We start from the raw sequence: 68,360 nt of genomic DNA on the forward strand, positions 1-68,360 counted from the left end.
TGAAAAAGTTTCCCCATGCAGAATAATGAAAAGGGGGATTTAGTGGGTAACGTTAAACAAAAACGATTTTCAGAAACAACTGCAACTTTCAGCTGCATTCACAGATGTACAAAGTCCACAGGAAGAGAGGTAACAGTGCTTGCTAGACTGCTGTTCTCTTGAACTGCATATTGACACACTTGGAGGCTCCAGAGAAGACCAAGGTGACCAACAGGACTGGAAATAATATCTCATAGCTAACACTTGAAAGATGTGTAATCTAGAAAAGAGAAGACTTTCAATTGACCTAATAGGGGTCAGGATATTTAAAGGGCTTCCATAAAAAGAATTTAAATTCACTTAGTTCCTAAAGATGGAGACAGAGTACCCATGGGAATAAGTGACAGAGAGACACACAATTTAACTCAATATAAGATTCTCTGTAAATGAAGGAAAAGCCTGTTCTTGGAGTGGTTCAAAAGGCTCTCCATCAGAGACCCTCCAAATAGGAACTGGGTGTGGAGGGTGGAGTGGAGAGTACAGGGTGGAGTGGAGAGTACAGAATGGACACTTTCCTGCTCTGCTCACCCAGCAGAAGTGTTATTTATTTACATAGCTAGCACTGCCCTCCTAAAGTTCTCTGCTTCTGAATGGGGGAAGAACTGGCTTTTATAATGGTTTCCTCCCTCCCTCCCTCCCTCCTTCCTTCCTTCCTTCCCTCCTTCCTTCCTTCCTTCCTCCCTTCCTTCCTTCCTTCCTTCTCTCTTATTACTGTTAACTGGTCATTGTTCTATATGGACAGTTGCAGACTTCAGAAACCATTCCGAATGATTTAAAAAAAAATTTTTTTTGAATGTGAAGTCTTTTTTTTAATTCATTTATTTATAGGTGGTGCTGAGGATTGAACCCAGTGCCTCACACGTATGAGGCAAGTGCTCTACCACTGAGCCACAACCCCAACCCCATTCCAGATGATTTTTAAAACATAGATGTATTACGAAGTATTCAGTAGATTACTAATGATGAAAAAGACTCAAGGATTAGGTTCCTGGTTGAGTTTCTAGAAACAATCCCCAATCCCTAAGATCACGCTGCTTCTGTCATGATCACCGAAACCAAATCAGGAAGCTGTTGAGCAGATAACTGCATCATTGCAATGACTTCTTTAGAGAAGACTTTGGGTAGGAGATGGGCTTAGTTAGATCCTAATGAACTGGCAAGATTTGTGTGATGTAAGGTCAACAGTCAAAATAACTGAACCTTATTTTTCTTATCTCTCCTATAGAATAATCATACCTCTCATGTCTACTTTATGACGTTTTTGTTTTTAAAAAATTTTTTTTTAAAGTTGTGGGTTGTTTTTATTTATTTTTTAAAATTTATTTATTAATTTTCAAAATTATTTTTTGATTCATGGTACACAAATGGGGTACAACTTTCATTTCTCTGGTTGTACACGAAGTAGAGTCACACCATTTGTGTAATCGTTCATGTACGTAGGGTAATGACATTCGTCTCATTCTATTATCTTTCTTTTCCCCCGCCTCCTCCCCACTCCATATTTTTGGGTTGTAGGTGGACACAATACCTTTATTTTATTTTTATGTGGTGCTGAGGATCAAACTCAGGGCCTCACGTGTGCTAGGTGAGCACACTACCACTGAGCCACTGCCCCAGACCATGAGGCTTCTTTTCTCATAGAATGAAATCGAATACAAGAGTGCTTTGAAATAAGTTCATCTCTACACATTTTTTTCTATTACTCAGTGCCTGATAGTGCTGTCACGTGATAAATGATTATTGAACTTAACTGAATAAAATAGAATTTTCAAACTGTAATATGGAGATGAAAATACCCAATAATGCTGTTGCACTAAAGCCTTCCTAACTGATTTCCTATTGGTAGGTGTCCTTTTTTTTTGTACCGGGGATCGAACTCAGAGGCACTCAACCACTAAGCCCCAGCTCTATTTTGTATTTTAATTAGAGATAGAGTTTAACTGAGTTGAAACCTTGCTTTTGCTGAGGTTGACTTTGAACTAGCAATCTCTGATCCTCCTGCCTCAGCCTCCTGAGCTGCTTGGATTATAGGCATGCACCACCATGCTGGCTGGCTGGTGTCTTTTGACAAGAAATGGGAAATGGGGTTGGATTGCTAGAGTGAGCTCATATATGGATGGTTTGGAAAAATAGGCAAAGAGACTTAGAAGCTTAGAATCCAGAAAATACCAAGTATAGGAGCTTTGGAGTCAGAAAGATGTGAGTTGCATCCTGGCCCTGCCACTTCCTAACTAGCTATTTGATCTTAGGCAAAGAGTGTGTGTGTGTGTGTGTGTGTGTGTGTGTGTGTGTGTGTGTCTGTGTGTGTCTGTCTGTCTCTCTGTCTTAGCAATGTGCCTGGCACTTAATACATATTAGCTTATCATTAACCTTCTCCCTTTTATTCCTCCCTTTATTAGTTCTGGTTCCATATACAATCAGTTGCTAGATGCTTTCATTCCCGTCCCCCCTCATTTTCACAGGAACTAGAAAACCCTTCAAAAGCAGTGACCTCCTAGGACTATGCTAGGGCTTCCTGCTAAAGGGTTGTGTTGTTTCTAGGAAATGAAAGGCAATGCGAATCGCAACCAAGAAGCAAGACTAATGCCAAAGATTAGGCTCAAACCGTGAGCCGATGCTGGTGTGAGGCATTGGACAGAAGGTGAAGGAGGCCAGGAGGAAGCAGTGCAAGAGGGACGGACTCAGGTGTGTGGCATGCAGCTGTGACGGGGCCAGGCTGCTGGGGCAGCTGGTGCAGAGCACTGGGCCACCCTGCTGCTCCATGGCCATCCTTCATCCTGGTCTTCACATGAGTTCACTTGACTGTGAACCATGGCAATGATTCTGAAATTAGGTTGTACAGAGAGAGGTGCACCCAAGATTTTTCCAATGTTTGATTCCATTTTTTCTAAAACCGTGACTTTTTAAAAAAATATATTCTAAGGGCGAAAAGTAGGCCTAGTCAGTGAAGACTCAGGGTTCCTACTCCTGTTTTGTCCAGAATAAAAGCTTCATTTTGTTTCTCTTAACTATTATGGTTTCTTTAAAATTCAATTTTATTATGAGTTTAGAAAATTCAATTTTATTATGAGTTTAGGAAAATTCAATTTTGAGTTTCTGCCTTAGCAACATTTGACTTTGCACTAGTCTATTCCAATATTGCCAGGAACATCCTTGACTTTTGCCACTCACCTTTCCTGCATTCCATTCCAAGTAAATCATGCAAATGCCTTCATCATTAAGTTACTCCTCCCTTATCCAGAATATTTGTTGACTTAATCATTTTCAGGACATAGGACAAATCCTCAGCCTGGCCTCTGGGGCGCCCTTCAATCAGAAAGGAAGAAATAAGATGATGCCTTGTGCTGTTAGGAATCCTCAGTGCATGGCTGGCCGTCAGTAAGCAAATGCCCACTTGCTCTATTTGATTGTCCCTTCCAGGAACTTGTGCATTCCCCCAACTCCTTGAAAAGTACCTTGCACATGATAAGAGTACCTTGCAAATTGAATGAGACATTCCCCTTCATAGCATACTTCCTTGTGCTAAGTTTCCAATTTGGGGAAATGGCCCAATGGTATAGAGGAAGGGTGCTGAATTTCTATTTTCTTTAAAAATAATAAAATAAAAAATGGTATTGTTAACTGGGCACAGTGATGCACACCTCTAATCCCAGTGGCTCAGGAGGCTGAGGCAGGAAGATCACTAGTTCAAGGTTAGCCTCAGCAGCTTAGCAAGGCCCTAAGCAATTCAGTGAGACCCTGTCTCTAAATTTAAAAGGGGGGGGTGGGGTGGAGCTGGGGATGTGGCTCCATAGTTAAGTGCCCCTGAGTTCAATCCCTGGTACCAAAAAAAAAAAAAAAAAAAGTATGTATGGTGATGTTTAGGAAGTGATTCAACTTCCAACTTCTGTTGTCTGGAAATATACCTACCCCTGGTTAGCCTACTAATACAACTATTAGCCTACAAACATAGCTGGTTGAGATGACACCTGGTTTTGAATGCCCCCTTGTGGCAATCTGTCATCCTGCAGAAATTACCCAGATGAACATGATAGCCAGCTATCATTTAATGGGTGCCTAACTTTGAACCGGATACCATGCCAGGCATTTTCCATGGATTAATTCATTTAACCTCACCGCAATCTCACAGTAGTTGAGGCAGCTACTGTTAGTTTAATAACTTGTTCCAAGAAACAGCAAGCAAGTGGCAGAATAAGGACTTGAATCCAGACTGGTTAGATAGGAACTCCTGCATTTAATTCCTATGTTATGTACAGAGATATTGTGGTGGGTATATAAAGATGAATTAAGACATAGTCTACCTCTGGGATAATGGGATAAAAATCTTGGTGGACCCTCTCCCCAGCAAAATAACAATTGAACTGCAGAAAATTATTTAAAATATTCATCATTTAAAGTATGTGGAGAGTGTCCTAAGGGCATATAACAAAGAATAAATATTCATTTAAGAAAATATGTCAAATATAAACAGTGCCATGAAGAGTCTGTGGCAGCTGGGTCACCAACTACTCTATTACCCTCCCATGAGTTCCCTGTTAAGGGAAGCTCTACCCAGAACATGGGCAGCCAGGAAGGCCTCCATCCCTCCCAAGATCCCAGTCTGAGGCTATGGTTTCACCCTCCCCCAAGCCCCAACTTCCAGAAATTCTAGTCCTGGGAGGCAGGCCAGGATGACCTGGTCTCATCCAGTCCCAATGTGTGGTGGGGAAGCTCTACTCTAGGCACAGTGAGTCAAGAACACTCAAAGAGCAGAGATGGCATGATAGGAGAGGTGAGAAGAAAAAGGTCTCCGTGCTTCCCTTCCCTGGTACCCACCCACAGAGCAGGGATGTCACTCTGGGAAAAGAAGTTCTCTGATCTAACTCCAGGGTGGTGTTACAAAGGTTCTGCCCATGGAAAGACAGGCTGCACTGGGGAAAGCCTTTATTAGGAAAGAAAAAAAAGAGCACAGAACTCTACGTGCCAGGTCATTGCTGAAAACAAAGATGGTCTTGGTGTAGAGCAATTAAGAGAAGTCTTGTACCGAATGTCACAAACAAAATGTCAGAGCAGCTGGAAGTTTAATAGAACCAGAGAAAGAGATATCCAAGAACAACACTCAGATGATCAGAGTCAACTCTGAGGGTCAGAGAAGCTGGTATACTGTACCCACTTGGGAACCATCAGAGCAGGAGATAAGACAACTTGAAAACATTCCTCAAGTCACCCACAGACCCGCCAACAAAGAATGGGAACGTTATTGGCATATAGGGCTCAAATACCACCTCTGATCAAAAGCTGACTGAAAAAAATAAGCTATTCTGACTCAGGAGCAATTCCTAGAAAGCTAAACTTAAAAATAAAATCACAGTCATCCCTCACAGTTTGAAAGACTATGTACATGCTCAAGGCTGCACCCGGGAACCACCAAACAGAAGTTCTGCTGAACATGGAACAAAAATAGTAAAGCTCTCTGAACAGCGATAACAGCCACCACATCACACAGGCTCAGAGGGCTTGAACACAACCTTCTACTAATTAGTGTCTCATGCTGATCCAGGGGTAACCCCTATTTAACTAGGTGAAAAGACAAAAATGAGATGCAGGGTGGAATCTAAGCAGGCACATTCAAGGCTGCATGCTGTAGGTTAAATCGACTTTGCAGAATTACTTAAGCCTAGCTCCTAAACAAACACATGGCCAAGGAAACAATAACCCCAAGGCCTTCAATACACAGAGTTATTATAACACATTATCCAAAATGTCCAGGTTCCAAAAAAGATCATGAGACAGGGAAAAAGCAAGGAAATATCATAAGAAAAAAAAAAATAGCAGGCAACAGAAACTGCTTTTGAGGAGGCCCAGATATTGTACTTAGTAGACTCTGAAGTAACTACTATGGTAGTCAAAGAACTAAAGGAAAACATGCTCACAGAAATAAAGGTCTGATTAAAATAGCTCATCAAGTACATAAATGTAAGTAAAGAGAAATTATTTTTAAAAAATTAAGTTCTGGAGTTGAAAACTATTATAACCAAAATGAATAACTCACTAGAGAAGCTCAATGGCACATTTGAAGTGGCTGAAGGAAGAATTAGTGAATTTGAAGATAGCTTGATAGAGATTATGCAATCTGACAAACAAGAGGAAGAAGAATTAAGAAAAGCAAACAACCTCAGAGGTATGTGAGATGCCATTAAGCATACCACCATACCTATAGTGAGAGTACCAGAAGTCAACAAAAGGGACAGAAAAAAATACTCAAAGAAATAATGGCTGAAAACTATCCAAATCTCATGAAAATCATTACACATTTGAGAAACTCAGTGAACTCCAAGAGACCTAAACCCAGACACATTCTAGTCAAATTCAAAAGACAAAGAATCTTGAAAGGAGCAAGAACAAAACACCTGTTAGATACAAATGAAAGTGTCAAAGCTAACTTCTCACCAGAAACAATAGGGGCTAAAAACCAGTGCAAAAGCAAATGCAAATGCTAAGAAGAAAAATTTGTCAATCAAGAATGTAAAATGGTACAAACGTTTTGGAAAACTTTTTAACAAATACTGAAAAAGATAAATGTAGTGTTGTTACTTGACTTGGCAATTCTGCTCTGTTATATGCCTGCAAAAGATGAAAACTTATGTCTATTCTTCCAATGTTTTATTCATTGTGTTTTTTGTTCTTATTTTGGTAAAATATACATAATAAAAATTTACCATTTGTAAAAATCTTATGTCTATACAAAAACTTGTACATGAATATTCACAGCATGATTACTCGTAATAGCCCCAAGTAGAGACAATCTAAATGTTTATCAATGGAAAAAGAGATAAATAAAATGTGGTATATCCATACAATGGAACAGTATTTGGCAAAGAAAAGGAATGAAGTAGAGTCATGCATCACCAACCAATGGGGATGTGTTCTGAGACTTGCATTGTTAGGTAATTTCATCATTTGTAGACATCAAAGAGCATACTTAGCAAACCTGAATGCTACAGGTCAATCACTTCTCATGGCCTCTTGGTACATTCAAGAGGTGGAAACATGAGGCATATAAGGCTCCTGTTGGTGTATCATGGCGTACTGTTTTGCGGTAATCTTTTTTTTTTCATATGTAGGAGGATTCTCTAAAATAATGATAGCAACTATACTATAGTAAATACATAATCTTATTATCATTATTAAGTATTATGTGCCATACTTAATTGTGCCACTATACTTTTATGTAGTTGGTGGTATGGTAGGTTTATGTACACCAGCATCACCACAGATACGTGCACTATGCTATGGCAGTTACAATATCACTAGGCGGCAGACCTTTTTCAGCTCCATTATCATCTTCTGGGACCACTATCCTATCCATGGTCTCTTGGCTGAAATGTCATTATGGAGGGCATGGCCGTGTTGATGATATGTGCTACACCATGGAAGAATCTTAAAAACCCTCCACTGCGTGAAAGAAGCCAGTCACAAAAGATCACATATTGCACGAATCTATTTATATGAAATGCCCAGAGTAGGCAAATCTATAGAGACAGAAAGGAGATTAGCTGTTGCCTAGGGACGGGGTGAGGTAAGTCAAGGGAATGACTGCTAATGGGTATAGGATTTGTTTTAGAGGGAGGGGGATGAAAATGTTCTAAAATCCGATTGTAGCGAAAGTATATGCACTATGAATGCACCAAAAACTCCGAACTACATGCTTTTAGTGGGTGAGTTGTGTGATGTTTGAATTCCATCTTAATGAAGCACTTTTCTTTTTTATTTCTCCCTCTCATTTCCTTCTACATATTCTAAAGTTCCCCCATTCTTCTCTCATTTCCCACCCCACACCCCCATTATATATCATTCTCCACTTATCAGGGAAAACATTTGGCCTTTGATTTTTTGGACTTGGCTTATTTCACTTAGAATGATATTCTTCAATTCCATCCATTTATTTGCAAATGCCATAATATTACTCTTCTTTATGGCTGAATATTGTGTATATATACCACAGTTTCTTTATCCATTCATCAGTTGAAGAGCATCTAGGTTGGTTCCACAATTTAGCTATTGTGAACTGAGCTGCTGTGAAGAGCAAGCCTACAGAGTGGGAGAAAAATCTTTTCCACACGCACTTCAGATAAAGCACCCATCTCCAAAATTTATAAAGAACTTACAAAACTTTACACCAAAAATACAAAGAACCCAATCAATAAATAGGCCAAGGAACTGGACAGACACTTTACAGAAGAAGACACACAGGCAATTAATAAATATATGAAAAAGTATTCAACATCCCTAGTAATTAGAGAAATGCAAATTAAAACAACTCTAAGATTTCATCTTACTCCAATTAGAATGACTATTATCAAGAACACAAACAAGAATAGATGTTGGCATGGATGTGGGGAAAAAGGCACACTCATACATTGCTGGTGGAGTTGCAAATTGGTGCAGCCACTCTGGAAAGCAGTGTGGAGAATCCTCAGAAAACTTGGAATGGACCCACCTTTTGACCCAGCTATCCCACTCCTCGGTTTATACCCAAAGGACTTAAAATCAGCAAACTACAGTAACACAGCCACATCAATGTTTATAGCACTTTTCTTTTTAGAGATGAATTAGGGTCCAGGCTCTTGACACGCTTACTGTACGATATGCCTTCAGCAGTCTTTGCGAAGTAGACTAGAAGCTACAGCATGATGCTCTGGGGAAAGCACTGGGAATTCTAAACTCCTGATAAACTTTCAGGACACTTCTTTAAGTTGAATGCATTTTACTGTGAACTATTCCTATTGTCTTGGGTAGATGCCAGTTCAGAAGAAGAGGTAATATCAAAGTTTGTGGGGGGAAAAGGGAAGGACTTGGACAAGAATAGCTGCAGTTCTGCAATAAGAACTGATTTTTAGAAGTGGCAGAAGCAGTAGGGTAGCTGCTGGACAGACAGGGACCCTGACATCAGGGGTGGAGCACGCTCTTTTAGTACGGTTGTTGTTCATGGGACTCCTCCATAGGCAGTTGGTTATATGCGTCTCCAGATCAAAGAATCCTTAGCCAGGGATAGAATTTCTTGGAGTGTTAGCATACAGCAATAGAAGGCAACGAGATAACCCAGGAAGCATACAGAAAAGAAAAAGAGCCAAGAAGGAAATCTGAGAAATTCAGACATTTGTAGTTCAAGAAGAGAAGCTTTTGATCCCCGCAGGAATCAGATGACCCATCGGAACTAGGTAATTTGAACAGAATTTTATAAAGATGCTATTTCTAAAGGGGTGGGCAAAGCTTGGGAAAACACTCTGCTCAGAGGAGGGAAGAGTTGGCGCTCTAAACTCCCAGGGATGAAGGGGCCAGAGCAAGGAACCGAAGGCAGGTGGCCTCCAGCAGAAGTTGTGGCCTTTTAATAGTGGACACAGTCAACCCACAGCAACGCAGCTGGGCCAGAGCTGGGATGTACACACAACCTCCTGACTCTTCCCCCTGTAGAAGCCTCCCATTGGCTGGAATAAGAAATCAGAGGGCAAATGAGTCAGGTAATGCATGTGAGTCAGCTTCCCGAAGCTCAGAGCAGCAGGGGAGAAGTTCAGAGAGCAGACATGTATGCACCAAGGAAAGATGCCTACACAGAGGTCTCTACAGAGGCAGGGTTAAACCCAGAGAAGGGGAGAAGGCGAGAGAGAGCACACACTAGAGCAAGTCACAGAGTTTGAAGGCCCAAGAACGAGGTGGAGAGAAGATGGATGTTCCAGCTGAAGAACAAAGAGAACATTTGCCCTTCATCTGCCTTTTCATTGTACCTGGGCCCTGGATGGACTGGATACGGGCCACCCACATTAACGAGGGTAGATATTCTTTCCCTGTGTTCTGATTCAGTGCTGATCTCTTCCAGAAACACCCTTACAGACACACCCAGAAATTATGTTCTCTAGACATCCTGTAGCCCAGACAGGTTGACACGTAAAATTAGTCATCTCAGAGATCAAGCTTACTTCAGAGTTATAATAGGAACCCTAGGCATCGCGATGCACCCATTTGAAGTGATCTGTATTTAATTTAGAGTGACAGCAATTTGTTCCATTTTATAGTTTTCTCTCTATTTCCCACAAGTGCTGGTATGGAAACCGTTCATTTTGGGAGGGAAATGTGAGGAAAGGACAGCAGGACAAAACTGTTCAAGGGAGAGGCAAGGGAGTGGGCGAGACTGAGAAATGAATTATCGGTCAAAAAGATATAAAGGATGTCAAGAGAGGGCAGACGGACCAAAAATAAATAAATAAAATAGTTCACCTAATAGATCTAATATGTTGGAAGTTTTCAGGAGGATAAAGAATTCCTGGCAAGAAAGAAAGAAAGATGTGGTCCAAAAATTACATATGCAAAATCGCAGCCTTGGAAGAGCGAAGGTATGGGGAGGTGATAAGGCCCTGGGTGTGATGAGTCTGTGAGCCCGGATGCAGGTGAAAAGGTCAACGAGTTAACACACAGGTGCTGGGTGAGCAGCTCACCTGTAGCAAATGTTAATTAAGATTGATGGTGTGGATTGCAAGAGACAGGGACCACAAGCCAGGTCTTAAGTTCTTAAGTGAAGGAGGGAGACTGGTAATTAAAGAAGAGGAGAGGGAGGTAACCCAGCACAGCATGAACTTCAAAGGAGCTGGATTTATTGTTTTGGTGGTTTTTTTTTTTTTTTTTTTTTTTTTTTTTGACAACAGGACAGAGAAAAATAATTGCCTGGGAGTAGCAATGGTGAGTCAAGAGGACCCTCATTCTACCATCTGACTTGGATCTGTGGGAGAGAAAGAAGATAGTCCTTTTGTGCTGCTATAACAAAATACTACAAACTGGGTAGCTGATAAACAACAGAAATTCATTTTTCACAGTTCCAGAGACTGGAAAGCACAAGATCAAGGTGCCAGCAGATTTGGTGTCTGGTGAGGGCCCGTTCATCACAGATGGCTCCTTTTCTCTGTGTCTGGTGGAAGGGACAAACAAGCTCCCTCAGGCTTTTTTTCTAAGTGTCCTAATCCCATTCTGGAGGACTCAGCTCTTATGATTTGATCATTTCCCAAAGGCCTTTCATTATCTTGGGGGTTAGGATTTCAACATATGAATTGGGGGTGGGGGACACAAACATGCAGGTCACAGCAGAGGACACACAGTTACCTGGCATTTTAGCTAGGGCAAAGAGGTATCGGGAACACTCAGAGAAAAGTTTGGGAATATAAGTGAGTTTGCCCATTGCTTAGTAGCAGAGGGTAGTGGTTGGAGGGCAGGAAAGGGTAAAGAACTGGTTAGATGAGGGGATGTGTAGATAGGCTTTAAAAAAAAAAAAAAACAAGCAAACAGCACCAAATTAGCTGGTGGCTTCATAAATCACAATACAACAAAATTTGTAAATGCTATACATTTGTATGCATATAAAAAGTCTCCTCCCACTCCTTAATAAAATAACTACAGAGAATCCCACCAGCATCTGATGTGATTTTATTTTTAGCGTTTTAAATGGCTTCCTCTGCTCTTTCAGATGTCATGGGCCCTGGCTGGTGGTTTGTGGCTTTGATTCTCTTCAGCTCAGCTGGAAAACAAACCATTAGGAAATGCATTTGGGCCTCACTCTGTGCCCAGCAGCAGCAACAACAACAACAACAAAGAATATCTATTTCATTAGCACACCAGGACCTGAGGAGAGGTGGGAAATATCTGGAAATAAATGTACAGCAGGACTGGAAGAGATATCAGTCAAACCTCGTGAATTTAATTTTCTTTCTTTCCAGACCTCATCTACATCAAAGCAGCTAGGCCAGATAAGGCTCTCTGGTTAAGATGCTCAAATTGATATGCAGATTAAAGGTAATCGGAGGAGGACTTTCTCAGGTGGAGAAGGGTTTCGTTTGGTGAAAAACAGCAGGCAAATCAAAGGAAGTGCTGATGCTCCCAAAGAAAATGAGAACAGGAGAGGGTGATAGAGAAAACAGCATAAGTGAACAGAGAGAGCCTGTGTTCCTGCAGGCAGGTGTAACCTGGTCATCAGTGCAGCCAGAGCTGGGGCCAGCCATCTGCTGCCCTGGATACATGACAAGCCATTTGCAATGACCCAGCTTTTGATGAGCTTAGCAATGGCATTTGTTGGGATCAGAGGAAACTAGCTCATCCCAGAAAACACTTAAAGCCATTCCCTGGAGCCTTATTGAAAGCTATACATTGACAATTTAAATGAAATAATATATCCCACCTGCCTAGCACATAGGAAGGCTATTTTCTTTCCACTTCGATCATTATAAGAACACAACAGAAAACTGGACAACACACGTTGCTCTCAGTAATTATTACTTCCAACCCCAAATTAGAGAATTTCAATTCTTAAAGTACGGAGATTATTTTGCTATTTTTGATTCTTCAAGTCCACTCTCGGCCTGGCGTGGAATTCCTTATGAAGGGAGGCTTTCCTGGACCCTCATCCAACAAACTTTAGCTAGGAAAGCAGCCTCACCTAGAAAGTGGTCTCAGGGCAGTAATGACAATTATCCTCAGTGAGATGCCACAGTGGGGTTGTCAGGTGTCATGCCTGACAGACACTGCCCGTTTTTCCATCAATTCTGTGAGAGGTCAGGGTACTCCAATTCTGTGGATGAAGTAATGGAAGCTCGGAGAGTTTCTGCAACTTAGCCCCAATTTTTTTTTTTTTTTTTTGCTAATGATAAATTCACAAATAAAAGTTTTTATTTTGTGTCATCGATGGAACATAGGTAGTTGGTGATTAGAATCAGAAAAAGGATTTTGAAACCCCATGAAACAGTTACCTAATCCTGGGTCACTGTGAGGCACGTGGTTAAAAATCACAAGTAGAAATTCCTGCCTATCGTATTATTCTTGAACACTGATGATTCTGATCGAAACTGAGTTTTGACTATGGGAATCGGTCCCTGGAATCTGTCCCTCTTCCCAGGTCCCACTGTCTTAGGACTATCTCACTATCATTAAAAAACTGGCTTTAACTGCATTTAGAACAGCATCCAACTCTAACAGACACTTAATAAATGCTTATTAAATGAATAAATAATTAATACCTAATCTTACACCCCTTTTATCACACCATCCTTCTTTCCATATATCTAAAGGGCAGCAGTTAGAAGTTCAGTTAAAAGTTAAAATGCTAAAGAATTAGATGCTCTTTTGGTGGTCACATCCTGACAATTTCCCCGAAGCTCTAGGAGTGAGACAGGTACTCTGTCTTGCCATTTCTTCCTTCTCTAAAGGTGATGAGATATACCTTTTAGTGCACCCCAAGAAAGTATTTAGAAACAGAAGACTTGTAAGCTCTGATGATTGTTGTCATTCTGTTCCCCTTAACCTCTCTGAACTTTGGCTTCCTTATCTCTAGACAGGAATCAGTTATGATTTGGATATGTGGTGTGCCCCGTGAGCTCACGTGTGAGACAATGCAAGAAACTTTAGAGGTAGCTGGGCCTGGTGGCACATGCCTGTAATCCCAGTGGCTTGGGAGGCTGAGGCAGGAGGATCACAAGTTCAAAGCCAGCCTTAGCAACTTAGTGAGACCCTGAGCAAATTAGCGAGATCCTGTCTCAAAATTTAAAAAAAAACCAGACTGGGAATGTGACTCAGTGGTAAAGTGCCCCCTGGGTTCAATCCCTGGAATAAGAAAAGAAAAAGAAGAAGGAGAAGGAAGAGGAGGGGAAAGAGGAGGAGAAGGAGAAGGAGGAGGAGGAGGAGGAGAAAGTTTAGAGGTGAAATGACTGGGTCATGAAAGCCTTAACCTAATCAACCCTTTAACCCACTTGAATGGATTATCTGGGAGGTGTCTACAGGCTGGTAGCATGTGGCTGGAGGAGGTAGGTCACTGGGGGTGTGCCTTTGAATTGTACATCTTGTTCCTGGTGAGCAGAACTCTCTCTGCTTCTTTGTTGCCATGCCCTGAACTGCTGTCCTCCACTACAGCTCCTTTATCCAAGAGCCCTTGCGGCCTAAAGAGGCACACGAAGACTGGACAAGGTCCCTGATGAAGACATCCACTGCCCCCTGTCTGTGTCCCTCTTTGCACCCTGTTCCTAAAGGGAGGAGACACTTTTTTTTACACCCATTGTTTCTGGTGTGGTAACCAGTCATTACCTCTGGCTCTGCTATTATCTTGAGATGTTTTTGCATACAGACCACTAGTAAAGATCTTGGGAATTCAAAGTGGGACTAAGAAGCAGGAACCATACAGTCAAATCATTGGGTCTTAAGATACACATCATGGTGCAGGTGTCTGTTGCACTGATTGAACAGAACACTTGCTGAGCTGGCTCCCGTCCACCCATTTCTGTCTCCCAAGAGCATCAGAGGGCTGGTATGAAGGCAGGAAGGCAGAGGGTGATGCACTTGAGAAGCGGCCTCCTCCTCAGAGTTGGTTTCCACGGGGGTGAGGTGAGAGTCTCGGCAGGTAAGTGTGGCTATCCTAAAGCACGGGAGCCTGCCTCCATGCTTGTCTGCAACCCTGGCATCGAGCAGGCATGCCTCACGTCTCCAAGGCCTGAGGGCAGAAGACCAAGACTCCTGTGAGGGGCTGATAGCAGAGAGGGCCTGATGCGGCCATCTTCAGTCTCCTGAGCCTCCAAAGCAGTGTGATAGAATCCCAAATGTTCCTGGGCCTCCAAAAAAGTACTATGAGAGATAATCGGTCCACAGATCCTGCTGCTGTCTGCGCCATGATGAAGCAGATGAACAGGTAACCAACCATACCATAGGTGACTGTCAGGGGCGGGCTCTGAGGGTCCCAGAGCCGCACGGTGGCCTGATCTCTAAGATGGCGCCTGGCAGCTTGCCAGACATAGCTGCACTCATAAACAAGTTTTAGGAAGTAACTCTGGTTGGCTGTTGTACGTGAGGCGATCCTGGTATCTGCCTGGAGACTGTTCCTTGATAGGCTGACTTTCCTGGTAGTCTACTCTCTGATAGGCTGATGTTCTCAATATAAGTCTGAGACTTGTGGAATAAAGCCTTTTGGTTCCTGTGATCAAGAAGAGCGTACGTGTTGTGATTGTCCCCGCGGGCGGTGGGCGATCATAGGTGACCACACCTGAGGATCAGGCAGAGGCCAGCATAATGGTGACACCCAGGTATCAGGTGGCTCCCTCCTTTAATGCCTTCTCAGGGCATGATGCTTAGAACTCAGACACAGTCTTAAGGGGCCTGGAGACTTTTATAGAGATTATCAAGTTACAGAAATCACAAAGTAGACATGAAGTTTTGTACCCAGGAGATGTAGTATCTCACTCTGTGAATAGCTGTTTGTGTGTCTGGAACACCCTTGGGTCCAACTGAGAAGTGTGTGAAATTGCTCTGAAAATGAGCTAAATTGGAGACAGTATGTTCTGGCCCTTCAAGGCCGTGTCCGCTCTTCATTGCTCACCTGCATTATGACTCAGGAAGCATGCATTCCTCCATCATGCATTCATTCATTCCCTCGGAAGACATGCGAACACGTACTGGGTGTTTGAACCGTGGAGCTCTGTGAGTGTGGGTGGGGAGGGGAGGTGGCGATCTGACACAGTGCCTTGGGTTTGCATGTTTTTATTTTCAGCTTTTCACTTTCTAAAGTTTTACCTATCCTGTCACTCAATCTTCACAGCTACAACAGAAGTGAAGAGAAGCAGATGGTGTGAACTTCACTGTACAGGTAGGTGAGGAAAAGGAGGAAGAGATTGAGATTTTGACCACATCAACACAAAAAGTTGTGGCAGAGTTAGGGGCAAAAGACCCCCTCGGTTCTTGACTCTTTGTTTCATGCACCCAGGTAGAAGGACATGGGAACATATGTTTGGGTTAAAACTGCCATCAGCCAATGGTAGTAGCTCCCCATGGCCAAAGCTTGAACAATTCAGGCAACAAAAGAAATCAAGTAGAAGAAGATTATACTCCAAAGAATACAATAAATATCCACGGGTCTATACTGATAGACGTAAATAGAAGAGAATAGCCAAACTTCCTGCAGAAGAATTCCAAATAATCTATGTACATACTCCATCCTCAAAGAGGTGGAACATAACTCCTCACTCCTTAATTGTGGGCTGTGCATAGTGACTTCCTTCAGAGAAGGGGGAGGAAAAAAAGGAAGTGGGGGGACATGGAGGAGGAAGAGGAGGAAGCAAAGAAAGAAGGAGGAGGAGGAGGAAGTGGAGGGGGAGGGGGAGGAAGGAGGCAGCCATGGCTAGTGGAGCAACCCAACAAACACTACCTTGGCCAGGTGATCAGGATCAACATCAACAGTGGTAAGTCAGGTTGACAGTAGGTTCCCTCGATATGATGTGAAGACAATGGCACTTTACCTTTGTGATCTGCCTCTCGAAACCCATAACCTCAGATTAACCATGAGAAACATGTCAGACACATCCCAATTCATGGACATTCTGCAAAATACCTGACCAGTATTCCTCAAAATTGTCAAGGTCATAGAAAACAGGCAAAGTCTGAGAAATTGTCACAACCAAGAGGAGCCTAAGGAGACATGGTGATTAAATGTAAATATGTGATCCTGGATAAAGGACATTAGGCAACATCTAAGGAAATCTGAACAAAGTGTGGACTTTACTTAATAATAATTTATTGATTTTGGTCCATTCACTGTGACGAGTACACCATCCAAACGTGAGATGTTAATAACTGGGAAAACTAGGTATAGAGGTATGCAGGAACTCTGCAACTTTTTATAAATATAACATAAGAAGTTTATTTAAAATAAAATAGAATTTAAAAACAAGGATGAACTGCAAAATAAAAAAGATGCAATTAATTTATTGTCAGTATTACAAGGGAGGGGAAGGTAGCAAACAGGCCTTTATTCTCTTTCTCTCGAGTCCGTCAAGTTTTCAATCAGTTTTGGATGAAGTAGTGCAGAAAGGACTGTGTTCCTGACACAAATATGTGGCCCTTCCAGTGCCTAGCAGATTCTGGATAAACACTGTCATCTCCAAAGCTCTGTTCTTCCAGGTCAGTTAGCCTATGTACATCATTTTTGTCAGTCTTCTGGTGTATCTAGAACTTGAATACCTACTGCATTCATCCAGTTTATTTTCAGAGCCCAGAAGGAGATTGTAGGAGATTGGGAGTCAGAATGCCTTTGAGTATCATCTAAGTTCCGTGCCAACTTACCCTTTCTTATCCTGTTTCTTTAACTATAAATGAAGATAGTGATGGTCCCTGAAATAGTACAAGGTTAAGGGTAACAAGGTATGTGGCAACCTTCTGGACCTAGAAAGGGCTTTGGAGTTTTAGATGGGAATGTCTTTATCTTTGGGGAGACTAGGGTTTCCTGCATTATTTTTCTCCTCTTAAGCAGTCCTCTGGCTTATTTTCTCAATCCAATTCTACAGACGTTTATCAAGTATCATTGAATGTTAGGCACATTAAGAAATGCCTCAGTCAGGTAATGGCATTCCGAAATACAAGAAGATGGAGAAACCTGGGCTTGTGAGAATTCTCATGGGCATTGCTGTACGTGGCTGGCTGGCTGGATAAACCAGCTGGAGGGGGAATAAGAACCACAGAGGCATGCATCCATTATAATGTATTTGGTTGCTAGGAATTGAAAACCCAAATGGAAATAACCTGAACAAGTTGTTCCCTGTTTTAGTCAGCTTTTTCTTTGCTGTGGCTGAAAGATCTGACCAGAACAATTGTAGTGGAGGAAAAGTTCATTTGAGGGCTCACAGTTGCAGAGGTCTTAGTCCATAGGCAGCTAGCTCTATATTCCTTGGGCTAGAGGTGAGACTGAACATCATGGTGGAAAAGTATGGTAGAAGGAAACAGCTCACATGATGATCAGAAAGGAGAGAAAGAGAGAGAGAGACACTCCACTTGCCAGATACCAAATATACATACCTCAAAGGCACGCGGCCAATGATCCACCTCCTTCAGCCACACCCTACCCACCTTCAGTTACCAGTCAGTTAATCCCATCATGAGATTAATTAGCTGTTTGGTTGAGGCTCTCATAACCCAATCATTTCTTCTCTAAACCTTCTTGAGTTATTTCACACATGAGCTTTTGGGCGACACCCCACATCCAAACTATAACATTTGCTTACCTAACTGGAAGGTCCAGATTTAGGTGGGCTTCAAGTTTCAATGGTATACATTGGCTTAACCATAGCATAAAGGACTCAATTTTTCATTCTTTGGTTCTCTTTTCTGTATTGATGGTTTTATCCTAAAAGTAACTCCCCTCAGAGTATTGAGATGGCTGCCAGAAACAAGGAGGGTTCCTTGTTGACAATGATTTTGAGGGGGAGGGTACTGACAAAACCAAAGTCACAACCCATGACCTTGACCACCCCACCTCTAGTCTCTTGCTAATCCCTAACTCTGGATTCTTCCTTTCAGCATCTGTAATGTTTATTATTACTTTGTTATTTATTTTTACATTTATTTGTTTATAGTCAATTCTACCTCTGGCATATAAGATATGTGAGATCATGGGTTTCCTCTTGGTCACCACAGGTCCCTAAACCACTTTCTAAGGAAATTGAGTCCCCTTCTCAGTCCACAGGAGCAACTCTGAATCTGCTGCAAAGGTTCCTCCTCTTCTGCCTCCTTCCTTTGCCCATACTGCCTCCTGCCTGGGTCCTGACTCTGGGGCAGGGATGCTGCCCACCAGGGTTTTCCTGGAATAAGAAAACCTTAGGTGCCCCTGGGAGAATATCAATTGAAAACAGTCTAAGTTAGTACAATCTGGGTGCCAAACAGGACTGGTGATTAGAAAATCCTGGGTAGAGATGAAGACAAGCCCAATGGAAAAATTGTCCTTGAAGTAAGGAGGAAGAGCAGAGGTAATAGCAAGGGTAGTAGTCAAGTAGGTGAAAACCAAGATGGCGTGAGGGGAAGAGTTCGGGATTAAATTTGAGCAGGAGGTAGGTGCAACAGAGCTCCTTCTGTCTACATTCCTGAGCAGAGTAACCACACTTTTCCATGTTAATGCTCCATGAGCACTGTAAAATAATAGGTCTTCACATTTCAAGAGCATTTTATAACTTACAGAACTTGTTCTCAGACATTATCTTCTCTCACTGTCATAGTCCTTCCATGGAGTTGGCTTGAGCATTCCCATTCTGTAAGTGGAAAAGTCAAGCTTAGAGCAACTGCAAGAATATCTGGATGCAGATATTCCCCTACAAATCTTGAGTTCATTTTCCCTCAGTTGAGTTGGAAATTGGGCTAATGTCCTGAGATGGCAATACATTTAAACCTCTTTAGGCCAGGTTTTTTGTTTTGCATTTTTCTGCTGTTGTTTAGAGTTGGGTTGCTGTGAATTTTTTTAGACATGTGAAATTTTCCATGATCAAAAGGTTTTTACAAATTTAAAAGACCAGAGTTCAGTTGCTTGGTCAGCTCCTGGCTCTGCAAAGGGGAAGTCAGGTCCCAAGGAAGTCAGGTGCTTCGGAGTTTTAAGATTTGATTTTTAAAAAGAAGGAGAAACATTTAGGAATAAGGAATACAGAAAATCATATGTATGCTCACGCAGTTAAAAAAAAATAATAAAGGCACAAAGGAATGATTTGTTCCCTCTGGGTTTTATATTCTTTTGCCAGGTCCTTTAATTATGCTCCTATTCTTTTTTCCCCAAATTTAATTTTCCCCCAGAATTAAATAAAGAACAGATGATACCTCATAGAGGACTTGGTAAAATAGCCTTTCTCAAGTTATTCTGCCTGAATTCAGGTCCCGGCTTGTTCTCCAATTCACTGTGTGATCTTGGGCTATTAACCTCATAGGAGGCTCATTCTCTCAACTAGGATTTATAATATTGACCACCCAATATTCTCCCAAGAAAGTTAAGAGGAAGGCAGGGTGATAGCCATGAAGGTGCTTGCAAAATTTCCAAAGAGGGATGCCTGAGGTTGGGTCCCTATAGGCTAATGCCTTGGCTGACCTCGCTTTAATGCGATCACTGTGGCTGAGAAAGGACCTCAGCTCTTCTGAATCCCATGCTCTTTCTGCTCATCCAAGATGTCTCCTGGTTTACTTGGTTGCTCTAAAACAATTTTCATCTCTAAAGGTGTTGTCAATGTGGAAAGAGACGTGATCAGTCCTTGATTATATCCAGGCTAAGGGGCAGAATGTAATCTCAGACAGTATATAATCTCAAGGAGTGTGAATCATTTTAATTCAGCAATATGATGATAATAATAAAGTTTTACCTTCTTAATTTTGTTCTGCTTAGGCTCAGCTTTGCAAGATGGAAGGAAGAGGTGGATGTTCTATGGTGGGAAGGAGGTCAGCTAAAGTTAAGCCTGCCTCAAGATTTTCCTCATTGTTGTCACTTTGGAGGACTGCAGAACACAGGCTGATGGCTCCTATGCAGCCTGGTGTCCCCGTTTCTTGTCTTCTCAGTACAACTGGAATTCCTTCAGTAAGGTTCCCTTCAGTGCTGTGACCATCAAGCCTTCATTCATTCACTTAAAAATTGAGTCCTACGGGTCAAGAACTTCTTAGGGATCAGGAATACAAAAATCAGAACTCTACCTTCAGGTCTACTGAGGGAAATAGGTGAGAAAAATACAGTGTAATTCCTGACTAGCAAAATGAATTATCTTAGGAAGAGCCTGTTCTAAGCCTAGCATGGTCTAAAAAGACTTTTGGAAGTTAACACTTGAAGTTGGACTTGAAGAATAAGTAGGAGTTTCAGGTGGATGGACAGAGTGAAAGTAGGGGCATGGGCAAAGCCATGTAGGTAAGAAAAACGTCAGAATATTTGAGGAATAGCAAACAGTTTGATGGGCTATTGAATGATAAGAGATGAATCCAGACAGGCCATCTAGGGTCAAATCCAGCACTAAGCTTAGCCTGAAGGAGAAGGGGAACCACTTCAGAGAAATGAATTAGATTTGCATTTTAGAAAGAGTGCTCTGGCAGAAATGTTCCATCAGAGGTGTGTGAGCATGAAGGAGTGGTGTGGCAGAGACCTGTTAGAAATGATCACAAGAAACCAGTTGGGAGTGGATCGAGGCCTTAACCAAGGCAGTGTCTGTGGAGAAGGTGAAGGTCTAGAGAGAGAACTGAACAGAGAGTACAAGGGACTTGGGGACCATGGAATGTGGAAAACAGATGTTAGGGAGGGAAAAATCTAAAATAATTTCCACTTTAGGTGATTGTATGGTAAAGGTAAAGGAAGGATTGTATTCCTTAAGGTAAAGGAAGAGTTCTGTATGACTGTTGGCCTACATAAGATATATAGCAGGAAGATCAAGTTTGGGGAAAAAGGTGATATATTTAGCTTTGAAAATACTGACTTTGACTAGTAATAAGAGAAATGCAAATCAAAACTACCCTAATATTCCATCTCACCCCAATTAGAATGGTGATTATCAAGAATACAAGCAACAGCTGGTGTTGGCGAGGATGTGGGGAAAAAGGTACAATCATACATTGCTGGTGGGGATGCAAATTAGTGCAGCCACTCTGGAAAGCAGTGTGGAGATTCCTCAGAAAGCTTGGAATGGACCCACCATTTGACCCAGCTATCCCACTCCTTGGCCTATACCCAAAGGGCTTAAAATCAGCATACTTCAGAGATACAGCCACATCAATGTTCATAGCTGCTCAATTCACAATAGCCAGACTGTGGAACCAACCTAGATGTCCTTCAATTGATGAATGGATAAAGAAACTGTGGTATATATATACAATGGAATATTATTCAGCAATAAAGAATGATAAAATTATGGCATTTGCGGGCAAATGGATGAAACTGGAGAATATGCTAAGTGAGACAAGCCGATCTCAAAAAACCAAAGGACGAATGATCTCACTGATAAGCGGATGATGACACATAATCGGGGGTGGGAGGGGGGCAAGAATGGAGGAAGGAGGGACTCTATAGAAAAAAGAAAAAAGAAAAAAAGAAAGAAAATACTGACTTTGAGATGGGTGTGGTGGGAAACCTATGTGGAAAGAGCCTGAAGATAAATGGAAGGATCTGGAAGTCAGGGGAGAGGCTGGGGCTGGATACTCTCACCACATATGTCAGTGAGATGGCAAAGAGAGATCAAGGAGGGAGAGAAGAGATTGGTGTTCCAAGCGAGATTGGGACACCAATCTGTAAGGACTAGTAGAGCCAGAGGAACCAGGTAAGAAGACTGAGGAAGAGGTTAGATAGAAATACACTAGGAAAACCAGAAGGCAGTGGTGTCTGGGAGACCTGGCTAAGGGGAGGTTTAAGAAGGGTGAGGAGACAATGTCCTCTTGTTCTTTAGTGAAATACATATGATGAAGGCCAAAGCTGGGGACAAGAGAGAGATGGTCGAGTAAGGCCCAAGCAGCTGATGCGTTTAAGAGCCTTAGATAAGAGAGTCGTCTTTCACTGATGTAAGACGGAAGGAAGTGTGTATGAGGGCAACCTGCCTGTGCCCTAATTTCTAGCCAAGGACTATTCCACATTCATCAGAGCACCTCTGTATCAGTCAGCTCTTCAGTGCTGTGACAAAAATATCCAACATAAACAACTTTGGGGAAGAAAAAGTTTATTCTGGCTCAGGGTTTCAGCCTGATCCACTTCTTTGGACCTAAGGTGAGGCAGAACATCATGACAGAAAGGTGTGGAGGAGGAAAGTTGCTCGGCATGTAGCAGAGAGCAGAGGGAGGAAGGAGAAGGAGAAAGGGCCCAGGGACAAAATATAGTCTCCTAGGGAACACCCCAAGCGACCTGCTTCCTCTCACTATGCTCCACCTGTCTGTCTATAGTTTCCACTACCTCCCATGAGAGTCCACTCAGATTATTAATCCATCAAATGAACTAGTCGACTGATGAGGTTAAGGCCCTCATGAGCCCATCTTTTCCTGAAGACCCTACCTCTGGACATTGGGCCCAGCCTTTAACACATGAGCTTTGGAGGAATATTCCAGATCCAAACCATAACAACCTCTGATGAAAATATAATTTGGAGTAACTGACACACATTCATTTTCAGTTCCTATGCTGGATAGTTTTGCAAATAATCTCACTGCAGCCCTTTGAGCTGGAAACCTAACTGTCCCATCAAGAAGAGGAGGTCCGGGCTCGGCAGGGCCAAGGCACCCCCTTTTCTCTTCTCTCCAGTCATCTCCAGGTCACACTCCCCAGACAGATGGGTACAGAGCCTTTTAGCTCTGTCTTCCTCAAGCTCCTCACACTAAATAGAAACAAAGAAGGTCTAGGATGCTATCTCTGCCACAGAGGCATCTACGCAACAGTGACATCAACAGTGGAGAGACAGGGCACCGCACAGAGATGCTTTCTTTCAACAGAGCAAAGGATGCCAGGGGAATGCTGCAGGGTACGGAGGAAGCTCCGCCAGAATGACTGCAGTTTCCGCCTGTCACTGAGTGGCCAATCTTCCCCGCCCCATCCCCCCAGGATAACTAGACTATTCAAGGTTCTTGGGAATACACTGGTTCACTTTGACCTTGAAGATGGATTGTCATTTTTAAACTTAACACTTTCCTAGTCTTTTGCTATCCTAGGAAGTTGAGGATGTCTTATGACTATCATCTGCATTTCAACAATAAATGAAGAGGTTCAGGAACTTGCCCGTGTACTCTCAGCTCTTTAGGGGCCAGCCCTCAATTCAGGGTTCTGAACGGAGATGCTGAGGTCTTCATAATACCTGGGCATGGACGACTCCACAAGAAATCCCACTACCAACGGCCCCAGGCGTGAGTCCACCGGCCCACAGTGGCTTACGAAGCCCTATGCACTCTGTCATTTTAGGACGCCTGTTAAAGGAAAAATAACTGGTGACACTTATTAAGGACGATAAGGCAGACTTTATGCAGGCGTCCACGACAGTGAACCCTGAAGGCAACAAGAGAAAGCGGGGAAGGATAACCAAGGAGCAGCAGCCGGCTCAGAGGAAAGTTACTAAGAGGAACCAGCAAGGCCCCGGGCTTCTTGCTGAAGGCACGCTGGGTGATGTTATAAGGATGAGGTGTAGGAATTCAATCCGCCATCGAGGGCGGGGAATCTTCACTAAAATGACCAAGCAGGAGTCTTGCTAAAACTGAAATGAATGGATGACAGAGCCCAAGGTCAGGGACTCGTCAGAAAGACTTAGAGGAGCCGGACTCAACCCTGATCAAGGGAGGGTGTCCTTGTCACCCTTAGTGCCAAGAATATTCTCCCTTGCTCAAAATACTCACATCAGGGCTGCTGCCCCAGGCTCTCTCCAGCTCAGGTCTTGTGCCTCCTGTGGTCTCTGCCTGGAGGCCTTTCACAACGGGCACCTGGGTGACCAGGGTCTTTGCCTCTCAGCTCCTCAGCCAAATCTCCCCTTCTTCATGAGGACTTCCCCACACTGCTGCCATGCCCTGGAATATCTCTTCCTGATACTTAGCATCATCTAACACTTCTGTTTTACTTACTTATTACCTGTTGTCTCCTCTCTAGAACGTCTGTCAGTGGACAGAAACTTGTGCCTGCTTTGCTTACCCTCTTAACCCCAACACCTGGAAAAGCATCGGGCACCCGGGAGGAGCGCACTTGAACACACTGGAGGCCTGGAGAAAGGCCTCGATCAACTCCCTCAGATCTTGATCATCCGTCAAGAGCAAAGGAGGATGATTCCCAGTGATGAATGACCCATCCAGCCCACTCCTGATGTCTTGTACTGTATTCCCCCTCAATTTTAATACAGTAACACAGGAATTAGTTCAGATGAGCCATAAAATATTTGCCTTCTATAAAAATTTTATGGAGGACCATGAAGAGGAAGACAAAGGAGGTCCAGAAGTACTGAGATAAAGAAACCCTTCTAGGATTGGGTTTGCTGCAAAAGAACGCACGTGGATACAAGATCACCTTCCTCACTCCCTAAAGTAACAGAGGAGTCCACAGGTAAAATGTGAAGCATGGGCTGGGCCCTTCGAGGGAGCGCTCATCATCATCTCCCCTTCAGACATCCCATGCAGCCTTCTTCCAAGTGCAACCCATGTCCTTCTGGGACCCTGCTGCTTCCTATGCCTGAAAAGCCCTCTTTCCCCTGCCCTGCCTCTGCATGCTGCACCCTCACTTCTTGTCTCCCTGGCAATGGCTCACTCACCCTTCCAGTCTCAGCTGAAGCACTGCTTCTGCAGGGTGGACTCCCGAGTCCCCTGAGCAGAGTTCCTCACTCCCTGTTCCTCCTCCGTGGTATCCAATGTAAACCTGGCATTATCACCCCTAGAAGGCTGTAGGAGTCTGGAGGGCAGAGATTTACCGTATTCAGTATTGTACCCCCCAAATCACAAATGACACACAGCACAGGACTGGGGTGAATGAGGGAGGGACCATCAGCACCCCAGACGCTGTATACAAGGAAGGAGAACTTCTCAGCCCAGGTGCGTGTTTCTCATTCATCATCCTTTGCCTGGGGCAAAACGTAAACCTCCTTCCAATGAACTTGACATACTTTGAAGTGCAGCTACAGAAGAGGGTGAGTCATTCATGTGCAGCATGAGGGTTATTCGTTTGAGGGAAGACATCAATATGAGTTCCCACTTGTTGCTCTCATAAGTAAGAGCCAGTTGGTCAAGGTGCTATACATCTGTAATTTAGTGACTTGGGAGGCTGAGGCAGGAGGATTGCAAGTTTGAGGTCAACTTTACCAACTTAGCAAGGCCCTAAGCTACACAGGGAGAACTTATCTCAAAATAAAAAAATAAAAAGGGCTGGAGATGTAGCTCAGTGGTAAAGCACCCATGGGTTCAATCCCTGATATCAAAAAAAAAAAAAAAAAAAAAAAGAGCCAATTTTCAGATTGGTAACTTATTTTAGCAGATGCATCACTGTATTGCACAAAGTAAGGCTCCCATGTTGAAAACCTGGGTGTCTGTAGCACTTTCTTCTTGCCTACACATGCTTTGTTTGTGTTTGCTGGCCACAAGCATCTATGTATGGGGTGCCAACAGATTTACAAAAGCTTACCAAGGTATCAGATCCAGATTAAGGGATTGGGGCAGGAAAGCATTTAGGCTGAGCAACAGTTTGGTCTTCTTTTCTTTTGTTCCAGTGCCCCCAGTTCCCAGACCAGTCTTGGGCACATAGTTGACACCCCACAAACATTTGTTGAATGAATGTGTGAATAAGGGACCCTACAACATCACTGGGAAAGAAATAAGGTACCAGAGTACTGTAGTTGGAAGGAATTCTTTAATAAGTCACTGAAGGTTGGTGGGGTGGGTGAGTAGCCCAAGGAGCATGCTCAGAAAACAACAGATGGTGACCAAATGGCCCAGAGTGTGGTTCTGGTTAACTGAAGACCCTTTATTTTACTAAGTGGAATATGCAGCTCCCACCTGGGCACAAAAGAATTGTTCCAGTTTCCTCCTTTCTCCTTGATAATTCGGCTTCTTGTCTAAGGAAATACTGAGACCATTTGCTTAGATGTTAGAAAATTATTAGAAATTCCAGGGTGACCACACGCTTCAGTTAAGCTATGCCATTGGTTGATCCAAGGTGATTTTTTTTTTTTTTTTTTTTTTTTTTTTTTTTTTGCGGTGCTGGGGATTGAACCCAGGGCCTTGCACATGCAAGGCAAGCACTCTACCAACTGAGCTATATCCTCAACCCACCATTTTTAAGAGTTACAAAATGCACACCCCTTCAGATGTGTCTACATGAAAAATCTCCCCAGGTGGGCTATAGCCATCATTTTAAAAGCTTGGCCATACACAAAGGAAGGACTTGAATATTTTCTCTAGTGTCAGTCATATGCCAGAATGTACAAACCAGTTGTGGTATGTTTTTTTAAATGGTATGGTCATGCTTGAGGAGGTTGGTATACCCCTTTCACAGACAGGATCTGAGACTCAAAGGTAAGCTGTAACTTGCCTAACCAAGCTCACCCAGCCAATTTGTCAGAGGCTGTCTGATTCTACGCTGACTTGACATGCAGATTGCTGATGGGATTCCAAAAATGCTGGTGCTTAAGAGAATCAAATACTTTCGCTGAGAATGTTTTTCTGGCCTTTCCATCGGCCGAGAGACTGCAAGCATTACCTATGGCCTGGAACAGGGCAGTAAATGACCTGTGGGCTCTCCTAGGAGACCGGGTAGGCTCCAAAGCATATTTTCCCACATTTTCCTCCACAGGCCTCGCTAGTCTACCTTGACTTAATGACTTCTGACTGCAGTGAAAGTCTGAGTGATAATGAGCTGTGTAGCAGAGTGAGAAAGTGCTCTGTTGTGCTGAGCCGGCCCCTGATGAGAACAGCTTAACTCCTCTTGCAAAGCAGCTAGAGTGCACAGTGGCACCGCTTCTTGGAAAAATACCATGGCTGATGTATTGCAGGCATGTAGGTGGGAATGGCACAGAATGTAAGAACATATTGGCACTGTCTATTTAAAACAGCAAAAGCAGCAGAAAGACATGAATGCGGTAATTCTAACCTTGTTAAACTGAAAACATTCCCCAGCTCCTCCTGGGAAACTTTATTTTGCTTCACGAGGAGGAAGTTGAACCAGCTTCTTTGAGGTCAGTTTTCATTTGGAGACTTTCCTAATCCATTCTCCATCTAATTGGCATGTGGGACAAGGAGGCATAACCCAAAGATGCCAAAGAACACATAGATGTTTGGAATGAGCTATATTTTTAGGTCTTCCTCTGGGTAAACCCATTAATGAACCTTTGACCCAGGAACTGAACTCTTGAGAATGAAAACAGACTCCAGGCCTCCTGAGTTTACTGCAGTCACTTCTCTTGGACAAGGAACCCATTCCCTGTGCTTGCTTCCTCATCTGTAAAATGGGGATAGAAAAATCATCTACCTAAAATGCTTTTTGTACTGATTAAATGAGACAGAACCCAATTCATAAGAAACACTCGGTTGTTTATTATTACCCTTAAACCCCTATCATAAATATGGTCCCTGGAGCATTATTTAGGATAATTTTAAAAATCTGAAAAAAAAAAATCTAAAATTCCAAATTTAAGTGAGGGATTAAGCAAAATAGTCTGTATATTCGATTCTGAAAAGTGATGGAGACACTGAAAATTCTGGCTATGTCGTAGAGAGTGTGAAAGGCTCTGGGTTTAATCCTCAGTACAGCACAAAAAGAAAAAGAAAATTCTGGGTATAAAACTATACAATGTTTTTAAATACTTATAATAAGTGGGGACAAGTAGTACAATATAAAGTTATATTCATGGCACATTTGCAATGTATAAAATAAAAATACAAATCCTATGAATAGGTGGAAAAGATTGACAAGAGGCAATAGGAAAACATGTTAGGATGAGCGGACTCAGTAATTTTTAATTTTCTTGTCTCTATTTTCTGAAGAATTTTATAGTTACATGATTTTTAGGGCAGAAATATACAGTTTCAAGTTATTATTTTTTACTATGATCCTCGTTAAGGCTCAAGGGTTGCAAAACAAAGTGCTATTTCTGCTGATTATATTATTATATTCGGGAATAAAAAGGACCCAGGGGAAATAAAGTAGGTGAAATAATTCTCCAAGCTTATGAACTGTTGATAGGAGGTTTGATGAAATCTTCAATAAACAAGCTTGACTCTTCCTTATTCAGAGCGCACTAAAATTCACAGCCCAGTTTCCAGTTTCTCATTGACTTTCCTGTGGTTGCTACGAATGTTCTGAAAAAGCCGAAGGTCAGGATCCAGTCAGTCAGTGAGAGCCCCGCACAGTGCTCATGATGGACAAGATGAACTTGCTGAAAACCAAGATCTGTCTTTGTCAGTCTCTCTCCTCCACAACACCATGCCCAACCACTCTCCATTTTCTCTGTCTTTTCATTCAACAAACTGTCTGTACCATGCATGAGCCCCATGCTACACTCCAAGCTGACAACAGAGGTGGATGAGCCTTGCCCCTGGCCTTCCAAGAGTCTGGTCTCAGGAACACCAAGGGGAAGACAGTAAACACCATCAATGTAATATTACAGGGGCCATGAAGGAGTATCAGTGCTGTGGAGTCAAAGAGGACAAGTAACCATGTGTGGGCTGGCGTCAAGAGCACAGCAGAGAGATCTGGTGTCTGAGGGAGGCTTGGAATATGCAAATGTTTGCCAGGTAAGAGAGGGGCTTGGGTAAGAACATTCCAAGCTAAGCAACAGCCATATAAAAGAAGGGTTACCAAAGCACAATAAAGAGAGACTGTGAAATTCCCCAGCATGCCTGGTGTCCACAGGGGTTCAGATGGGGAAGAGAGCAGAGTCCACAAGTAATCAGCATGTGAAGAGTCCCAGCTAAGGTATTTAGCTTGAGTCTTACAGGCTAACAATCAAGGGAAGTTTTGAAGCAGGGGAGACACATGCTCAGGTTTTATTTTAGGAAGAAAATGCTGGTATCAGTGTGAGGACAAGCTTGTTTGAGGGGTGGCAGGGATACCAATGAGGAAGGAGCTGCAGTAGTCTGAGGACTGTTAACTAGGGCTTCTTAGGACCTTGCAGTGGGAAAGGAGGTGAGGAACCTGATCAGAGTTGTGACTAAGGCAGAGGCATTGGTTCTGTTTTGCTGGCTGTCCTGGGAGTTGAGAGAAGAGGAACCAAGGATGGATGGATGGATGGAGGGACAGAAAGACAAATGAATGACTGTGACCACACCATTAACTAAGATGAGAAATGGGCTTGGCAGGGGAATAATGAAAGATAACAGCAGACAGGATGAGTGAAACATGCCTGGGGCGTTTATGCAGTTGATTAGAGAGATCTGGTCCTTAGAAATAGCTTAGGCTGGGCATGCTGATCAGGAAGGTGACAGAGCAGTAGTGTGCTCTAGAATTGGAGGAAGTCATCCTGGTGACTGGAGGTCGTAATTCGTGGAAATAATACTGCTTCAGGACATGTAGTTCTCAAAATCAGACTGGATGGATCGTTGTCTGAGGGTTTCTTGAGGCTCTACACTGTATGAATAGTGTTTTCTTATCCAGGTCCAAACTCAATCAATTTTCGGTTCAAGTTTTTTGATTTGTTCTTGCTGATTCATTTCCAGAGTGGTGTATGGGGAATGGGAGGCTCTGAAATTGGACAGATCTGGATTCCTGCCCAGCTCCCTGATTTAGGATGAAGCCCTTATAACTCTCTGATGCTCGTTTCTTGCACCAAACACTCAGAGTGGTTAGGTTTACAGTATGATGTATGTGTGGTTGGTAGTGTAAAAGCCCGTAACCTCAGTCCTACAGTGTATCACCTAACTTCAACCAAAAGTCTGCTCTTGGTAAAGAAACATCATCTAGGAAACTGTCTTCAGGCAATGACTAGTGTATTTTAGATTGATAAGAGTGTTGATTAATGATGGAGCTGGCCCTGGAAATTCAATTATTAAAAGGTAGACTAGAAAGTTCTAAATGAAAGGGTATATGTGTTTTTCTTTCCATTACGATTTTTATAAAAGGAACTAGTATACGACTTACAAATGCTAGATGAGTTGAAGCTCTCAAATATGCATTATTATTTTCAGAGTCATCTGATTTAGAGACAGTGGAATAAATCCAAGTAACAATTTTATTCTCATCTACAGCACAATTTTTACATACATTTTAGTGGTTTTTGACAGTGTTACTTTTAAGCAGATTTTAAATCAATCCACAAAAGTTAATATGTTAAAAATAAAATATACACAGTAAAACAACAGGCATCCAGATGTTCAGAATCATGCATATAGAGGTGGTCTGGGTGGTGTAATCACTGGGTACCTTGCCTGTTTAAGAACTCATCAGCAAACATCAGTTCATTCCCCTATAATTCACCAAAATCAGAGTTCTAAACATACACACAAAATAAACTCTCTTTTAAAGCAACATCAGTACAAAATTTGAATTAATAAGTTAATCATCAATTCAACAATTCCATTGAGCAAGTCGATTGCTAGAAAACAGGCAGTACTGGCAAGGATATTTCATTTCTTACAACACAACAAGAGAGGTTAACCAACAAAGCAACTAATACATTAATCTTAATACAAGACACTGAGGAAAAACAAAAATAATATATAAATACTACTTCACTGAGCCAGGATATAACTCATGGCCTACAGACGAGTTTCTACCCGTCACACAATGCTTTAAATATTTTTCTAGTTAAAAAAAAAAAAAAAAAAGTATATTGGGAGATGCAGAGAAAAGGCAGAAATGTGAATTTATAATCTGATTCCACAATTGAAAATGAATATCAAAATGGTACTACAAGCTACGTGACAATGACTTAACCATTGGGCACTGAACAGGCGATCCGACTCTTCACTGTGGTTCATAATGCTCGAGAAGTTTTCAGTGGATGGCCAACCGAACAATACTAGCATAACACACAGAATACTCATCCACTGTTTAAAGAGACCCTGAAGGAAACATGGCAAAGGCATAGAGAAAAGTTGGATCTTTTGAAAAAGTTAATGATATCAAAATACTTTTCCATCACTGGTAAGCCAAACTGTGTCAAGTATATGGCCCAAAGCAGCACTGATTCAGAGTTAGAGGTTGGCAGAAAAGTTTGGAAAACTGCAGTTTTTAAAAATTGGCAATTTTTCCACACTTCATAAAACTACCGGACGAGGTATAATGTTTGTTCATTTGTGGAATGTTAACTGCTTGCTGCAAAAATTCACAACATGAATGAGGAACCGCAGAGATGCGTGTCAATGAAGTATTTTTAAAAAATTTACAAAAAACTAAAGTTTCTATTTAAAAAATAACCATGTTATGCCAAGATGAAACATGGTAAAAAGTAGTGTAAGTTCTGTTCATGATTCTTTACACAGTGAATGGGAAAGTGATAGAAACAATTTTTTTTTTCTTAAAAAGGAAGTTTTGTTATTGCACTGACTTTTACAACCTGACCTACTAATTTAGAAAAATCATGTAGTAAAGTCTGTAAAATTAAAATACAAAATTCTGGTTTGTAAACATCAGTTGGCCAAAGTCTATCCAGAGTCCTTCATGATAGTGGAATGGAATGAGTAATGAATTCACTGCCTTATCTGTTTGCTGTGAGGGGGGAAATTCCAGAACACAGCTTTTATACTTTCACAGTAATTATATTCAAAAGACATAAAGAAAGTCAGTGCATTGTTTTGTTTTTGTTTTTTTCCCCTGTGCAATTTTCAGCTCTTACCCCACTCCCAAGTGCCACAGTTGAGATAATACTGTTTGGAGACCTAGTCCAGACTGGTCATAAATGTCGCATAAATTCCGTAGGGCTTCGGTATAGGTATTTCCAAATGGCATAGTAGTGCACTGCAGCTGCTGTGGCCACAAACAGGTGCCAGATGGCGTGCGCAAAGGGAATGATGCCATCACTCTTGAAGAACACAACTCCCAAGCAATAAATTAAGCCCCCACAGGCAAGTTCGTGAAGTCCGTCGGTGTTATTCTGTCAACAGAGGAAAAAAATAAAAAGGGTTGATGTTACTCTGATCTGACAAGCTACAGAGACAAATGTAATTTCCCCTAAGGCTCCTGATTTTCTAGGCAATAAGAAGCTCAGCGTGAAGAGAATCCTAATCTGTAAACAGAAACCAAACATGAAAAGGCCCCACACGCTTGACCTGTACATCCTTTAGAATGGCAAGCTATGGGCCCACATGAAAAAGCAGCACATTCTGCTCATTTATTATATTTTTATTTATTTTTATTATTTAATTTATTATATTTTATTATTATATTTGTTTAAGAAGACTAATCACTGCTGGACAGAGAAGTTCACTGCAATTAAGTACAGTCCTCGGTTCCCATCACCCCTTTAAAAGCTCTATGCAGAAGGCCCGAACTGCTCCACTTAAAATTTACATCTCAACCAGGGATGTAAATTCACTTCCCTTTGACCTCCTCACACCCTGCTCCACACTGATTGCTTTTCTGAGACTTCCCCTGCTTTTGTGAGCTTAGAGCTTCCTTATGGCTGACACAGGAAATCATAGCCCAAGTGACCTTTGAGATCACAGACCATGTAGTACTAGGTATTTCCTAACCTCCTAGGTGTCTCCAGGCCTTTCTGTCTTTGGGCCTGGGCATTTCTTGGTTGAACAGGAAGTGAAAAGTCTTGTAAGTCTTAGGACAAAAATAAGACTTTGGGCTGTTTTGGATTTTCAGAGATGTAGGCCCAAGATGAAACTGGCTTGTGTGAGTGAGAAGGAGCGTGAAGAGGTAAGTGCTTAGAAGCTGAGAAGGAAAAAGTCAATGCCCCGGATTCCTGAGGTCCAGGAACAGCATGGCCTTGGGAGCAGAAACCTAAGTCAGTTCATGGCAGGCCTCAGACAGGACAGATGCCTGGGTGTCCCAGAGGCCTGGGGACTCGTTGTGGCAGCCTTGTGAACCTTGGAGTAGTTCCCTGTGGCCAAATCTGCCAAAAGCAAAGGGAAGCCTCGATTAGCTGCCTGCTCTGAGTGGGTCCGTGGGCCTAAGGATCGGGTGTGAGGTTCTAGGGCCAGGTGCTCAGTCCTATATTCAAAGTTCATAGACACCGCCACCATTTTTTCAGGAATAAAAGATGGGGAAGGCACCAACCCACATTGATTGATATCAGATTTCTTTTTATACTTGGTAAGAAGGGACTTCAGCCAGATTTTTATTTAAGAAGTAAAAACAAAGCAAAATCAATATATCATACACTTCTATTACTTCCTCAAGGTCACAGAGCAACTAATAGCCATTATACAAAACTCTGTGTGTGTTTTAGAAACACTTTTCCAGGAGAGGGCTTAAAGCCTTTCGTCGGATTCTCAAAGGGGCACAGGACCCCAAAGTGGCAAAAGTCGCTCCTCTAATACAAGTTGCATTTTGAAATATTTAGTTAATAGTTCCTCAAGATACCCCATTTACTTTATCAACTTTCAAAGATGAGAACATAGTCAATTCTAAAGCAAAGCGTTTTTGTCATTACTGTTACTACACGCCAGGCGCTTTTTGAAGCACTTTCATGTATTTACTCATTTTGGATCTCCACAACAACCCTAAATTAAGTATTGTTATAAATTCCATTTTACAAATAAGAAAACTAAGTAACATAGCTTCCGAACGTCAGAGTCAGAATTTGAACTAAGTTGGTCTGGTTTCTGAACTTTCATTTTGCAGGGGCAGGCGGGGGTATTAATTTCTTGATGACTAATTTACAAAGCGATGCAAAGATCTTAAGCGAACAGTATGACTTTTGATAAATGTACCCATCCACGTGACCCCAATACCTGCAAAGTTCTTTGGCACCCTTCCCAATCCTCGAGACCCCCAGTTATCAAGGCTAGACCTGTTGCTACACCATCATCATACACTAAGAGCAGCTCTTCCAGAATTTCACATAAGTGGAGTTTTATGTACATTTCTGTCTCTGGTTTCTTGTCTGTTCAACATGATTTTCTAAAATTGTGCTAGTATATATTCATGCATTCCTTTTCATCGTTTAGTAGTCCAATGATTTATTTAACACGATTCGTCTACTATTTCCATTTGGGGGTTACTATGAATAAAACTAATATTTACATTATTGCACAAGTCTTTTTGTAGATGTAAGTTTTCGTTTTTGTTGGGTGATATCTGTTGAATCACCAGATAAATATTTAATTTTATAAGAAACAAAACAATTTTCCACAGTGATTATATCATTTCATACTTCCCCAGCAAATATCAGGGGGTTCCAGTTTTCTGTCTTTTTAATTATAGTCATTCCACAGGGTGTGTAGTGGTAGTTCATTGGGGTTTTAATTTTCATTTTCCTGATGACTAAGGATACTGAATATTTGTGTGTTATGTGTGTGTGAAATGACTGTGCAAATCTTTTGGACAATTTTCTAGGATTAATCCTTTCATTACTGATTTGGATATGTGTGTGTATGTATATATGTGTGTGTGTGTGTGTGTGCGTGTGTGTGCGCGCGCATGTGTGTTTGTACATATATTATCTAAATAATATATACACACATACATCCATGTATATATGTATATATATGTATATGTATTTATTTATTTTAAATTCATTTATATTTTTAGGATGTAGTCCTTTGTTAGATATGAAGAAAGCAAATATTTCCTCCTAATCTGTGGCTTTTTAAATTTTCTTAATAGTGCCTTCTGATGAGCAATAAGTTGAACAAATAAGCTCAACATATTTTTTCTTGTGGTTGGTGATTCTATGACCCAAGAAATCTGTGTCCAACCCCAAACTGCAATGACAAGATGACCCCATGTTTTCCAAAGTTTCTATGATTTCTAGAAACTTCATAGTGTTGGTTTTATAATTAGGTCTATGAGACACCTCAAATTAATTTCTGTGTAGGGTGTGAAGTTGAAGTTCATATTTGTTCTGTACTATTTGTTGGAAAGACTTCCCTTCCCCACTGAACTGCTTTAACAGCAAGTACATAACACATACACTTACTCCTTTATTTCAACCCTGCATTCTACTACCTTGCTAAATTTGCTTCTCAGATCCAGTAACTTTTTGTAGATCCCCTAAGACTTCCTATATGTAAAAGCAATATCAGTTGTGAATAAAAACAGTTCTATCTATTCTCTTCCACTCTGTGTGCCTTTTTGTTCCCCTTATTGTATGGTTAGAAGCTCAGTCCAATGCCAAACAGAAATAGTGAGAGCAGACATCACTGCCTGCTCCTAATCATTTGGTCTTTCACCATTGGGTATGTCATTACCTGGCAGATTTTTTATAGAAGAGATTTATGAAGTTTCCAAGTTTTCTGAGACTTTCTTTCAAATCATGAATAAATATTGAATTTTGTCAAATGCTTTTCCTGCATCTACTGAAATGCCCAATTTTTTCCTTGATTCTCCAAATGTGATGGATTTCAATGACTAATTTTAAGTGATGTATCAATCTTGCATTCCCATAAATCTAACTTGATTATCATATATTATTATTTTTATATATTGATGAATCAGATTTACAAATATTTTGCTGAATTTTTTCTCCTGTTTCATGAAGGAAAATAGTTTGCAATTTCCTTTTTCATAATGTCTTTGTGTGATTTTAGTGTCAGGGTGATACTGGTCTTATAAAAATGAATTGCAAAGTGTTCCTTCCACTCTACTTTTGAAACAGTTTGCACAGATTTGCTATTTTATTTCTACCTTAAATATGTGATAGAATGTGCCAGTGAAGTTATCAAGACCTGGGGTTTTCATTTTAGGAAGAGTCTGATTATGGATTTAATTTCTTTAAAGACATAGTAGGCTAGTAGGATCTTGTTTCTTCCGAGTTTGTTGTGGGGCAGACTGCCTTTTAAGAAATTTGTCCATTTCATCTATATTCACTGGTACTATATTTATTGGTATATAGTTATATATAATATCTCCTTAAAATGTTTTTAATATCTATAGGATCTATAGTGATATTCCCTAATTTAGTCCTCATAACACTATTTTATGTTTTCTCTATTTCCTGATCCCTCTACCTAAATTTTACCCATTGTAATCTTTTCAAATAAACTACTTTGGTTTCATTGATTTTCTATATTTGATCATTCATTTTCTATGTTCTGATTTCCATTCTCTATTCTTTTTTTTTAAATGCTGGTTATTTTGGGGTTAACTTGCTCTTTCTTCCTAGCTTAAGGTAGAACCTTAGATCACTGATTTTAAAACTTTCTTCTTTTCTAATTCGGTTTGCCAGAAACAGAGCTGATAGGACATGCATGTATGCTTGTGTGTGTGTGTGTACTGGTTTATTTTAAAGAACTGACTTATGTAATGATGGGGGCAGCAAGTCTGAATTCTGCAGGCTGGTTTGGCAGGCTGGAGACCCAAGGAAAGGTTGATGTAGCCCAAAATCAAACACAGTCTAGAGGCAAAGTCCTTCCTGAGGACCTCAGTTTTTTTTGCCTAAGACCTTTGATTGATTGGCTAAAGCCCACCCACATTATGGAGAATAGTTTTTTACTCAGTGTCTACTGAGTTAAATGTTAATCTCAACTAAAAAGTACCTTCACAGCAACTAGACTGGATACTTGACAAACATCTGGGTACACTGGCTTAGCCAGATTGACAATAAAAGCAACCATCATACTAACACAAGCATCTGAAGGCCACAGGTCCTTCCTGGTGCTGCTTAGGCTGCATCCCACCAATTGTTAGATCACCTTTTCATTATTACTTAATTCAAAATCCCATGAGTTTATTTACAAACATTTGGGGATTCTCCGTATCTTTTCTGCTGCATGATTTCAATTCTTTGACATTCACTGAGGATTATTTTTTGGCCCCGTATATTATCTATTTTGATCAAAAGAATCTGTGCATATTTGGGTGGAGTATTCTGACGTGCCAATTAGGTTAACTTGCTGATGGTGTTGCTCACACATCTGTCCCTACTGCCTCTTTTGTTCATGTGTTTAATTATTTGTTCAATCATTGAGAAAGGAGTATTTTAATCTCCATTGGAGATTTGTTTCTGTAAGGTTTTGTTCCATGTACTTGGAATCTCTACTGTTAACTTAAACACTCAGGATTGTTATGTCTCCTTAAAATGACCTGAGTCATTATGAAATGCCCCTTAAACTCTGATAATAGTCTTCATCTCGATATCTACTTTGTCTAATATTGTATAACCACTTCCTTTCTTTTACTTTGAAACTGTCTTCATATTTTAAAATGTGTTGCATGTAAACATACATACCTGAGTCTTGCTATATTTAAATCCAGTCTGAAAATCTTTGCTTTTTAATTGTAATTTTCAGTCTGTCTTCATTTAACCATTGCTATGTGTAATATACACCATTATTAACATGGCTGTGCTTACAGCCTCTCATCTTATATTTGATTTTAATTTGGTTTCATCCAGTCTTTGTCTCTACTTTCCTTTTATTCTGCCTCTGTTAGATTAAACTGAGTAACTCTCATATTCCATTTTACCTTTACTCTTGGCTACTTAGCCAATAACCTTATTTACTGCTTTTTTGTTGCTGTTGGTGGCTGTTCTATAGATTACAATTAATGCATTCTAAACTTACTCCAATATACTTTTTTTATTATTACCTCCCCTCCCACACAAGGTCAAAACTCATGCAACAGTATACTTCCTTTTCTCCATCCCATGCTTTGATGTCATTTATTTTACTTCAAAATGTGATAACCCCTCACTTACCTTTCGAAGAAATTAAAACATGAAAAACGGTATTTTGTATTCAATCCCAGATCTATCACTTCTGGTTTCTTGATTGATTTTTGATATCACCATCAGGAGAGCGTCAGCATGCAGTCGACAGCTTTGTCCCCTTTGGCATTTTAATGATACCATCACACTGCAGTCCTGTTCTACAGATGCTGACTATAAGCCTGTGGTCAATCTTCCCTGTTTGCTTTTTCCCTCTGGCTGATTTTAAATTTTCTCTTTTCTCCCCCTCATGGTTGTTTTCAGTTCTTTGACTGTAATGGGCCTCGGTGTAGTTTTCATCATGTTTACCCTGCTTGGCTTTGTTGCTTTGTGGATATGCAGGTTGAGATATTTCATCACATTTGGGAAAATTTCAACTTTTATTTCTATTATGCTTCCTTAAAAGCACTCCATATTGTCCAACATTTACTAAGGTTCTGTTCATTTTTAATAACTTATTTTTCCTATTGCTCTCCAGTATAAGTAGTGACCTGGATTCAAGTTCACCAACTTTTTCTTCTACAGTAACCAATCTGTTGTTACTGTTAGGGTTAGGGTTAGGGTTATGTCTTTTTTCTCCAATGATGTCTTTTTCTCAAGACAGCACAGTGTTTACACCTAGAATTTCCATATGGTTTCCTTGTTATAGTCTCCATTTATTTACTGATTCCTCATCTTTTACTCATGATGTTGTAATGTCCTTGCAAATTTCAACATCTCTGTCATCTTCGGATCTGTTTCTCTTGACCTGTTTTCCTTAAGTATGTGTCATTTCCTTGCTTCTTACCTACCTGGTAATGTTTATCTAGATGGTGGATACCAAATTGTTAATCAGCATAGATTTTGTTGATTTCCTTGGAAGATGGTTGAGTCTTGTTCTGGCAGTTTATTTCCTGAAGGATCACTTTTCCCTTTCCGAGGTTTGTTTAGGAGCATTGTTATGGCAAGGTCTGGAGTAGTATTCCATCTAGGGCTACAGCAGCTCTGTTCCAAAGCTGTGGCTTTGGAAGGGTCACCTGAATGCTTGTGATGTTCACTGTGGTCTATCCACTCAGGCTGCTTGAAACTCCAATGTTTTCCAGCACTGTGCACTTATCTCATGACCTTCAAATTCTCAGTCAGGGCTGGCAGAGTTTTGCCCTGCACATATTCAGCTTGATAGTTAGTCCAGGAAACTCCTTTGCAGATTTCTGGAGCTTCTTTTCTCAGTTGGCCCCACCTTCCAGTTTCCTGCCCTAAACTGCAGCTGTCTCGTAGTCTGAAATGCCAACTTCTGCTTCCTATGCCCAGACTACTGCTCTCTGGGCTCCGATTCCTTTTGTTGCTATTTGGAACGTGTCCAGGGAAGCAAATGGGGAGAACTCAAAGCTCTTCTCTCAAGGATCACAGTCCTATATGGTCTGTGTGCAATGCCAAAAAACAGTTGCTTTCATTCTTTGTTTTATAGTTCTCTATGGCCAAAGGGTTTCCTCTGATACTCATGACTGCCGGGAACCAAAGGTACGCGTCTTCATGCGCACTGTGACTTTGTTAGTTCAGATGGCTTACACAGTCCTTTCTGATCTGGACTGCCTAGCTCTACAGCTTTATCGCAAAACGTGTGCCACTGGCATGCCTACATCACCACATCTGTGTGCACACTCAAAACACCCTGCGTGTTCCAAACAACAAACCATTTTCAATTCTTCAAAGACGCTGGAGCCCAGGCTTCCTTCATTCTTTCTCTCTACCCATAACCCTTGCCTCATCTCTCAGCTTCTGCTTTTCTTTCCAAATCAGCTTAACCATCACTTCTCTGATATCTCTCTGATATTGGGGCAGTCTGAACTTTCCCCAATCAAAGGCATTATAAAATTTCATTATAGCCTCTGACTGAATATGAATTATATTTGCCTGCTGGATTCTAAGGTGTATGAAGGTGTAGGGATTATCTTGCGTGATTATCAAACTTCAGTCACCTGCTATTGTACCACTTATGAAAATACCAATTGAAGATTTAGGCTAGGAAAAAAAAAAAAAAAAAACTGGATAAACCTGTTCTTATTATACCCAGAGGGAATTTACTTGAAATTCTACTCTAATAATTAGTAACCTATCTACATAAACTTTGCTTATATTGCTCTGGGTGTCCTGAGTTGCTCTCTAACTATAAGGCTGTCATGGCCAATTTTCTCATTTCAGTCATTTGCTTCCCTCTCTTCACCATCTCTGTTGCTGTTGCCAACTAAATTACATGCATTTCTTGGTGGTAGGTAATTATTAAAGCCATCATAAAACTCATACTTCAAAGAAACATGTTTTGCTACATTTTCATAAGACCTATTACCAGAAAAAACAAAACCACATTTTAACTCCTACAGATGATTTTGTGACCAGGGCAAGCACTATATATAGTAAGATCCTTAAAATGTGCCTATGAACTCAGGAGTAAAATTACGGGTACAGTTCTTCTAACCATCGCAGGCTGGGAAGTTAGTTCAAACTAAACGTGTCGGGTCTCTTTAATTAATGTCATAGGTAATGGCAAAAACGTAGAGGGTAAGTCACTGGAGTACTTGAGTTAAAGGCATAAAGAATCAGTTGGATTAAACTATGATGTTGCAGTGATATCAAAGTAACAGACACATATAGATTTCTCAACAGAAATTCAGTGTGAAAGGGAATTAGAAATCTATACATGCACCTGACTACTAAAGGTAACATAACACTTCTCCCCATGAAGTTCCCAAAGATAGTTTTCAAGCAAAGTAAAAATAAAACAAAACCAAAACCACCACATTCCTTGGAAAGAAATATTATCACTTAAAAACAAACAAAATATTTCAAAAGGCATTCACCATAATCAGGTTGGTTTCTGGGACACGAGGATGCATGCAACACATGCAAATCAATGAATGTAACACAGCACATGAATAGAATCAAGGATAAAAACCATATGATTATCTCAATAGATGCAGATGAAGTCTGTGATAAAACTTAACATCCCTTCATGATAAAGTCCCTGAATAAATTAGGTACAGAAGGATCAACAATAATAACTCAACATAATAAGGACTACATATGACAAACCATGGCCAATATCATACTAAATGGGGAGAAACTGAAAGAATTTCTTCTAAGATCCAAGAATGTCCACTTTCACCTTATTTGATAAGATACTAGAAATTTCAGCCAGAGCAATTAGGCAAGAGAAAGAAATAAAAGGTATACAAGTAGGAAACAAGAAAATCAAATTATCCCTATTTGCTAATAATTCTACATATAGGAAATCCTTGCACCAAAAACCTTTCAGACCTGAAAAAGAATTTCAGTACAATAGTAGGGCACAAAAATTAATTCTCTTATTATACACCAATAATGAAGTTACTAAGAGAGAAATCAGGAAAGAAGTCCCATTCATATTAGCCACACACAAAACAACCCAAGGAATAAACCCAACTAAGGATGTGAAAGTGCTCTACAACAAAAATTGCAGAACACTGAAAAAGATATTGAAGGAGACACTAAAAGATGGAAAGAGCACCCATGTTCTTGGATTAGAAGAATCAATATTGTTAAAATGGTCATACTACCCAAAGTAATCTATAGATTCAATGCAATCTCCATTAAAACACCAATGACATTCTTTACAGAATAAACCTAAAAAAAATCCTAAAACCCACATGGAAGCACGAAAGGCCCTGAATAGACAAAGCAATCCTGAGCAAAAAGAGCAATGCTGGAAGGTTTTACAATACCTGATTTCAAAACATGCTACAGAGCCCTAGTAACAAAAACCAGCATGTCATCTGCATAAAAATAGATATGTAGACCAAGAGAAGAGAATCAAGGACCCAGAAATAAATCCATGCATCTTCAGCCAACTAATTCTTGACAAAGGTGCCAAAAACATATGCTGGAGAAAGGACAGTCTCTTTAACAAATCAATCAGGGAAAAACAGACAACCATATGCAGAAGACTGAAACTAGACCACTATCTCTCACTCTGTACAAAAATCAAATCAAAATAGACCAAAGACTTTAATGTAAGACCCAAACTTTGAAACTATTGAAAAAAAAAAAAAATGAGAAACAAGATACTGGCACAGGCAATGATTTTTTGGATAGAACTCCAAAGTTCAGGAAGCAAAAACAAGAATTGACAAAGTGATTACATCAAATGACAAAGCTTTAGCACAACTAAGGAGACAATCTAAGAGACACCACAGAAGGAAGAATATCTTTGCCAGCTATTCACCTGACAGGATTAATATTTAGAATATATAAAGAACTGAAAAAAAAAAAAAAAAAACGTAAAAAACAAAAAACAAGTAACCCAATTTAAAAAATGGGGAAGTGACCTGAATACACTTCTCAAAAAAAGTACAAATGGACAATAAACATGCAAAAACTGTTCAACATCTTTGGCCATTAGGGAAATGCAAATTAAAACTACACAAGATTCCATCCAACTCTAGTAAGAAAGGATATTATCAAAAGAAAACAAAAAATACTGGATGATGTAGACGAAAAGGAACTCTTACATACTACTGTTGGTAGGAATATAAATTAGTATAGTCACTGTGGAAAATAGTATGGAAGTTCCTCAAAAAACTAAAAACAGAAATATCATATGATCCAGTTATACCACTTCTGGGTATACAGCTGAAGGAAATGAAGTCAGCATACAAAAAGACACCTGTATACCCCTGTTTATTGTAGCACTATTCATAACAGCCAAGATACAGAATCAGCCTAAATGCCGGTCAACAAATGAATGAATAACAAATATTGTATATATGTAAAATGGAGTATTTCTCAACCATAAAAAAGAATGAAATCTTTCAGTTGCAGGGAAATGGATGGAACTGGAGAACATGTTGAGGGAAATAAGTCAGTTACAGAAAGATAAGTACTGCATATTTTCTCTCATATGAAGAAACTTAAAAAAAAAAAAAAAAAAAGGATGACCTGAAAGTAGAAGAGGGACTATTAGGGAATGGGAAGGAGGACAGGTGGGGGTTGGGGGAAGTGGGGAAAAATGGGAGAGTGAGGGAGGGTGAAAGGGATGGTAGACGTGATCAATAGACAATATATACTTGTATAGAAATGTCACAGTGAAACCCACTAATTTGTACAATTTATATGTACTAATAAAAAAAATGAAAGACAAAATAAGAGCAAAGGGATTTGAAGAATATACAAATATTTAAGAAAATGGCCTTTTAAGGTCCTTCTAATTCTTGAGATTTTTGGAAGTCAGTAGTTTATATTTTGTTCATTGTAAGAAACCTCAAAATCTATCCTCTTCCATAAGTTCGGGGTTAAGAAGCTAAATAATTCAATCAGAAATATAATGACATACTTCTCTGGGATGTGGGTAGGGTAAATGGTGGGATCAAAAACAGAAAAGTCATCTGAAAGAAACAAATGAATACTGATGCTATTAAAATAAGAGAAACACAACTAAACGCATAGCTTCTCCAAGCCTTAGAGGGGACTGAGTGCAAGTGGCTAGCATTCCTCATTATTTATTTATTTTTCCTTTTAATCTGTAGTTAATGGACATGCAGTAGATTCAAAAAGAAAACTAGGGCTGGGGCTGTAGCTCAGTGGTAGAGTGCTTGCCTAGCCTGTGTGAGACACTGGGTTCAATCCTCAGCACCACATATAAATAAATAAATAAAATAAAGGAATTCTGTCCATCCGCAACTACAAAAAAAAATTTTTAAGTTATTAAAATTTAAAAAAAAACAAAACTAAGTATCATATTTAAAGAGTCCCAGCAATTTAAAAGGAAATAACTAAAATTATAAAGCCTCTTCTTACCATTGATGTCACCACCAAGGCAGGAGAAAATCCCATTGTGAGATAGAAAAAGAGCTCAACCACTTTATACCTGCAAGAACAGAGGTGCAGTTTTTAATTTAAGCATTTCTTGGTTAGCACATTTACATAAAAGCTTTTCCTTTTTTTATTTTAAAGGAGAAATGTAAACTTTTAACTAAAGTGATATATATCTCTCAGGAGAAAACTACTAGGCCTCTACCTAAAAACATCAAGGAGTAACAATGAACTAGTATTTCCTTTAGGATTGAAAAGGCATCAAACATCACATGCTACTTAGAACATGTGTCAAAAGTAGTCAAACTGAATCCAATCCACCGTACATCTTTCCCTTTCCAATCCTAGAATGTTTGTCTGCATTACCATCCATAATTATGAGAATGTCAAACTATGGAGGCAGATGCAGTTTGGGACCTAGTTTTTATCAAGGGCAAAGAAACAACAGCCCTCAAGAAAGGGGTGCATTTTGTTTGTCTCTTCATTTTGCATTGGTAAAAACTCCAATTCTATAATCTAATAGTTATCAGATTAAGCTACAGAATACCCGAAAACTCCAAGGAACTCAATGTATTAAAATTCAACTTACATTTCTGCCTACTCATACTAGACTAGAAGCTTTTCAAAGGTGGGAACTGAGTTTACTTATGTTTGGATCTACAGGGTCTAGAACAGTGCTGGACACAATTTAGGTACACAATAATGTCAGCCAAACTAAATGACCAAGGGTGATAAACTTCGTTCTTAGTGTTTTATACTCAAAACCTGTTGTGAAGAAACCATATCAGGGGAGAATAGGCTTGAAGGGTTGGTTTACACCACAAGGCCTTCCTTCCTTTACTTCCTATTTTATATGAATATATAATTTAGGGGTCTGAGCCCAAGAAGCAAAGTGTACCCTTGGATTTATATCTTATAAACTCACTTGGCACCGCTAATTATGGTCAAAAGATTATTTCAGTGAATTTCAAAATCAGAGAGACATTAATGAGAAGTACCACCTTCTTCTGAAAGGAGAAAATAATACAATACTCTCTGACAAACACAAATTATATTCTGAGAGTTCTTCTGCCAACCACGGAGATAAAGAATTTAATGAACTATAAATGATAATGATATCACCGTTATGAGGTTCTCAAATTTAAGCATCTGAGATAATAAAAAGAGCTATAGAATAGGAACTGGGACACTTGGATCCTAATTTCCAAATGAGTCACTTACTTGATGCATGTCTTAAATGTTACCAACCTTTAAGCATGAAGCTGGAATACAGGACCTTGAAGACCTCCTCTAGAGCCAAAATGACAAATTTCAATAAGTCTTTCTTTTATATTGCTCAATACTTGTGACTATGAGCTCTAAATAAGGGACTATGAAACTGTGCCCCAGGGCTAGATGATTAAGAATTCAGATATCCTTCCAAATGGCCCCTTTCTTATGAAAGCCTATTTGAAACACCTTCTAGGTTCCTATGTTGGCCAGTGTTGTGCTGGGCACTTAATATCTGTTACCTTCAATTTTCATAGAAACCTTACAAAGGATGATTTTTTCACATGAGGACTGTGAATCAAAGAGGATAAGGCTAATTGGCCTTAGAATGAGAAATGAAGTCCTATCAATTCAAAAAATGCCTGGCCACATTGTCCCTAATCCACAACATATCATACACATGTCATTCATATCTTTCCATGGCAATCTTATCTGTTCACCAATAATGAATATCAAATAGTTCTAAAGATTTTATTAAAAACGATATAGTCTATTTATGTATTTCTACTATTTTGAAGTACAAACATAAAGTAAATTGTATTGGAATGCAGGTAAAATTTAGGCAGTTAATTTTAAAACTATCAAATGTAAATTATTTTCTCTTACTTTTCATGGTAGAGAAATACATAAATGGTTCCTCCAGCTGCCATGAGCCAGATAAACCAACGCATATGAGATGCCAGGGGTCCAAGTTCACGGAGATTTAACCTACAAATGTAAACATGACAACAAAGAACAGAAGGGATAAATGAAGGGAATTCGCAGAACTTGTGTTTTCTTTTAGTCACTGAAAACTGAGAAAATAATTAGGATAAAAGCAGAAAGAGAAGGAATCAGCACAAAAAGGAGGCAGCTGGGCAATTTGGGTAAAGTTAATAACTCAAAGAGAAAATTCTCAGTCAATCTTTAAGACTTAAAATAAGTTCCAGCATGATTTAAAAACAGAACCAGTTAAGAACAGACAAGCAGAAGTGAGCCCCAACATACCTGTCATGCCTGACTTTACTGAGGAGGGCAGGGTAGGGTAAAAGCTGCTTGCCTTTTAATTTCTGAGCATGTTTTGAGGAGTGGATTGCTTACAAAGCTTAATGAGAACCCTGAACAAAATTCTGAGCTAGAATCACATACCCATAGCAGATACCTAATACACAGACCACATGTCTCCACTATCTAGTTCTCTGCCAAGATGAAACATGATCCCAACATGTGTCATGGAAGACATGCTGTTAGAATTTAATGGTGGACTGTCGGGAGGTCTGAATTTTAAAATGCTGCGAATTCATTTGTACTAGTGTCATATTAAGGATATGGAAAAAAATGTTCTAGTTGGCTATGGCTATAAAATTAATATTTTTAAATGGAAAAGGTACACTGGCATATCTAAACTAAACATGAACAAATTGCCTACTTTGATATCTGATTCCTTAGCTCATACTTGAAATTTTTTTTACTTATTTACTGATTTTAAATTGAAGTGTACTTCACAAAAGCTTTCAAGCATTCTTGCTCCAATATGAATCAGACCTATAATTTAGTAAGATGTATTGGGGAGAACTAGCACTTATTTTTATACTAACAGATAATTACACTTCTTTGGAACGATTGAGGCTACATTAGCCAGAATCTAGAAGTCTGCTTTTCTAATGACTATAGCAGTTGATGGCATAATAAGAACTTCTGAGTGTTTAAAATTGGGCCATGTCTTGATAGGGGAAAACTAATGTTTCTTTAATTATGTGCTTCGAAGCAAAATAGGATTGCATTTGATCTGTATCAAAAGAGAAGTAAGATCAAGGAAATGGAAGAGAATACTAGGTGTTTTAAATAGTTAACTAATTTGGTTAGTTCACTTACTCAGATAGCAAAGAAATGAGAAATGTGCTGCATAAATTTCAAAAGGAAGCTTGCTTTCCTCATATATATTTATAGCACTGTTTACTTGAACAATTCAAGTTCTGAAAAGCGGCAGAGGTATATGAAAAGAATACAGAGGGCAAAGGTTATATGTTTTAAAAATGAGCATGCCACCTTCGTTTAAGTTCATAGCATTCACATCCTCTTAGACAATCCAATTCCCAGATATTCATTCTAAACAGCAGCAATATTTCTCACTTCAAAACTACAATCTGGCCCAAGTAAATCAAATTGGATAAAAAATGCATATATTTATGTGCTTTGGGGGAGGAATGGGACGTACGCATGAGAGCGGGGGCAGGGCAGGGACAGGAGGAAGAGAGGAAAGGAGAAATGAGGAATTCTAATACTAAAAATATTGTCTTCAAAAATAGATTTTATCTTACCATGGAGCGTAAGATGCTGCAATGAAGAAATAAATAACCATTCTATCACACATGTGAAAGCAATGCTCCACTGTCCTGGTGAGGGAGAAAAATATAAATTAAGACATATTTTTCAAAAAATGTGTAGCCTGAAAGTATGGGTTATCACTACACTATGTTGCAATTTCCATTCCTGTTCTAGTCTCTCATGACATTTATCACTTGCCCTTCAAAGTCACTTTTTTTTAAATATTATGAAGCCACAAATAAAAAGTTCTATATTGATTTTTAGGTTGTATACACAATAGATATTTTTACCACGTATAAGACAGAAACAGAGCCCCATGATAATTAGGAAGTCTAAAGTGATTAAAACAAATGAAATCTGTCTTTTCTGATACCTTCCATTTCTTTCAGAGCCTATCTAACAGAGAAATGAAATTCCTTAACAGCAGATCACCCCCTAGTTCCTACCACAGTGCAGGCCATGAAGTCTTGATGTTCTGCAAACACTCCCTGAACTGAGGCCACATTCTTCATGTCTGTTCAGAATGTCTTTAGAGAAGTTTTCATTTTAAGTGCCCTAATGTAGATAAGACATTCTCACAAAGGAAATGCAGTCATTTAAGAACAGCCATAACAAACACACAAAACACTGCATTTGCTACAAGAGTGGGGCCAATTGGATTTCTATGCGAGTTCCTCTTCCAGAATTGAAGTCAGGAAATGTATGCACAAAGATCTGCCTCATGGAGGTCTACTCAAAGTGGCTTAAGCAGAATCTGCCCTTTACTAAAGAGTATGAATGCACGGCATTACCTTGGATCTCTCTTCAGTGTCTGGGGGTTCTTACTACAACCTGATGGAGCACTAGCTTTAGGTTTGGCCTCCCCACACAGTGTTGACCCAATAGACTGATCCGGACCTGAGTTAGTGAAGAAGTGAGAGTACATTTGGGAGGAGGAATGGTTTTTAGTTTACTAGCCAGAAGCTACAACTTACCCCCAGTGTAACTTAGGTCACAGATCTAAAGAAGTAAACACTAGATCAATGCTTCTCAAATTTGATTGCTATTACAATCACCCGGGGAGCTTTAAATTGTAGCCATGGACTCTAGCCCAGACAATCCTTTAAAAAGGCTAGAAGATGTGATAGAGGGTAGAAGGAAGGGAGAATCTTTTTTTAATCTTTTTTTTTTTTTTTTTTTTTTCATTTTCCCTAACCTCCTGGAATGACTGCAATTCCTAGCAAGGTTCAGGACCTTTCTTATTCTGCTTTCTAGATTGCCAAGACATTGTCAGAACTGGGAGCCACACCTAGAATTTAATCAAGATCTGCCACCCACTTCTCTGACTCTCATTTTTCTCACAAGTAAAATGAAAGCCATCTCTTTATTATAGAGTATAGGCAGCATTAAGTGTGAATAATATAGACCATGTAAAGTATTTAGCACATAGTACCACCTAGTACATATTCAATAAATTCTATTTCCCTTCTCTTTTCTACTGAAATTAAGGCATTATTTGGATATTTAAAATATTTAATGTAGAGCAAAAATCTACATGTGGCTTTTGATTCTAGCAGTGCTATGTCCAGGTTCAAGAGTCTGGTTTCATTACCCCTTCTCCAGTCCCTGGCAGGGAGGCCATGAATACTAGGAGGCATCTACAACTCTTTATTGATTCAGAAATCTAGACATCAAAGCCAAGTCTGCTGAGGCAACCACAAGCGTTGGAGTGTGCCAAGATGATAATGAAGTGCTCTGCTTTCAGACTGGCCTCCGCGACAGTGTGCCCTGAGGAACCAGGGTGGGTACTTTTGTGGTTGTCTTGTGAGTGTGTCCAGAGAGCCCTTGAAATTGAATGCTGTGGTTTTATTTTAAGCCTGGGGAACTGTCACCTTATAGGAAACAGTAGCAGACTGCAAACTATATGTAGCATTGTGAAGGATATGGAGGAAAACAACAACAACAACAACAGGGCTTAGGGGTCAAAGGTCATTGGTTTCACTGAGTTAGGCAAGTCAGATTACTTCTTTAAGCCTCAGTTTGCCCAACTGAAAATTAAGGAGTTTGGATTAGACGATATCCTTCCAGCTTTGTAACTCATGATTCTACATGTGACAAAACCAGGAGTCATCTCCAAAATCCTGCTTGTAAATGAAGCATCTTTTAAATACTAGATTGCTTGAATAGTTTAGATTTTTTTTTTTAATTCTATAAAACCAAAAAGTACTTTCTAGTATTACTTTAAATCTCTCTTAGTCTGCTCTGAATCCTCCGTTTTTAAGGAAAAAAAAAAAAAAAAAAAAAAAAAAAACTGCCCTCTTGGGTTAATCTACTAAATTATTGCAGAATCTATTTCACAAGCAACCCATTCCCATCTGAATGTGCTGGTCTTTCCGCAGCTGCCCAAATAAATTCTTTACCAAGAATGAATGTTTCTGTCTCTTTCTTGTTGGTAGCCAATGGCCATAACATTGTTTGGAAAGTACCTGACAGCTAATAGCAACATACATAAATTCTGAATGAATGCTATACATGGAACTTCATCCTAAAAGCTCAACTTCATGAAATGGTAAACCCAAACTGTCATATACCTCCTTACATCACATAGTTCTATGGTCTTTTGTAATTTTCAAATCATTTTCATATATAGTATCTCCTTCATCTATCACAATAACTTGTGAGTCAGGATTTACAACCCTCATGTTAACAATGGAGAAACTGAAGCTCCATGAGGCCAAGTGACTTATCCAAGGTTAAGGGGCAGGACTGGGACTCAAAGCCCACTTGCTGACTCCAAAGTCAATGTACTTTGTTACCAACCCACAGCTATTGCTATCTTACAGTAAGTATCCTTGGTGGGTTAGAATTACAAAATAGCTCTCAGGATTATAAGTTGTTAAGTCTTGGGGAACCAGTGAGGTATTATTTGTGGTTATTAGCAAAGGCTTGCTCTCTTAAATGCTATAAGGGAGAAGGCTCCTTGAGCTTTATCCAATCCAAAGTGTCCTGATTAGAGAATAGCACTTTTTTGGCCCCCAACATCTACTGCTGCCCTCCGGCAACAGGAAGCTGTCCACTCTTTGCCCCATCTGACTAAAACATGCCAGTTTGGGAGGCTGACAATACACTGAGTCAACTACTTTGACCTACGAAATAGCATGTTATCCACTGTACCTTAAGTGACTCTTTTTCCATGATACAATGTGAAATACTGTGGAAACAATGAAGAGGGCACAAAGGCCCATTCCATAAATCCATGCTGTTATCTTTTCCCAGCAGTCATCGGACAGCCGATGGAGGAGGGCACTACCCACAATGGCCGGAACAATGAGGAACTGGAGGAAAGGTAATGAGAAGTAAATATCCTAGCCATCATGAAAATAAGCCTTTTGCTAAAAATAGAGGCTTACCAGGAACAATGTTAGCAAAATAATTTTCAACGAAACATTTTCCTCTCTTGAATAATCATGAGAGCCCAATGAAGTTGTTGGTTGCTGCACTGGAAGCAGGCACTGCTCCCAGGGACTGTGCCAACCAATGTGTACACCAACAGGCAGGCAAAGATGCAACATTACTCAACTGTTGCAAAATAGATGTTCTTTATCCTGATTTCATTAAAGAAGGGCACATTTCATTCTATTCTCTAATCTGATTTAGAGTAGGTATTTAAAATGTTCAAATGCACCACGAGCATTGGTGCATGCCTTTAATCCCAGCAACTCAGGAGACCGAGACAGGAGTTCAAGGTCAGCCTGGGCAATTTAGCTAGACCCTGTCTCAAAATAAAAAAATAAAAAAGGCCGAGGATGCAGCTCAGTGGTAGAACACCCCTAGATTCAGTCCCCATACTTAAATAAATAAAATAAATACAATGTCCAAATGCCAAGCATACACCTGGATTTCTCATGGAGGTCCAGATTTTAAAATATTCTGTCCTATTTACCCCATGGGGTACTGAAATTCCAATATTTCAGCAAAGGGTCAATGACAGAATCGAGTCAATAACTAGTATAATGCATACAACATTACGAACACATAAAATCAATTATTCAAGTCACGTGCTGATTTTTAGTTTGGATCCATTCATTATATCCATTTGGTAGCTACTGCAGAATGAAAATGATTTTGCACCATTTCATTGTTAATATTTTTGCTTTTAAGCAAACAAAAGTAATCCACTTGCAAGTCTCAATTATTCAAAAAATTTTAAGAAACCAGAATCTTAGAATTTTGATTTCTGTGGGGAGGAAAAAGGGGAAGGAAAGCAGAAACACCAGGAAATGATATTGACCAAATTATATTGTTAAATCATTTGCATATATGAATATGTAACAACAAATCCCACCACTGTGTATAATTATAATGCACCAATAAAAAATATGTTAAAAAAGAGAGGGAAAAAAACAAAGAATCTTTCTACTGTGACTGGTGAACATTCCCAGTAAAAATTTCCAGAAATTCCCAATCACTTTATTAAATATAAAAATAAGTACACCTAGTAAAGAATGAAAACTTTGGCAATTTTCTTATCTTTTTTGGCCTCCAACATCTACTGTTGCCCTACTGGAACAGAACGTGAAATCTTGGGAGTTGTGATACAGGTACAAATTTTCAGGTGCCAAAGTTTTTATTGGCCCAGAGGGAAATGAGATTAAAGGCAAAAACAAAGTTGCTCATAAAACAAAGCTTACTTGATTTAAAGAAATGTCCTTTATTTTGAGACATGAGCATTTTATTTTTTATGTTTGAAGCATCTCTTTAATGAAATGATGACAAGAGGTGGTTTTTCTTTAATCTGTTTTAGAAATTTCACTGGTTTCTGAAATCTAAATATCTGTTTATTAAGAGTACATTTTCTGTTCTAAAGACTTAATAAGGGATTTTGTCAGTTTTTCTTTAATTTCAGCTTACATAAGTGTTCCTTTACTTGAAATATATTTAGAAGGCATAAGGATTTTCGGATCTGTTCTAAACAAATACTATTCCTAAAGGTGAGCTGTATATCTCAATACCCAGACCATTACACTGTGCCAGCGCTATCTATGATAATTAAAGTAGTTGCTTCTAAACACTTGTGACTAGAGGAATCATTTGGTCATTTTCTATATTTCGCATTTCCAGACTATCTCCCAGTCACCATTTTCCCCTCAAAAGTCTCACAAAATACAACTAGCAAAGAGAATAATAAATCAAAGATAAAATGAAATTTATAACGACATAAGGAAATAACAATTATGTGACATTAACAGGAAAACTATGAAAATATATACATGCCCACAAATACCATACACACACAAAAGAAATGTACCAAAGTGTTAACAGTTTGTTTCTGGGTCATTTTGTTTTTAAAATGTTTTTCTGTATTTTTAGTTTGTTATACTGCACATATTTTGCACTTTTAAGGAAAAAAATTAAAAGCTGAGTGATCATATCAGCTTTTGCTTCAGCAATACAGAATAACATTTGCTCTGAGAAATAATGGTCACAGTAGAGATGGATGTAGCTTCCTCATTTCAGAATATGACTTAGTTAAAAAAGCATCTTTTTGAACAAACTGTGAACTCTCCTTGCCAAATGTGCATGGGTGGATTGTCTCGAAAAGGCAATTCCAGGGGTAAGAGTCTTCACAACCAAGTTTTTTTTTTTTTTTTTTTGGCTGTCCTATAACTAGGAGATATGCTTATTACTATTCTTTTAAAGATGATTTTGCTGGGAAAAGCAAGTTGAGGATAGAGCAGACAGTAGGTTAGAATACACAAGTTCACACAGTTCCTGGCGACATGACCCAGTGCTGATTTCTGGGTACCTAAGGTCATAGAGGTGGGTAAACCCAACTAATCATGTTGAGGTTATTAGAGCTAGTTACCCAGATCCCCGTGGGCTAAAAGGCAATAACAGAAAACATGTACTCACTGCATGTGTGTAACAGTTAGCAGCATGTTCGTAGCAAGTTGGTTTGTAGCGGCCATTGGCTGGGGCCCGATGGTTCATGAAACTGTACAAACAAAAAGTCATGATGTGAGCAAAATTAAAGCGATGGGAAAAACAATGGGGAAGCCTACAATGGCTGTTCATCTACTCTCAATGAAGAGGTCACTGGTGAAAATACATAGTTACGGGATGAAAATCAGCCATTAAAAATGTGTAAGCTGGGAAAACAGCAATGTTCCTAAAACAAAGTTTACTGGATGAAGTTTTCTTTCAGTTTACTCAAAAGATAAACCTTCTCCCAACCAAAAGCAAACAGAAACCATATCCAACTCTTCAACTGGTACCTGCTATGATCCAAAAAAAAAGCCAAAATCAAAATTTAAATATTAATAGAAAAAAACAAGGGAATTTTTCTGGACTTCAGTTATTGTCATTAAACGAAAAGATACATATTGCATTTGGAAGGTTTCTGTTTTCTCTCTAAGAATGTATAAAGCTTTATATATGCAGATCTTTAAAGTCTACATCCCACAGTTAAAGGCCTGTCCAACTAGTTTCCTCATATTGTATTACCTGTTCTGGCAGCAGACGGCTTAAATGATACCTGGCTACCTCTAGGCCACCTCAACAAGCAGGTATATTTTCACCTTCATTCTTCCTCAAATAAAGGAGTTTGCTTCAACAACCAAACACATGACTATTACCTGATATTCTGGCTATAAAATTTATACATACCACAAATAAGTACATGTATGTAAATATCAAAACCTGTTACCAATACAGACACTTGCTGGTATTCCATGCTTCCCTGTGGGCTAACACTATCTCAGTCAGCAACAGAATGAAAACTTGAATACTATGGGGCCAAGAAATGACAGCACTCACCTATTTCAGTGTGTAGATGAGGATGCCCCTAAACCCAGAGCCGCCCAGGTTTCATGGTGATTTGGGATTAGTCCGACTATTCTCAAGAGGAAAAAAAGAACTGTCTGAACAAAGAAGCAGATGCAGAGACAGAAAGAGGGGTAAAAGAGCCCTGGATGGCATTTAGGTCTCAAAGGTCAACAAGGATCAAACAATAAAATTATCCTTTCGTATAAGCTACTTTGGAGGAGGAGAAAATTTTTGGCCACTAACAAGTTTTGACCAGTCACATATTATTTATTGACATGATGAAAATCAGTACCAGGCTGACCAAATGGCAGAGCCAGACTGCAAAAAACTGGCTAAAACACGACACCAAGTCATTCTAAACAGTGCCCAGTTGGTGACCAAAAAACTGGTCAGTATTTTCTCCCTGATTAAGAAGGGTCTGTTATCCTTATATCCCTGTCAACCCCATACACACAGTTCTGCTAGAATATCTACTATGGAATGAACTGGGGACAGTGAAGATCTTGAACCATCAGTGGGTTAGATATTTCATTAGTAAAATATCTGTTTATTGATATAGTCCACCATATGACTTGAAAACTATTGTTTAAAAAATCTACAGCTAGCAGCTTCTGAATTCATCTAAACTATTCTCACACATGGACAAATAATTTCAAGCAATCATCTTTTCTCCCTTGATAATCCTTTAAATAATTTTGCTAATTTCCTAAGGGATGACAGTGTTGCTACACAGCTCTTATTAGTAAAAAGAAAAATAATTACGCTCTTGGGAAGAATGCTTTCAGTGTCTGAAGCACTGAAGGACCTACCACATCATTACCCCGAAACATAACAACAGAGCTACAAGTAGCACAGCCTAGTGGGAATTTCAAAGGGTAAAAAAGTGAGGCTCCAAAATGGCTGAAGTTAGATTAAATTCAAAGTGCTCCATGTAGGGTGCAGTAAGTAGGATCTGTCTACCCATCACCAGGCTGCAGCCTAAAATAGCAATTTATATCTCTGGCAGCCCAATCTAAAAATAGGCAGGCCATTACACAGCATCAGGGATAGACTTTCACATTTTTATCCTATAAGCAAAGAAACTGGGTGGCCATGTTTGTGGCAGCTTGGTCCCTGCTCACCTGGAAAAATTCAGGTAAAAATAAAGTAGGAAGTTGTACAGAAAAATGCCCCTGTCTAGTGACTTAAGGCAGTCTCTTTTGATGACAGGACAAGATGAGGGCAACAAGAAAAGGTAAGAGCAAGTATCTTGGGAGCATTTCACTGTCTGGGGCTCAGAGGGATAGACAGCACAATTGTTCTGCTGGAAAATTATAATAGAATTTTTCCATTTCTCTCTGATCTGCCAGCATGTCATCAAGCCTCCTCCACAGTGTTCTGAAGAAATTACTTCTAAGACTCAAATGGAAAAGCAGATGTAAAATGCAAATAAACTCCCACACAGGTGCCTAATCTCTTCCCCCAAAAAAGAACAGAGAAAGGTTCAAGTGTTATGGAGAATGGGCACTCATTTACTGAAGACCACTCTGTTAAGGTGGAGTGACTTAATGGTTACCCAGTGCTCTGAAAAGGGTAACTAGCGTGCTGTGAAGGGTCTGAGGGAAGGTGATTTAGTCTTAGGGAAGGGAACCACACTTAATAAACTATTAGTTAAATAGGGTTTTTTAAATCATTGCTTCACTTTGTCTTTCAACATTCTCTCTTGCCTCCCCCTTGCCCAGTGTCCTTAGGTACCCACCTCACATGACAGAATTCAAAACTATGGAGGGAAAGAACAGTTAGGGAGCCTGGGACAAGCCTTAGCAACCCACCAGCAGACCTCAGAGGTCTTGATCAAATCCCACAAGCTGTCTTTGATTTCTCTGTATTCCTTTCTCCAAGTACAGTGTCATTACCTTCAAAATATATTCCAGGTCAGTCCACCTCTCTGCAATCCCACAATTTCTACCTTAAACCAAGACCCAACATCTCAAATCTGGGAAAATACAGCCTCTTAACTGGTCTTGCTGCCTGTCCCCACCCAGACTCTCTTCCTTAATACAGCAACCACGAAATCTATTAAACGCAGATCACATCGCAACCCTACCCCAAATTAAAACCTATCTTTGGGTTACACTGTCATGTCCCTGGCCCACAAGCCCTGGGCAGCACAGCGTTCACTTCTCCAACCTCAGGGTGCCCCCTTCCTGCCACTCCACACTCCAGCTACACCACCTTTCTGTTCTTTCAACAGGTCAAGGTCCTGTTTGTTTGCCTAAGGGCACTGGCTGTTTATTTCTGCTGGAAAACTCTTCTTAGCATGCTCAGTTCTCTTCTCATCCTTCAAACTTAGCTCAGATGTCACCTGCTCAGAGATTTTCCAAGCGTCCTACCTGAAGTATCACTTCAGCCCTCACGACCCAACCACAGACCGTATCATAATTAGTACGAATTTTTTAAGACTTGTTTTTCATTTCATCTTTCCCCATGGTAGCATGAATCCCATGAAGACGTCTTGTTCACCATGTCATTTCCAATCTCTAGTACAATGCCCAGCTTATTACTGAAGCTTAATAAAAAAAAAAAAAGTTGCTGAATGAACGAACAAAAAGACATTTCAGCTACTGCTCAACTATTTTAACACAATTTAGTTCTACTAGGGATTCAGCAGGTTCTATAACAAAAGCAGGCAGTCCTAGAGTCGAAGCACCTTGGAATTTCAAATGAAAACTCGAAGATCAAGACAACAGATCTCCAAAGGCCTCTTCAATATCACTTGATATTGTAACTTAAGCCAATCCTGGGCATGTACCTCACTATTAGCTCCCCTCTGGGATGGAGTGTATTTGTTCAGGAAGTGTACAATGCCAATAGTGACTTGTTAAATAAAGGAAGAAGGTATACACAGGAGACACCTCAATCCTATGATTCAATGCTCTAAATATGCAAAACAGGCACTCCTGGAAGACTTCTAACACTTCAGGATAAGATGCTTTCCCATATATCCAATCTTAAAGCTAACTAGTGATCATAAGGATTGGCTGAGGAAGAGAGCATTCATATCCTTAGAGATGCTGTGGTATAGGCAGAGAGAAAGAAAGGCTGAGCTACCCACAAGCATGGTAGGGAGAGAGACACAAAACTGAACTCTTGGGTCTGCTGATACTTTACTGTGTGCCTATGGGCCAGTTCCCTGTTATTCTTTAAACCTATTTGTCCTTCTATTAAGTGGGTATAAAATTTTGTCTTCGAGGTTTATAGTCAATGAGATGGGTAAACTATAAGTACCCAGACAGTGCCTTGGCACAAATAGGCACTCAATAAATGTTAGTTGTTATTACCATTAGTCAGATGTTGTAAATGGGAAAGAATGATAATATGTGTATGATTTGGCATCCTAGGAGTCTCAACTGGGAAACTAATAAAGCAAGCAAGAAAATTTTGTGTCCCACAAAATTTTGTCTTTCACATCCTCAGCTTTTTGAGAATCCACAATTGCATAAATCCCTCCACTTAGGATAGCAATCTGTTTCTTTCCAACCCTCCTCCATAGAAATGGCAGAACTCTGGATGCTGACCCAAAGCCACAATAACCACCAAGTTTCCATTATGAACAAATCAGCAAGGTGTTCTTGTAATTTAGGCATAGCTACAAACTATGGTCTAATGAAATGCCTTTACTGCAAACAAATACTTTTCAATCACGTCTACATACATCTATCAGGAGAAAAAGCACATTGGCTGAAAGACAGCATGTCCCTTCCTATAGTTCCTGTGTAATTTACCTACCTGCAACTATAGTGAATCCCCAGAAAGATGTATATTGAACACAGCTTCTAAAAAATGCAGTACAGTATTCTAAACACTTAAATGGGTAAACCACAAAAGTCAGGACTTTCCAGTTGTATTACTTTTTATTTGTAAGTTTTATTTTCAAGTTCAAATTGATGCTTACAAATAGCTTTCCAATCTAGCCTATAATAAACATGGAATTATGGAATAATTTGATTCTTCAAACAAATCAGCATAGATCTAGATGTCATCAAAAACTGTTAATATCCAGAGTGCTCAATAATCTGCATCCACTGAGAAAATTACTATCTCTACTACACCAAAAGAAAATGCCTGTATTTAAAATCTTTAAATGGACATAAGAATTCAGTCACATTACAGTGATGCTAATAAAGACTAGACAGATTACTGTCCAGCAAAAAGAAGGCAGTGCAATCAGCTGAGAAGGTAGGATCCTAAATGAAATAGGTTTAGTTTTTTTTTTTTCCTTTCATTTCTTTTAGGACTGTTTTAATGTTTGTACAACAAATAATAAAATGGGCTTTTTTGTTCTTTTTAAAAACAGAAGAATTCAAAGGGGTAACAGAAATACAAACTTTTTAATCAAATAGGGAAGGGGTAATTTTACAAAATAGAGCCACTGTTCTCTGAAAACAGGAAGAACACAGATGTGCAGACCAGTAAAACCAAATCAAACAAACCGCATGCACAGAGCTTCACAGAGCATGCCTGAACCACTGTTACATTCTCCCTCATCCCCTACAATCCCCACTCCTGATATCAGGTTCTAAAGCCGGAACACTCTAGTTTCCTTTTACTCTTAGAAGCACTGATATGAAGTTCTCATTTGGGAAATAGTGCCAGGTTTTGTACACCCTGAGTGATGAGCAATATTCAGAAGTCAATCCAAGTCTTCAAGGTGGTCCCCTCCTGATGGTACAGACTACCACAACTCATTCCGTGTTTTGTTGGCTCCTTTACCCTTTGGAGCTGGGGAAGGAACAAGATAAGCATAATGGGTAAGTGGGCAGTAAGGGAAGATACTGGAAGCATGAAAAAGGGGCACTTGAAATTTTTAAAATTAAAAGGCAGAGTCTAAAAACTCAACAATAACCTCGTTGGAAGATGTCAGGTATGTCTTATTTTAGTTCCCCATCACAGCACACTAAGCTAGCAGGCGGGTGGTGAAGGTCTGGGAATAGGGATGGCTGCCTTGTTCAGACAAAGGGATGGAGAGTTATCACAAACACAGGGGGGATGAACTTTCACCCACTTAAACGAAACAGAAAAGCCCAGAGCTTCCTCTGGGAACTATGGGGCCAGCGGCCTCCATCCATTGCTATAGGGCAGAGACCAGCAGAAGGTTAAGGCCACGGTGGCCCCCGGACTGGCGTTCCCACCAGCTCTTCAGTGAAGGAGCAGCCGACCTGCCTTCCGGTGGCGCCTCCTGGGTTCCTCCTCCTCTTGATTTCCTAACCCAAGCGTCTCAACAGCAGGTCTCTGCACTCGAAAGCTCCCTTGCTCCTTCGTGGAGCCCAAAATAACAAGGCTCTGGCACTCTTAAGCCTGACCATCAGCGAGGCCCCGACATGGTCAGACAAGGTTGGGCCGGATGAGCGTGCCTCAGTTTCCCTGTTGCTGGGGCCATTCACAGACAAAGCACCCCAAACGCCCGGGCCAACCTTCCCCGCTTTCCAACGTATCTTTTCCGCAGGACGCAGTAGCGATCCTAGTTCCATGCGCCCCGGGAGACCCCACCCGGGTGGTAAAAGGATGGAGGCCAAAGCCTGGGTGGGAGGACTCGGGGGCGGTGCTGAGGCTGGGGCTTGGGTCCTCAGAGCTTGCAAAAGGTCTGCTTGGACGGTGATCCAGTGGGCGAAGCAAGAGAATTCCTGGGAACAGGGGCAGGAGCGGGGTCCGAGTGCGCAGAGCGCGAGGGGCACCCGGGTCAGGCGCGAGCTCCTCGGAGGAAGGGGATCGCCTAGGGACAGCAGGGCGGGGAATCCCCCGGGAGCCGGCCCGAGCCAGGGCGCGGGATCCACGGGGATGCACACAGGTGAGGAGCTAGGACCCACGCGCGAAGGGGCGGAATGTGGGGACCCGCTCCCAGCACCAGCGGCGCGCCGGGCGCGCCAGCCCTCTCACCGCTGGAATCGATTCTTGAACCGCATTGATCCTCCGCTCCTCCTCGGGGGCCGGGAGCTCCGTCTCGTCAGCACCGGCGGCGGGGCGCGCGGCCCTCATGGGCTTGGATTGCTCCGGAGGCCGCCTGCGTGCCCGGCGGAGCCGCTGGGCCGGAGTGGGCCACGCCGGGGGTCGGGACAGGGCCGGGGCCAGACCGGGCGGCTGGGGGCGGGAGGGAGGCCGCTTAAACGGCCCCGGCGCCTCCCGCCTCCCGCCTCCCCGGCTCCTCCGCCCCCGGGCGCCCGCGCCCCGCCCCACCGCCCGGCTCCACCCCCGCCCGCTCCGCCCTCCTGCGTGCGCCCGCGGCCGCCAGCGCGTCACAGCGTCGGGCGGCCAATCAGCGCCTGGAGCGGCGCGGCTGCTACACTGCCATTCATTCCTGGAAGCTCGGGCGGCGGGGCGGGGCCTTACTGAGTGGGAGGCGGGGCGGAGAGAAAGGGGGAGGAGCAATGGGAGGGCGGCGCTCTTCAATAGAGCATTGAGCTGTGCCATGAATGGAGATGGAGGAGAGAGGGAGAGAAATTATAAAGGAGTTGGACTAAGACTCTGAAAAGCAGTTGTGAAAAACATAGCAAACAAGTACCTCTGTTCACATTCTATTCTTGTCTCTGTATCATTCATCGCTCCTTTGTCGTTCATTTCTCCACTTTTCTATTCCTTTATTCCTTCATTATTTTGAGTGCCAGCTGCCTGTAGGCTCTTGTGAGAGATCCAGGGCAGATTTTAAAACCTTTGCTTGCCTGTCATGTGAAAGGATTGAAATCTCTAAAGCATAATCTAACTCAGAGATTCAATGAGAACCATGAGAAGAGGGATCTTCTACAGGGATTCTTTTATATTATCCTCCCATTTATTTTTCATTTTTTATCCAAGCAGCTTCCAAACAAACTAAAATATAATGTTAAACCAGGGCCCTGTAGCTAAAGTGTTTGAACTCAGTGGGCTTGCTGGAACAGAGGTTCAAACGAATGAAGGAAACAGGAAAATGAATGAATGAGTGACTTACTGACCACTTCTGGAATTTAGATGTGCTCCCTCCAGCTAATCTGTTCACATCACCCCCTGCTCCTCAAACTTGAAACTCTCAAGAGGGCATTAATCCAGCTTGTTAGGAGGGTTTACTCTGCTTGCAGTGAAGCATTGGAAAACTGGAGGATTCTTTCATCATCATTTCCTTTTCTTTAATCCCAAAGGGCCAGAATCTAGAGGGGTGCTTTCTATGGTGATTGCATTAATTTTGTCAGGAACTCTTCTGGATAGGCATTGTCTTCCTCATTTCACACATAAGGAGACTGAGGCTTTTAGAGGTTAAGAAACTTGCCAAATGCAAAACTCATATCTACCTTCCTCTAGCAACAAAGCCCCAGATCTTTTCAGTATCCCTACCTGCCTCTTCCTATGTTTAGAGTACTGTATGCCTCTTTAAACATATACACACTCTCTCTTTTTTTCCCCACACTAAGCCAGGAAAATGAGGATGATCTGAAAGTCTACTATCATTCAACTACTTAGGACTACTGAGTTCAGTGATAAGTGGTGGGGGCAGGGGGAGGTAACAAGAAATAGCATGAAAAGGGTTAAAAACAAGAAATTTCAATTGTAACAAATGCATCAGTCCATTGGAAGATGTTGATAATAGAGGAGGCCATGCATGTTGAGGGGGGAGATCTATGGGAAATCTCTGTACTTTCTTCTCAGTTTTGCTGTGGAGCTAAAATGGCTCAAAAAAAGTCTTAGAAAGAAAGAAATGAAGTACTGGTATATGCTGTAACATGGATGAACTTTGAAAACACAATGTTAAATGAAAGAAACCTGTTACAAAGGACCAAATACTATATGGTTACATTTATACAAAATGCCCCAAATGGGCAAATCTACAGAAACAGAAAGTTGTTTAGTGATTGCCTCAGCAAGGAAGTGGGAAGGGACTGAAGGGGAAGAACTAAGAGGTACAAAGTTTCTTTTGGGAACTAATGAAAATGTTCTAGAATTGTGGTGATGGATACACACTCTGTGAATACACTATAAGCCATTGAATCATATACACTTTAAATGAATGAATTGTTTGGTATATGAATTATATCTGAATAAGGGTGTTAAAAACTATTTTGAAAAACATCAGTTTCTGAAAAAAGATAAAAATGGAAACAGATTAAAATGACCGGAACACAAAGACTATTTTACTCATGCTTGTATTCAAGTTTTTCAAGAAGCTCAGACTAAGTAGGTACTCAATAAACACATATGTAATTTTGACAAAACAAATAACTGAAAGCAACAACAATACAATGAACCAACAGATGCCAGGTTACATCCCGTGGGTGGGTTAGGGTTGTGCAGAGATGTGTGATCAGTGTGGTGAGGCTAATGCGGAGAGAGAGGGAGAGAAGGAAGTCTGGGGATGAATTTTGAATGAAATGACAGCATGACTTGGCATAGCCTTTCACACAGGGAGAATGGCTGGCAGAACGAAGAGAACTGATCAGTGTGGGGAAAATTTGTAAGACTACCTAGGTATAGAAGAATGGATGTGAATGACAATTAAGAATAAAAAAAAAAGTGAGATTTATTTTTTAAAAAAGATTAAATAGGATAGAATAAAACACCTTGACCTACAATTGTCTCTTCTGCAGAACTGCAGACATATTAACTGAAAGTGGCATATTTAACAAATAGGATCACAGTTTTAAATGAGGCTGATCATTCATGAAAACCTTCTTCCACAGTAGCAGGCCTCAAAAAATAAAAATAAAACACATAAAATAGGATCATGTGAATACCTGCCACACATTTTATTTTTTTAAACTGAGGTTTCCCTTTGTATCTACTTCTGAGAAGGAACACCAATTATGTTTGCAGAAAAGATGCACTAGATTCAATTTAGAGATTAGGGGTGTTGGGAACAGAAGAAAATGGAAAGTTTTTTTTTTTGGGGGGGGGTTGTTTTGTTTTTTTATCAGCAGGATGTGACATATTTCTTGAGCTCAGAGAGGCAGCCAATCATTCTTTCTGAGAAACTGTAGGCACTCATTTGCACAAACAAGCCTATTCCTAGATGGAAGGAAATTTTGATGGAGCAGACTTTAGGTACAGAGGGAACTTTGGGGAGAATCCTTGCTCTGCTCACTGAGGGACAAAGAGATCTGGGATAGGATGGTGATCATACTAAGGAAGCACCAGGGACACACCCCCGTCCCCCAACTGTGATGTGATCAACCCATCAGAAACCAGTAGATCTGCTCCAAACTTTGACTCTCAATGTCCTGGAAAGTTTCCTGAGTTTCTGATCTCATACAGTGTTACTGGCTTCCAATCTGTCTCTCTGCAAATATGACAGGGTAAATCAGTTATTCCATAGTAGATGCTTCTACCCTTTCCCCCTTTCCTGAAGAGAACACCATCTTTTCCTATTTGGTCTTTTGTCCACATCCCCTGATCTGCTAGGAATGCTTGTCTCTGGATCCGCAGCTCCTAGACTTTTAAGATAAAAACATTGGGAGAAAACAATGGGAAGGAAAAGAAAAATCTGAGGAAAAAGGGGAAGAACTTAAGAAAACCATCTGTATTGATCTGTATGAGAAAGATGTGTAAGAAAAACCATCTGTTATCTGGGGGGATGTTGGTCAAGATGTTTTGAGGTGAAGAGGGATTCAGCAAGTTCACAGAATATGGGATACTACAAAAATGAGAAGAAATTGAAAGGGATAGGGAGAAGTTTTGCTAAGAGGATGCCTTATATATGCCAATATTTTCCAGCAAATAAAATTTTGGATCCCATTTAAAAATTATTATTGACTGTTTGGATGTATTGATTTAAAAGTGACTCCTTTTGAGACAGACGGCCTAGAGAGGAGAGGTACAATGGTTACACAGGTCAATTTCTTGAGTACCTAACATGGTCCTAGAACTTCTATATCCATTATTTCATTTTATTCTTTAAACAGTCCTGTGAGGTAGATGATATCGTGTCTAGTTTACAGATGCAGAAGGGAATGCTTACAGAAGTTTTGGCAAGTTGCTTCAGTTTGTACATGGAAGTAAAAAAGTCAAGACACGAGCCCAGGCTTTCTGACCCCAAGCTCAGTGCTTTTCCCCTCCTGGCCTCATCTCAGTATATGACTGTGTCATTCCTCATTTCACAAAGCAGCGTTCTCCTCTCAGTGGACAATCAAAATGTGGCTTTCTGTTGGCTGTTGTGATTGTTTCCCCTCAAAAAAAAAAAAAAAAAAAGATTATTTTTTGAATGTTCAACATTCTACCTTGCGACTTTCTTGCTGAGCATGGAGAGAGGGTTAGAATGATCAGCTCTTTCCTTAAAAGAAGTTATGGGAAGTGGTGAGAAGAGGAATGGGAACACCAGCAAATGCAAGCAAGACCCCCAAACCACCATCCAACAAAACAGAAGCGGATGGCAATGTGGTTCAGAGACCACAAGACATCACACAGATGTCAGTCTCTCTAAAACTGATGTCTGGGCTTTTGCTTTAGTCAAAAGAATCAGGAAATAATTTTGACAAAATGTAAATGGCCTTTCATTGGGGTGATTTAGCTTTTTATCTTGATGCATCTTAGTGCTTTAGGTAGGGGTAGCAGGAACCACTGTGGGAAGTCACCTGGAGAGTTCTTCTATTGTGCCAGAGTGAACAGTGAGAGGAAAGAGTTGAGAGATTCTTAGTATCTTGAGTTGAGAGTATTAGTGTCTTTAAGTTGAGAGTATTCTTAGTATCTCTCTGTGGTCTCAGTTATCCTATGTGTTCATGATAAATAAGCAGTAGAGGCAAAATGAGGCATAACTTCTCTTCAAGAGGGAATAGCAGAGTATGTTGATGGAAATGCCCAGTACTATTTTTAAACTGGCACACACTGAAAGCTGCTGCTCTGGAACCTGCCTACTATTGTAGAGGGTCCAGATACCGTCATTTATCATCATTCATTTATAATTCAAATCCAACGGGGCCTTTTTCATCAAGACTTGCACCTTCATTGCTGACACATAGTTGACTATCTCTGGACTGGGCATGTGCAGATGCAACCAACTATGGATTCAGAATACATATTTTGTTAAATTCCAGAAAAATTCCTAAAAGCAAAACTTGACTTACTGCATACAGTACTATGCTGAATTAACCCAAGTGAAGATATATGATGGGCAGACATTGTATTAGATATTATGGGTTCTCTAGAGACTGATGTAAGTATACAGAAGAATGCACAGTCTACATGCAAATACTATGCCATTTTATATAAGGGCCTTGAGTCTCCTCAGATTTTGCATTTGTAGATCCTGGAAGAAAAGGCAGGTCCTTGAACCAATCCTCTGTGGATTCTGAAGGACAACTGAACTTGGAAGGAACGCGAACCTTCAAGATACTTTATGTTACATGTTAGTGAAGTCTCTTGTTAATATGGATAAGGGAATTATTTTCCCTATCACACATTTATTCAGTGAACACTTATTTAAAGTCTCTTGGGTACATAGGTCCTAGAAACAAAGTCAAGTAAGATAAGACTATCCTCAGTAGTGTTGCCGCCTGTGTCAACAATCCCGTGGATATTTATCGGAGGTGGACTGGAAATAAACTACTTCTATTCCTGAGCTGCTTCCTTCCTTGCTTATTCTCTAGCTTATAGAGGAAAAGAGGCCTGCTTGATTTTAGAGGAAGAAAGGCTTTGAGAGGGAGAAAGACTTTGCGTAGAGGAAAAGAGACTTGCTACGCTTTCAGAGATCTACTTCTTCTTAGAGTTCTGCTGCTTCTTCTTAGAGACGCGTCCTACATCCTGCGAACTAAAGGTGCGTGCTAGAGGTGCGTGCTGAAGGCACTGTCTATTAGAGGTGCTTCTTAGTGGTGCGTCCTGCGTACTGCGATCTGTGATCTGCGACCTAGAGGTGTGTTCTTAGTCCTCCGCTCTGCGATCTGCCATCTGCCTTCTGCCTACTGCTTCTGCTGCTGCTGCTTCTGCTGCTGCTTCTTTTTGCCTTCTGCCTACTGCCTGCTTATATTGCCTCCAGGAGGCGGAGGGTAGGGCCACGCCAGTTAAGCGAAGGTCAGGCGAGGAGCCAACTGCCCAGTCATGGCAAAGGTCAAAACAAGCAGGCACGAGCAGGAGCACTTGGGAACACATGTGCTCGCATTGTGTGCATGGACTTATTTGAATACGGCCAATGATAAAGCACCTGAGTGTGTTTATGTTAACCGACTTCCTCACTGCCGATGTGATCAAAACAACTTCTGGCTGGCTGCCAGGCACCATCTTGGTGTAGTCCACATGGCATAGCCCCCAACAAGTAGCCTCCAGGTGATGGAGAAACAATTGCCCATCAATCACTGTGCTGTGTGATACATGCTATGGCGGAATATTGTTTGGGATGTTTTAGAGGTACAGAATATGAATCACTAGTGATATTAAGGTGGGGCAGCAGGTGGTGTGGGGGGTGGTCAAAAAGAGATGACCTTGGAACTTAGTGCCCAGTGATTAGTTGAGAGAGAACAAGTAAGCCAGGCAAGAAAGGTAACAAAGTGGAGATTCAAGGGAAAGAGAAGACAGCACATGAGAAAGCATGATGTGTTTGAAGACCTGCCATTCCACGTGACACAGGCAAAAGGTCTTGTGTAGAAGTGTAGTTGATGAAGGCAGAGCTAGGAAGGTTCCCGATTAAAGGAAGGATTGATGTGTCAAACTAAGGAAATTTGCAGATTACACTGAAAGCAGGCAAGACCCAGTGAGAAACTTTAAAACACACATGAGACCATCAGTTTTATATTTAAAATATCTCCCTGATTAAATTTGTATGAGGAACTGCTGGTAGGATACAGATGTGATTGTTGATTGTCTAGATCAGCTCTAGTCAGTAGAGCTTCCAATGACGATGAACATGTTCTCTGTCTGCGCTGCCACTTATGGCTACTGAACACTTGAAATGTGCTTAGAGGAGCAGAGCTTTTACTGCTACTTAGTTTTAATAAGTTTAAGATTAAATATCCATGTGTAGTTAGTGGCTACCATATTGGATAGTGCAGTTCTATACTTTTTTTCTTTTTGTGCACTGATAGACACCCCAGGTTTGTTAGCTGGGCTTCCCAGAATAAACACCACATTTTCTCGCCTGCCTTCTAGCTAAGTGTGGCCATATGAGTAAGTTCTAGACAATAGGATGTGAGCTGACATGCAATTTATAGATCATACCTTTAAAAGTGAAAGTTCCCTTTCTTATTTCTCTTTCTTCATAGGTCGAAGTGTGAACATTGAAGAGTGGCATTTAGACTAGATGGCAAAGGTAACTCTTTGGCACAGAAGAGCAGCAAAATGCTCAGTCCTTATAACTTTGGCCCAGAGCTTCCATGCCAGTGCATGTTTTTAAATGAGAGTAATACATTTCCATCTCATTTATACCACCCTTATTTGGGACTTCTGTTACATATTATTCTAACAAATGCTATAAGTGAAGTTGGAAGGATAGGAACTATTGACAAAAGAATTGCAATAGTCCAAGCAAGAAGTGATGACAATTAGAACTAAGGAACATCAATCCAAGTGCAAAAAAAAAAAAGAAAGAAATAATCTGAATGTGTCAGTTAGTTTTTCATCACTGTGACAAAATACCTGAGGTAAACATATAAGGAGGAAAGGTTAGTTTTGGCACATGGTTTGAGAAATTTCAGTCCATGGTCACTTGGTCCCATTTGACTATGGGCCTCTAGTGACATAGTGTATTATGGTGAAAAGTGCTGGGGTAGAGGATACTTTGCTCCTAATGGCCATCAGAAAGCAAGGAAAAAGGGAACAGGAACCCAAAGTCCTGTTCAAGGTCACATTGACCTAACCTTCTTCCACAAGGCCTTGTTTCCTAAAGGTTCTACCACCTCCAAATTGTACCACAGGTTGATGACCAAGTTTTCAACACATGAACTTTGGAGAATGGAGAAAGATGAAGGAGTTATTTACATAGAACCTAAGGCTGTGACAATACTTCAGAGTCGAGGAGGAAGACAGTTCCATCCATGGCTTCTTTTGAGTGCATTGCGTTTAACTCACAATTTAGTACCATTTAAAAATAGAAATCTAATGAGCAAAGAGAAACAAAAATAGGACACATGCTGTTCCCCAGATCCAGCCCAGATCTGCTGCAATGAAGTATAA

General features: G+C 40.6%; 1 protein-coding gene across 1 annotated transcript; it reads right to left on the reverse strand.

The window, feature by feature from the left end:
- Positions 1 to 30,458: 30,458 nt before the first annotated feature.
- On the reverse strand, positions 30,459 to 60,453 carry Mmd (monocyte to macrophage differentiation associated). Its single transcript, XM_047544710.1, has 7 exons — positions 60,183 to 60,453; positions 53,355 to 53,436; positions 50,616 to 50,776; positions 47,456 to 47,530; positions 45,762 to 45,863; positions 43,872 to 43,941; positions 30,459 to 32,339 (listed from the first exon to the last, which is right to left on the reverse strand). Exons 1-7 carry the CDS (start codon positions 60,206 to 60,208, stop codon positions 32,139 to 32,141), a joined length of 717 nt encoding a protein of 238 aa, XP_047400666.1. The 5' UTR covers positions 60,209 to 60,453; the 3' UTR covers positions 30,459 to 32,138.
- Between the last annotated feature and the right edge of the window lie 7,907 nt (positions 60,454 to 68,360).

This window comes from Sciurus carolinensis, chromosome 3 (assembly GCF_902686445.1).
Source record: "Sciurus carolinensis chromosome 3, mSciCar1.2, whole genome shotgun sequence".
Lineage (NCBI taxonomy): Eukaryota > Metazoa > Chordata > Mammalia > Rodentia > Sciuridae > Sciurus > Sciurus carolinensis.

What these genes read in the sequence shown, in the direction of transcription:
- Mmd (XM_047544710.1), bottom strand. Translation starts at nt 60,208, where the DNA reads ATGCGGTTCAAGAATCGATTCCAGCG. An exon ending in CTAACTGTTACACACATGCA is followed by an intron (nt 50,777 to 53,354) that starts GTGAGTACATGT and finishes CCTTTCCTCCAG; the next exon opens with TTCCTCATTGTTCCGGCCAT. An exon ending in TGGAAAAAGAGTCACTTAAG is followed by an intron (nt 47,531 to 50,615) that starts GTACAGTGGATA and finishes CTCCCTCACCAG; the next exon opens with GACAGTGGAGCATTGCTTTC.